Below are 72089 nucleotides of genomic sequence, written 5' to 3' on the forward strand. Positions count from 1 at the left end.
ATCGACCTAAACTCTCATGATGGTCCCCTCTCTCTCTCTCTCTCTCTCTCTCTCTCTCTCTTAGTTTCAGTCTTTCATACTCTCAGTCTCAGCCTTTCTCTCAACAGATGGAGAATTCATCCCCATCGGGGTCGGGAATGGAGGGGGATTCCTTTCTCCATCGGAAATTGGGGACGGGGATGGGATTGATTTAGGGGTCGGGGTCGGGGATGTGGAATGTAATCCCCGCCCTAAACCCGCCCCGTAAAAGGGCAACTTTTTGTCTTGAATATCATTTAATAAAATAACAAAAATAAAAAATAAAGAAAGGGCAAGACACTGTTCATCGTCTTCCTTTTCTTCTTCTCCTTCGCCCTCTCCTTCTGTCTTTTCTCTTTCTTGCTCTTCTTAATGAAACTGAAGCTCTGGTGTAACTGTGACGTCTGTCGTAGTTCTGGTCGATTGAATTCGACAATCTCTGCGACTGGTATACCCATCTCCTCAAGAAGTCTCCCAGCAAGACGATCCATGTCCATTTGCTCAGAAACACGATTACAGCCAATTCGGATAACGTCGAGTATATGCTGAAGACGAGGTTTGAAAATTACCCAAAAGGGAAGCCTTTCTCCGTGATCCTGGGTGACCTCTTGAGTCGTGACATCTTCAACAATTTTATTATATACTCTTTCTCTTCATTCCTTCCGGTAACATCGGATGCAGGTACGTAGAGTGAGTGTCCTCTCTTCTTGTCCTGTTATTATTAAAATTCTGCTGCAAATTATAGAAACTGAAATTTCTTCTGTTGTTTGCAATCTCAGCAAAACTCTTCTCAATTTTCTTAATCCTATGAACCATCTTAATGTTATATGGAATTAAACGGCGTACCTTTGTTTTTTTTTTTTTTTTTTTTTTTATCCACCACGCCCTCCGCATCATATACTGCACCTTTAAGATTGGCCAGCCAATCTATGACCTCAGGGGGTCTGTTGGACTTGTTGCTTCTGCATTCAGAATTGCAGCTTTGATGGTAGATAGTAGATTCTCGAAGTTGTTTTTATTCCACTTTTCAATCTCTGTCCTCAGGCCGAGTATAAGAGATATACTCAATGTACGGTTGGATAGAGTAGAATATTTGTTTGCATGAGAACCATGCTCCCATCAAATTGGGACAATGGTATCGGCACTCTCTCCAAAAAAATTACTATAATTATTCACAGTCATACATGTTTTATTATCAGTAATTTACATCTGCGCCCCACATGCACATCTCTGATGTGTAGATGTAAATTCGTGAATATGATGGAACTGCGCCCCACATTCTCAATTCAAACCAAATCAAAATAAACCTTAAAAGAAAAGTGAATTAAAATTTATTCTCTTCTAATTTGTACAAGTGTACAAGAAAGTATAAACAAAAGCTTTCCCTTTCCGTTTCTCTTATCTTATAATCAAGTGGAGAAATCTTGTGGTCAACACACCAGCCCATTTTTATGCTTTGTTTGGTTTTTTATTCAGTCAAATTCGACCCTAAAATATCTTTTACTTTTATGATCTAAAAACAGATGATAGACCAGAGAACTTCACATCAACCTCCCACAAGGGGCGCCCCACAACGTCCCACAGAATATCTCGTCCGTGTATTGAGAACTTCCCATGATGTTCACAATACACAGCTGGATTGTGCTGTGGGGCGCCCCGGGGGGGAGGGGCTGATCTGAACTCGTTATCTAGCTAGAAGATGCTGTAGACCTATTGAATCAAAATTAACAAGAAATTGTATGTAATCGAGAACGAGCTAACATTATCACTTCTCATCTAAATAGATGGGCCCAAAAAGGAGATTTGACAGTTGACTTAAAAATTGATTTTATCGTAGAAGAATTCAGCGAATTAGAACCAAAAGGCAAAAAGAAAAATAAACCAAAATACAGAATAATAAGATGAAAATTAAAGTAACAACAAAAAAATATGGCAAAAGAGATTACCTTAGGGAGTTAGGGGGTGGGTATCTCTAATTGATCCTTGGACAGAGATCTGATCTGAATTAGCCAATTTGAGAAGAATGCAAGAAGAAAATAAGTAGATGAGAACATAAGGAGCCAAATGTTAGACAGTTATGCCCTTACCTCCAATCAGATTGATGTATCTTTGGATATTTTTTGTAAATGAATAAAGTACATAATTGATTTATGTCATTGTTGTATGTTTTTGTTTAATATCCTTAAACTAGACACTTATGAGACCCGTGTTAATTTAAAATCTTCACAGCCATTGGACAAATATGTGGAGATTTATTCTGTTAAGGCTGACATTGATGTGCTGCTAAGTTGGTTGGGGTGGTTTGTCTCAACTGCTAGGATGAGACCTAAGGTACATGCAGTGTGGGTTTTTTTGAAACATTGAACCGGACCAAATTCTAATATTGCCCTGGACCTTAAAGATAAATGGTAGAATGTTACACCTAACCCCTAGACTCGATTATGGTACTGCACTAGGTGTCGGATTTGGTTATCTTTGATATGCCAATTAGTAGATCCTTAGAGGGGGTCAACTAGGTATATTGGGACAGTTCAAGAATTCATCTGAGTAGGTGATTATAGTGACAAGATCAACCCCTATGTTTAACAAAGTGAATGACTGGGTAATAGACTCTCTCTGATGGAAACCTAAACTACTGGTAATTGATTTTAAACATTGAAATTTGTTTTTGCAATATAATATATATATATATTATGATTTTAAAATATTTATAAAAATATTTTAATTCCTGGGATCTATGTGAGTAGAGAGTAAAGCACTGTACCTTGCAGCCAAGGGAGAGGTCATTTCTTGTCAGACAGTGTTTGATCATTATGAACTGAAAGATTAAGTGTAAGACCATTGAGGGTAACACCTTATGGGCTAATTTTGCATCTGCCCACAGTTTTTGGGTTTTTATTGGCTAGATCCAAGAACCATTGAGTGTAAATGATGGACTTAGGGGTTCATTGTCTCCTACAGTGAATTCGACCAGGCTTTATAACAAAGTCTGGGCCGAACCCATGTGCCTGATGTGTAGATCGAGGTAAGGGTTTCACGCCATATAAAGAGAGCCAACTGGGCAGCAGGTTATGGAGTAAGTGAACACATAAGCTTAATGGGCCTAAAGCCCAATTTGAATTGGGCTTAATTTAGTTAATTAAAAGGGGCAAGATTTGATTTATAATCTGATTAGGATTAGCTGAAGGATAAGATAAGTCTTATCCATTTAAGAGTCCAGATCCAAATATCATATTTGGATCAAGAAACTCTCCCCTAATTAGATTAGGAGGCTAATCCAAATAAGACTATAAATAGGGGGGAATTCCTCAGTTTTATACATAATAATCTGTAAAATTATCTCTTGTTCTTGCCATCCCTATCTTGTTTGATCTCCACTTGTGGAATTAATCAAGAAAGGTTCTTAATATTATTTATTGGTTGAAGAAACAATTTGAAGTCGTGCTCATTAGCCCATGTTTGGTTATTGCTGAAGAATCCTAGTTCTTGCTAAAGAATCATCCTACTAATCCTACTTCATCACACACTGTGTCATCTTCAGTGGAAGCGGGTTTTGGTCTTCTCCTTGGGCGTGAACACTTTCTTTGAGAGTTACTACTACTTTGTATCAAGTATATCCCTCTCCTCACTTTTGGTTTCAGATTTGGTCTAGTTTTGTTTCAAGAATGATTATTGAAAATTTAGCTTTCTAAAATAGGGAATGTGATTCCTGGATAGGAGAAGAGAAATTTTTTTGAAATTTCGCCCAACCTTCCTGCAGGGTTCAGCTATCCATATGATGAATCTCCCATCCCTTCACCAAAATCAAGTGTTGATGTATTACAAATGCAAAAAATTATACTAAAAAATAGTATGCGAAACAGTCCTAGCGTGAGCATACTGAAAAGAGGAATCCTAGGTAAAGATCGAAACCTAGGATTATTAGAGTATGTAATAGGTGGGTCCTTGATTTGGAATCAGATGAAGGGGTAACGTGGCCAATTATTCAAACCCATTTTTCAGAAGGGAAAATGGAAATTAGATTTGTCCCAATTCCAAAACTGATGAGAAATTGTGTACTTATCAAAAGAAAAAAAAATAAAAGATAGAATGAGGGTATAACATTGAATAACAATAGCAATTAAAAAAAAATCCCTATTGAAAAGAAAAAAAAATGGGGTACCCTATTTAGGCTACATTTGAAAATGATGCAAATATGTGTGAATACAAATATGTAGAGTGTGAAAGGGTTTATATAAATTACAAAGTTGGGTTAGTTTTGCATTGACAAATTTACCTTCTTACGAAACGAACTTTTAATTGTAATGGATGCAAATACAAATTCCAATAAGACATTTTTTTTATCAAAAGCCCACTTGAATACAAATTTACTTCTTTTTTTTTGTTATACTTTTACATCATATTATCAATGTAAATGTGCATTGGTCTGTCATTTGTCAATACAAAAATGTAATGTTATCAAATGTAGCCTTGAATCGGGATTTACATTCCATTTGCATCATTTCCAAACGCAGCTTTAGTAAGGGAGTTTTGTATAAACATTTTTACCCGTTACAATACAAGAGTGAGTTTATTTTATTTTAAGTCTGAATAGGCAACATCCATCCAATAATGCTCAAGAAAGCACCAGGCAAGAAGGAACAAATGAACAGCCAAGAAAAAGAAAACTAAATGCTTAATCCAATTAGCTAATAATAACAACAGGCAAGAGGGACAGGCTGAGCAAAAGGCTCTTCAGCACAGCTTGCTAAATGCATCACCTTGCATCGGATTTCAACCTCACCTCTCTCCTCATCATCATGCACCATCATCTAATTCATTGATCTCCACCATGGTTCATTTAATCCAATTACAGAAAATGCAGGACGAGAATTCATCATCAAAAACACCACTCAAAGATTCTAAGTTGCAGGAGGCGGCGGATGCTGGCCATCAACAGCTTTGATGCAGATCTAATGCGCCTCAAGGCTGCAATATCTAACAACATCAGGCATCTGGTAGTTTTTTTCTGACAATGCAGATCTAATAGACACCTTGTAAATTAGACTGCCCACCTTTTTGCTTACATGACTTGCATGGGTCAACTACGTATTTGAAACGACACGACTCTAGACGATGTTCTCGTGTAATTATTTCTACCATCAGTTAATGAAGATCTCTCTTTTTCATATATTAAAAAAAAAACCCGCAATCTTGTTTCGACGCTTATAATGAATTTTTATAACTGAAAGGGATATTGTAATATTTAGTTGAAAAATAAAAAAACATGGGAAAGGGAAATCAATCCCTGCCCCCGATTAATAAAACAGTAAAAAATAAACAGAAAACCCTTCGACTAAACCAGTCTTCGACAAAGTCGCAGAGAGAAGAGACAAGAGAGGCGACTGAATCAGTAAATCCTAGCTTCGTCTTAGTCGCCTATTCACCGACCGCTGACCGCCGACAGCCGTTGCTAACAGTCACCACTACCCACTCGCCCGTCGGACATTAGACAGAGGAGAGAAAGAGATACTCGAGTCTCGAGTCTCGACAGAGGCCATAGAACTGAGAGAAGAGATACTCAGAACAAAGATCTTCCTTCAACCTTCGTCATCGTCGCCAACCGCCGTTGCTGTCACCGTCACCATCACCCTTCGGACTTTCTCTCATCATCGACCTAAACTCTCACGACGGTCAAGAAAAGAGTGGAACCTGTGGTGTTAGTCAAGAGATCTCAGATCTCAGATCTCCGCTTACATTAATCACATAGACATCAATCTCCTTCTCCGGCTTCATTTGTTGGGCTGTTCTGTTCTGAGTCTCCCCAGCTGCTACAGATTTGTCCGAGTTCTTTGCCCAAGTCATTTTCTCTTTCATATACCTGCGCAACGACCATAGAAGATGTAATGGGTTTATATTTCAGAAAAAAAATCAATATAAAGAGAAATTAGTAAGCAGATGCAAGGTTAGCGACGAAACTCCGGTTGAAATTAAGGCCACTTAAACAACTGGTTATGGATGGACCACCTGAATGGCTGACTGCAGCTATCGTAAATGGAAAAGCAAATTATGGCTGCCCACAAGACCGAAACAACACCGATGGAAATCAATGAAAGGAAGTGCAGGACGACCAACATGACGGCGGCGAGTGCACTGTTGATGCACATGTACAGCATTACTTTGGCCACCGCTGTGTGCTTGTCTCCCAGTAATAGCCCCATTATCGAAAACAACAGCGAGAAAACCACCATACTGGCAAGGGATCCCGAAGGATCGTACGGCTGGACTTGTCCTGAGAGGATCTCCAAAGCAAATATGGACGGAATACCAGTCCCCATGATCGTCGTTGCAATGACGGAGAGAGCCTTCCCAATCCCCACAGCTTCGTGGGCAGGGACGGATGGCGTTTGGGCCTCTACATCTCGAGCCGCTGTCTGTGGTAGTTTCGCTCCTGCCATTCTCTAATCTCTAGGCCGCTGTCTGATTCAACCCATGCACCAACAATCAGAATAGACATCATTAGGGAAGATAGATAGATATGGATCCTTTGAACGTTAAAATTCTCAAGGAAAAATAGCTAGATATTTTGTATCATTATAACTCTCTTCAAACCTACAGAAATTCAACTGAAAACCCCAACTCTTAGGGTGCTCAATGAGTCAGTGAGAGAGAGAGAGAGACCAAAAACACAGAAAACTCTTAAGTAGATAAAATATCTGAGCCCTACCGGCACCGCGAAGGATGAGAACGGCAGCGCAAGGCCAGCCGAGCAAAGGAGAGGCCTGAGCTGAAACCAACTCACAAGTATATATGCACATATATAGACAATTACGCAGCCATGTTAACATGCGCGCTTAAGCGTAAGTGGCCAATCCGCAACTGTGCGAGTCAAAACTTCTAGAAGTTTTTATTCCACTTTTCAATCTCTGTCCTCCGGCCGAGTATAAGAGATATACTCAATGTACGGTTGGATAGAGTAGAATATTTGTTTGCATGAGAGCCATGCTCCCATCAAACTCCTCTAGGTGGGACATGGGTGCCAAAACTAAAGTTGGTTGCCAAAAATAGCACACTAAAGTTGGTCAATGAGATTCACTTCCAACTGACCTACTTACCTCCCCTCCTATTTTCTTAAAAACGAAAACGGCCTTAAACTCTGACCGTCCGGAGACATGGGTGCCAAAAATAGCACACTAAAGTTGGTTGCCAAAAATAGCACACTAAAGTTGGTCAATGAGATTCACTTCCAACTGACCTACTTACCTCCCCTCCTATTTTCTTAAAAACGAAAACGGCCTTAAACTCTGACCGTCCGGAGACATGGGTGCCAAAAATAGCACACTAAAGTTGGTTGCCAAAAATAGCACACTAAAGTTGGTCAATGAGATTCACTTCCAACTGACCTACTTACCTCCCCTCCTATTTTCTTAAAAACGAAAACGGCCTTAAACTCTGACCGTCCGGAGACATGGGTGCCAAAAATAGCACACTAAAGTTGGTTGCCAAAAATAGCACACTAAAGTTGGTCAATGAGATTCACTTCCAACTGACCTACTTACCTCCCCTCCTATTTTCTTAAAAACGAAAACGGCCTTAAACTCTGACCGTCCGGAGACATGGGTGCCAAAAATAGCACACTAAAGTTGGTTGCCAAAAATAGCACACTAAAGTTGGTCAATGAGATTCACTTCCAACTGACCTACTTACCTCCCCTCCTATTTTCTTAAAAACGAAAACGGCCTTAAACTTTGACCGTCCGGAGACATGGGTGCCAAAAATAGCACACTAAAGTTGGTTGCCAAAAATAGCACACTAAAGTTGGTCAATGAGATTCACTTCCAACTGACCTACTTACCTCCCCTCCTATTTTCTTAAAAACGAAAACGGCCTTAAACTCTGACCGTCCGAAGACATGGGTGCCAAAAATAGCACACTAAAGTTGGTTGCCAAAAATAGCACACTAAAGTTGGTCAATGAGATTCACTTCCAACTGACCTACTTACCTCCCCTCCTATTTTCTTAAAAACGAAAACGGCCTTAAACTCTGACCGTCCGGAGACATGGGTGCCAAAAATAGCACACTAAAGTTGGTTGCCAAAAATAGCACACTAAAGTTGGTCAATGAGATTCACTTCCAACTGACCTACTTACCTCCCCTCCTATTTTCTTAAAAACGAAAACGGCCTTAAACTCTGACCGTCCGGAGACATGGGTGCCAAAAATAGCACACTAAAGTTGGTTGCCAAAAATAGCACACTAAAGTTGGTCAATGAGATTCACTTCCAACTGACCTACTTACCTCCCCTCCTATTTTCTTAAAAACGAAAACGGCCTTAAACTCTGACCGTCCGGAGACATGGGTGCCAAAAATAGCACACTAAAGTTGGTTGCCAAAAATAGCACACTAAAGTTGGTCAATGAGATTCACTTCCAACTGACCTACTTACCTCCCCTCCTATTTTCTTAAAAACGAAAACGGCCTTAAACTCTGACCGTCCGGAGACATGGGTGCCAAAAATAGCACACTAAAGTTGGTTGCCAAAAATAGCACACTAAAGTTGGTCAATGAGATTCACTTCCAACTGACCTACTTTCCTCCCCTCCTATTTTCTTAAAAACGAAAACGGCCTTAAACTCTGACCGTCCGGACTTTTTTTCCACTTTTTTAGAAGTTGTAGGCATGTATCTTCTAGAAAAAAAATTTTTCTACACAAACAAACAAAAAACAAATGAGAGAAACCATGGGAGTGTCATTCCTTCAGTTATGTTACATTAGTTACCAGCTCGACAGATGGGAGCTCCATTCAACGAGTCCACATCTCCTAACAAAAAATCATCCTAACACGTTCCAATGTGATCTATGTTCCTACATTCACGCATGGTGGGTCTTAGCATGGTATTCAAAACCGGACCGGATCGGACGGTCAGATCGGAAAAACCGGGAACTAGTTACCTGATCGGTTCCGTTTTTTTGAAAAATTGGATTTCCCCTTAAAACCGTTGATTTTGGTTTGCGAACCGCTGAACCGGGCGGTTAACCGTTCGAACGATTTTGACCTTTTTTTTTTTATTTTTTTATTTTCTTGTCAAACCAGACCCCTGACCGGTTCAGTCACTGGGTCGGTTTTAAAAACCATGGGTCTTAATCTTAGGGCATGGCAATTTTTTGTTGGAGGAGATTGCAATTCCACTTAACTCGAGTATATAAGTGAATTCACTTGCCTATGTTCTTTTGATTTCCAAGTTATATAATGACTATTTTGTCCACAAAAAGCCAATGTTAGAATGGACAAACTCCTTCCCGCCCCCTTCTAGGTGGGAAAGTTATTTACCAGGGGACATGGGTGCCAAAAATAGCACACAATAAAGTTGGTCAATGAGATTCACTTCCAACTGACCTACTTTCCTCCCCTCCTATTTCCTGAAAAACGAAAACGGCCTTAAACTGTGATCATGTAATGGGATGAATACTTCTCACGATGTTCTTGGCCTCGGTCTGGTTTCTACCTTCTACTTTTTAGTCAGTAACTCTAAAATAAATTTATTTAGGTAATTAGAGATAGTGTTAAAAAACTAGATAACTGTTTTATTCTTCAAATGTTCTTTTAGAACTATTAGGCCATGTTCGCATTTCGGTAAGTTATTTACCCGAGTAAATGCACTTACCCATGTAATTGTTTCCCAGGAAAGATTTACACGAGTAAGTGCATTTATCCATGTTCTTTTATTTCCCATGTAAATAAGGCAATAACCATTTTATCCATAAAAACTCATTATTATAAGGGGCATTTTTGTCCCTTTCAAGTGTTGGCAACTTTCCCCCAAAGTGGGAAAGTTATTTACCCACCTAGGAGATGGATATCACTTACCCGTACCCAGGAAAATAAACTTCCCTTAGTCCCCACATAAATCTGAAAAAAGAACATGGGATTTTTGGTCAATGGGAATCAAAATCCCATTGACCAACTTTCCCCCTCTCAAAATCCAGAAAAAGAACACCCCCTTACCATTAAGGCTTAGTTTGGAAGGAGTACAAATATAAATATGTAGAGTGCAAAACCTTGTATTTTATATTATTTTGTATATATTTGCAGTGTACATATTTATAATTGTAATCGTTCCAAACTAAGCCTAAGGAAATTTTGTGAATCTTAGCCTACCTTAAAGAAAACCTTGTATTTTACTCACAATGGTGTGGTGTGGCTACTGAATCCAATATCATAAAATAAGGGGTTTTCAGCTCTACTAAAGTTTCTGAAACCTATGGAAATTAAACTAAATTCTATGAATTAATCTGGCTACAAACTTATTGGCAGTAGGGATGCACTTTGGGTGGACCTAACCTAAGCTTGAAATGATCCAACCCACAATTTCACATAGGTTGGGCTTTACGTTTCTAGTCCAAGGACTAGGCTTGGACTCGAAAATTTTGGCTTGACCTCAGTTTTAATCTAGGCTTGGACCTTAGGCCCAATTCTTTATGCATGTTCTGAATTCTTTGTGGTGGTAATAATGCTTATATGTGGAATTTATGCTTAGGGCACATAAATAAGGATAAGTGCATAGAATGACACGTCATGGTCATCTCCCAAAAATGGGCATAAATTTTTAACACTGAATGAGAGAGAGAGAGAGAGAGAGAGAGAGAGAGAGAGAGAGAGAAAGAGAGAATTCCCCTTCCAAGTATAGAGACTATTATACTTTCTTAAACTTAGATGCTTAATAAATGAGAGTGAAACATTAGACCAATGAATTTCTAGCAAGCTATGAATGCATATACTTGGATAAATTAGACCAGAAATTGATTGTTTCCTGATATAGATTCGATAGGAAAAGAAAAGAAAGGAAGATCACAAACAAAAGAAAAGAGAGAAGAGAAGAGAAGAAAAGAAGGAAGAGAGAAAGAAAGAGTGTGGTTCAATTGATTGTCACCCCATCAGATTAGTATTTATATATTGCATCTTAACTATAGTGGAGTTACATAAATACCCTTGTTGAAGCAAAAATAAATATAAAGCAATATATCTAGCCTAACTACCATGCAATAAATATATAAAACATATTAGTGGGACCACCCACACACTAACAATTAACAACTACCTCTACGCTCTCCCTCAAGTGAAAAGATCAATTAGCTGCATATCTGAGGCAATATATGGGAGACACACTTCTTGAGATGAAACCCTCTCTCAGATAAAGTGTTGGTCCACTTCAATGTGCTTAGTTCTGTCATGTTGTATCAATTTATGAGCAATGTTAATTGCAGTTTGATTATCATAGTACAACATCAGAGGCTTCTCATATTCAACACCCAGTTCATCATGTAAAGATCACAATCATAACACTTCAGCCACTCCACTAGCCATAGATTTGTATTCAGCTTCAGCATTGGAGTGAGCAACAACATTTTGTTTCTTACTACTCTCAGAAACAAGATTTCCCCTACAAAAGCACAATACCCGGAGGTAAATCTATTGTCATCAATACAACCGCCCCAATCAAATCAAAAACATACTTTCTGCACTTATCTTGTGCTTTAGTTCAATGGGCATGTCGGTTGGTTTAACTCCTAACTTTCCAATTTCTTCCAACAAATCAAGAATATACTTTCTTTGGGAGATAAAGATGACATGCTTAGAACTAACTACCTCAATTCCCAAGAAGTAGTTTAGTTCCCCCAAATCTTTTTCTTCAAACTCTTGGTGAAGAAGTTGCTTGAGGGCATCAATCTCACCAGTGTCACTTCCCGTTACTACAATATCATCAACATAGACAACAAGCAAGGTTAAAGAGGAGTCTGTTTTCTTAAAGAAAATGGTGTGATCTGATTGAGCTTGAACATAGCCAATTTTTTCTAAACCCAGTCTAAATCTATCAAACCAGGCTCCTAGTGACTGTTTCAGTACATATAAAGCCTTCTTCAATTGGCAAACCTTCCTTTTGCCTCTGCACCATAAAAATCGGGGGGGGGGGGGGGGGGGGGCAACTCCATGTACACCTCCTCTTATAGATCTCCATTGAGGAATGCATTCTTAACATCCATCTGAGCCAGTGGCCATGAGAAATTTGCAGCAATGGATAATAAGACTCTAATAGTATTCATCTTGGCTTCTAGTGCAAACGTTACCAAATAATCTATGCCATAAGTTTGTGTGAATTCCTTTGCAACCAATTTGGCCTTATACCTTTCTACGGAGTCATCAACATTATATTTCATTGCAAACACCCATACACCCAACAGACTTCTTCTCCTCAAGTTGGTCAACCAACTCCCATGTATTGTTTTTGACAAGAGCATCCATTTCTACTTTTATTGCATCTTTCCACTCAAGTACCAATAAAGCTTCTTGCACTGTTCTAGGAATAGGAATAATAGCAATAGAGGCCAGGAAGGATTTATAGGGTTGTGAAAGTCCATCATAAGAGAAAATCTAGGAGAGACAATGAGCAGTAGATGAAGTAAAACGGTGCTTCCCTTTACAAATTGAAATTGGAAGGTCATGGTCATCTGAAGGTAGGGGTTGAGGCTCAATGGTGTTAGGTATATCATCTGCAACATTGGGCTCAATGGGCTCAATAGTGGAGGTGGTACCTAGATCTAGAGTTTTAGAAGGAACTGGGATCAGCCTGGACTACTGAGAACCAAAATCAACCTATAGAGTGTAATGCAACTCGGAGGGTGGAGTGACAATCAGCTTGCTATGTACTCATAGGTGAGGAACTGTACCGCAGGTCGCTCACGCTCCCTACTTGCACTGCTTTCGCCCACCTGAAGAGAGCCAGGTGCTACAAGAGATCCACGAAGGGTACTCTCTATTACTAAATACATTAACTGAAACAAATGTCTTTTTGATAATTTATCTGTTGTATACAATCCTGTTATCTCTACAGATCTTATACTTTATGTATTAGTCGAACTAGGTCTAGAATTTGAATCAGTTGTTACCACTATCACCAATCGACCCGAAATGGACCAATTAGGCATTGATGATGTCTTTGGCATTCTATTCAGTCATGAAACTTGGCTAGAACATCATCATACCCAACCTCTGGATACCACGCCCGCAGCCAATCATACTTCCTACAAAGGCAAAAGCCAGTCCTCCCAAGAGCAGAACTAAAATTTCTCAAATAGCCGAGGCAGAGGTCACAGTCGGGGCAGCAGTCATTTCAATGATAATGGAGGCATAGGTCATGGTCGTTCCACTATTATTTGTCAAGTTTGCAACAACCCTAGACACGGGGCCTAAAATGTTACAAACGATATGATCTCAACTTTAACAATGTACAAACTGAAGAATTTGCATCTGCTGCTTATCATGGAGGATTCTCTTCAAATTTTGATCCTACATGGTACCCAGACTCCGATGCCACACATCACATGACGCCCGATGCTGAAAATCTACAAAATCAATTCGAATATGGTGGTTTAGATCAAGTCAAAGTAGGCAACAAAACAAGTCTGCCAATTGCTCACATCGGTTCTTCTACTGTCTCTTATAACTCTCATGCATTTTAGTTGAGTGATTTAATGATATCTATTTTGAATTCCATCAAGATTATTTTGTTTCAAAGGATTATACAGGGAGAATAGTATTTCAAGAACCTAGTAGAGACGGGCTTTATTGCTTCGGGTAGTCTTAGCATCAAGAGCACTTTTCTATTGCTTTTGTCGATGAACACACTACAGTAAATGGTTGGCATCAAAGATTGGGACATCCTGCCCTTCACGTCGTAAGGTAAGTAATATCCAAGTTTGGATTACCATTCTCCACTGGCAATTTTCTTCTATTGATGACTATAGTAAGTTTAGGTAAAAGCCATAGGTTACAACTTCCTTCTTCAAACAACTAGCCTAGCAGTCCCTAGAGAAACAAAGAGAGAAGGAGGAGAGCAGTTTTCTAACTTCTATAACACACACATTCTTCTTGAAATCCTGTAATCCTTGAAGCCAAGCTTAAGCCTCATCCCCTGTCTTTTAAACATAACATAGAATTGTTCAGCCCAGCTTCTACCTTGCTCAAGTTTCATTTGAAGTCCTTTTAGCTACTGGAAAACTCTCATCAAGGTACATACAAAAGGTAAGTCTTTTTTTAGTTTTTCTGAGTTGCTTGAGGTTTTAAAATGTTGGAGAACATTGTTTTCAATTTATTCTCGATTAAGAATAGAGGCAGAGAGCCGAGGGTCTTAGGGAAATCAGTACCTAAGACCCGATAACATCACCTCAAAATCGATCTTAGGAGAAGGTGAAAGCATGTTCCTCCAAATTTAAGAAATTCTTGCAACCATTTCCTTTTCTCAAAAAGAAACTGAGCTTGAATAACTCCCATTTTGGGCTACTACAACAGCTTGGAGAGAGGGGTGTCTAATACCGTCCTCCCAATCCTTAGAACTCGAAATCTCTTCGTTGTGTGCCTTTCCCATGGAAAACAAAGTCACTATCAAAGACTTAAATCGAGTTTTTCAAATCTGAAAATGAGGGCCCATTTCCTTTAAAAATGGGTGGTGACTCTAACTCTTTGAGCCGGCCATGAGCTTCCCGGAGCTCACAAGAGTGTTGAAGTAAACAAGTGAGTAACAGACAAAGAGCAACAAAGATGAGAAAAGCAAGAGCGACTGATGATGAAGATCACGATAACAGCATGCGCATGTTAACCCTTAGACGGATGGTCTTAAATTCTTTATCCTCCCGTTGGCCATGGTGGTGGCCAGCGGCAAGCCCTTTGGATTCTAAGAGTAATTTTGACATTTTCAAAATTCTTAAATTGCATATGAGGTCACGTGATATACATAATTGACGGTCTATTAATGGTAGGTACTAGATTGTCGCAAAATAAAAGTTCGAGTACTAGATTTTCGCAAAATGAAAGTTCAGGTACTAGACTGTTGCATTTTAAAATTCGGGTACTAAATTGACACTCGGCCCAAAGTATAGATAGCTATTGAGAATTTTCCCATAATGTAAATATCCAAACCGGATCAAGTACTTATAACCACAATACAAATATTTGCTTAAGAAACACATGTTTGGAATATGAATTTAAACTGATTTGTTTACCAAAAAAAACTGATTGGGCCCAATTTATGTTGAAAGTGGTAGGTGCCTCTCAATGAATAAATGAATGGTGGCTTCTCAAACTCATTCCATCATCACAGATGATAACTTATGCCTTATGGGTCATGGACCGAGCTACGTGTATTTCAATGGGTCAATTAACCCGCTGATATGTATTATTTCAGTCTATTTTTCCATATAGATCCTGGTTAGGTTAAAAGAAAATATAAGAAGGTAGATCAATTTGGACGTTTGATTTGGATTATTAGACTAATCGAGTTATATTTGGGTGGTTGAAATGCAAAAATAATAATAGTAATACCTTTGGATATTTTAAAATGCCAAAGGAATAAAAGGAATAAAGGATATCTTGGTCATTACATAGCAACTAAATGACAACTAATAGAAGACAAGAGTAAAATCTCAAATTGTGTTTTTCCACTCTACGTAGTTTCATTTTCTATGTCAACACTAACAGAAATAGCATAAATCTGTTCAACTGATCGAGATGCAAGTGAGAAGAAACTTGCATCTTAAGGAATGGATAGAAGAAGAAGAGGAAGGTGAAAAAAAAAAAAGGAAGAGTGCCAACCAATTAAGGTGTTAAAAAGAAGGAGAATGCCAATCAATTAATTAAAGAAAGTCTATTTGCTATTTGGTGGGGCAGACTCTGCCCAGAATTTCATACAAGATGGATTACAGAGTCCAGTCAAAGAAAATGTATGGCTAGGGCCCAGATTTTGATGGTGAAGTGGAAACTAAGTATGGTGGGACTCTATCCAAAATGGATTCCAGAATCCAGTCAAAGAAGATGAATAGAGTAGACAGATTTTGATGGTGAAATGGAGATTATGTATTTAGGCTACGTTAAATAAGTGAGAATGCAAATAGAGTAGACAGATTTTTTTTTTTTGCTACGCAAACTTTAGTTTCTTACAGTAATTAATCGCATCTCCTGCTTTCTTCTACAGTACTGGTTCGATCTGCCAAAAACCCATAAGTTCCATTCTCACAGTTAGACAGAATAAATAAGGTGGAGACTGGAAATATATAGAAAGGCTTGTTGGCTACTTTTCTGATAAAACCATAAACAAATCCATGGAGCACATTCAGCTGAGTTCCATTCAAGATTGGAAACCATAATTCTGATTGATTCCATGCACCAACATTAATCAGAAAGCTAGATATTCTGTGTCATTAAATATCGGAAATAATTCTCTTCAAACAATCAAACCTACAGAAATTCAACCGAAAAAACAGAGACTTTTAAGTAGATACAATACCTGAGCCATACCAGCACCGCAAAGGATCGGAACCGCAAGAACAGCCAAAGAAAGAAGAGAACTGATCAGAGCGCCGAGACTAAAACCAGCTCACAACTCACAACACACGTCCCCGACCCATTTTATAAGGCATGTGAACTGAAGTAAGGCAGTTGCTCCGCTCTGTTAAGGAGCCCATCGTCGTGCTGCTTATCTTATCTCATCTCATGCGTCAGGACTCAGGAGTCCGGATCACCTGCCGGATTAAAAAAATGGAGCTATAGCGCCTATTACAGGAGCTGCTTTTATAACATTTCTAATTAAACCTTTGGATATTTTGCGTATATTGTGTTATATTTTATACCTCCGATATTTGTGATTAATGGTGTCAATAGCTTCTCCAAGATTGAAGATGTCTCAAAGGTACCAACAACAGTTCTCCTTTGAGACGAAAAATAGAGATAGAGATAGAGGCAGCGAAGCGACAGCAAAGACGAAAAATGGAGAAGGTATAGACGGAGATGGAGAGAAAAATGGAGACGGATGTGGAGACGGAGACAGAGGAGTGATCTGCTTTCTATTTTCCTAAAATTATTCATCATTTGGATTTTATTTTGAAAGTTTAAAGAATAGTGAAAGACAAATTTGACATTTTGTTTTTTCATTAACACTTATTGACAATGTCAATTGTGAAAAACAGTACGGGTGATGCAAAGTAAATGAATAAACTAAACAGTAGGGGTAGTTTAATTTGTCTTTTAAAACATTAATTTTCATTAACATTCATTGAATACTATATAAATTGCCCATACTAAATAAAAATAATAGTGAAGAGGAATAATGGTTTTGTTGATGATAAAAAATAAAGTACAAATCTAAAACTAAGCCAAAAAGTAGAGTTATTTTCCCCTTAATTGGTGAGTCAACAATTTAATATTTTTGAGTCAAATGTGTCAATCTTTGATGTCATAATTAAGTAATAATAAAAATTTAAAAAGACACAAAAATACAAAAAAAATATAAAAAAAAAAAACATTTAAGCACATCTCCAATATAGCATATTTATCATATTAAACAAAAATAAGTGTGACAAATAAGAATAAATAGACAAGAAAATATAAAAAATTGTAAAAAATTTTAGAAATATATTATTTACTATCATCATAAAAAAGTTATCACGTGCACACTTGCTAATTCCTCAAAAACTCTTATAAGGTGGTGTTGATCACTGCTCAGTTCTACTTGCGTTGCTGAAACCTACGTAAGCTAAATTATTATTAATTTGTGTTTTTCCCACACTACAAATTTTTACTTGATCGTATAATTGGGAACAATGACAGTGGGGGTATTGATGCCAATACAAAAGGAGTATGGTATTATAAGTGGAGGTGTTGGAAGTTATAAATTGTTATGAATGTACCATGAAATTAAAATATGTGGAGTGGATTTTAGTGAGATTTCCCCGGATATGCTTCAGGGTTTGTTTTGAAAACCCAAAAGCACAATCCCCAATTTTAGCTAGACTATGACACTTTGGGCTTAAAAGTGTTTTTGGCTTTGAATTGCTATGCTTTTAAAAGCAACTCTTACCAAACAATCAAAACACTTATTGCTCATTTTTGTTTCACATACTCAAAATCTCAGATCAAAAACTTATTCATTTTGGCTATTATAGCTGCTATCATTTTCCTTCATCATCTCCTTGCTTTGAAATTTTTACTGTTTAACAATAGAGGTGTCAAATTGCAAACACTTGTTATGACATCATGAATTAGATAGAAGTAACATGAACCTTGCAGGATTATCATGGAAGAATTGCTACGCCAAAAAGTACTCATAATGATTCAAAATGGTCACATGTTACCCCTTCATTTGGAAGTTGCCGGATCAAACTATGGATATGCAGGCTTTTTGGGGTATGGCCAGTGCCTAGTGGGCCTCTCACGTGCACCCTGATTTGGTCTGAAATTTTGGGATCTTGTTTGGGTTTGGACCTTCAAACTCATTTTTCACTTCAACCTGGGTTGACACTTCCTGCAGCCCGATTGTAGCCCAACACTTTTTTTCAGTATTAGTCCAACCCGACTGAGCATGTATGCATGTGGATCTTATGTATTTACAATATTGTTTACATTCTGAGAGTATTTCAGAATATGTATTTGATCAAATTCAAACCCCATGTCCACACTCATCCAGAAAAACGTAAAAATAATTGCATTTATTTGCAGTCTTGTTTTATTATACTTCTAAGCTGGGATTTCTAATAAAAGATAGAACTGCATGCATAGAACAAGAGAACTTTAAGCTGGGCTTTTTAAGAAAAAGGTAGAACAGCATGCATTGAACAAGTAAACTTTAAAATGCAACCAAGGCCACCTAGGCCCAGGACCAGCCCAAATTTTGTTGGGTTTAGCTTAGTTTGGGTTTCACTATTAACTTGGGCTTTCACCTTGGGCTAACCCTGGGCCTATTCCCAAAGAGGGCCTGAAATAACCAAAAACTAAAAAAACCAAACCCAAAAATTTCGGTTCGGTTTTAATCAAATAATGCTCACCCCTAAATACACCTCTTCCATTAATTATTTTATAATGAAGACATTAAAATTACAACTATGCCTATGAATGTGCATAGTGAACTCCATTGCCCATTGGCCTCTGTTTATATCGCTTGAACGTGGTATTTCTACTAATAGGAGAGGTTTAAGTTAAACCCCAGCTTAGCCTTTGTTGTTGACTCAATGAAGTGAACTATCAAACCAACTTAAATAACGTGAATGACCTTTTTGGGGTACTTAGATATCGAAAAATCTTCATTCCAATGGAGTTTTTCATAGACAAAAATGGAATTTTAATATCTTTAAAGCATTATATCTGCATTTTTCATCAAGACAATTAATGGATATGGAATGTGTTTGTTTATTAATGTATTTGAAACATGAAGTAAGGTTTTATGTAGAGGTAAAAATATGGGGAAATTTTAAGTAATTTTTCCTATAAAAAAAAAAAAAAAAAAAAAAAAACTATAACATTTTTATACTTATGGTTGTGATGTATTACATGGGACCATGGTTTTTAAAATCGACCTGGTGACCTAACCGGTCAAAGGTCTGGTTACCGTTCTGACAAAAATAAAAGAATTTAAAATTTTGAAAAACTGTTAAAACCGTTCAAACAGTTCAAATAATTAACCGGCCAGTTTAATAATTTACTGACCAAAATAAACGGTTTGAGAAAAAAAATGATTTTGGGAAAAAACGGAACTAGTCAAATAACCGGTTCCCAGTTTTTCAGATCCGACTGTCCGGTCCGATTTTGAAAACCATGGATGGGACGGCTTTAAAATGATGACTCCATTGAATCAGCATGTGTCCGGTTATTCATATTGGATGTGTTCAAATCAGACAACAGAGTACAACTTATGTCCATCGGTGGACGACAGAGGATTTTGTCTGACCCGTAGTCTGCCCACATGTGTCGCTTTATACTCTAAAACGTCGTTGTATTAAGCTATTTAGTTTATTTTCACTTCATTGGTTATTTGATTTATATGATCATACCACGACTTTGAATTGTCTCATGATAGTGTAGCATATTGAATGAAGCTCGAATCAGGAGTTGAAATTAAAACGATCTTAATTTCCCATATGAGTACTAGGTAGAATTAGCCCACAGACTGTCATGGTTGCCTGGTCAATGGATTCACGATGATCTTATGGGGTTGGTTTTAGGGTTCTTTTTTTTTGTTTATTCTCTCTTAAAAAAATGAAACATGTCCTTTAAAAAGTTGATTTTGAATAATGGTACTGATATAGCTGGATCTGGTCGCTTCTTGTTCGATGGCAGTTTGGATATCGGTCTGCTTATGTGGCCAGTCAAACTGCAAAAAGACAATATCAGATGTCCCGGGGTGCTTTACCCGGTGTGGGCACTCCAATACTTAAGTTAGTGAAAAGTATTATAGCGAGCTAGATTGTTTGTAAGTAAGAGAGCAAAATAGCACGTACCTTATGAGGGTATGAGGGGCCTTTATATAGGTTAGCTTTTGTGAGGTTCATGAATGTCCAAGATCACCGGTCCATGTAACCTAAAGTCCATGTAACCTAAAGTCCGTTTCACACCCAATGTCTAATTTGCTGGTAAAAAGGATCAAAAGGACATATTGAATGTCAGCTACTGGTACATTTCCAAAAGTATAGATACTAAATTATTGATTTTTTAAATATATTAAATAATTTATTTTCTTTTTAAATATATTGTTTACAAAATTACACTAATTTATCTTTTATTTTTCAATAATAGTTAATTAATAATTTTCTTTTCTAAAATTTTCCAATATTATACTAATTTATATTAATAACTGAAATAATTTGTTTTTATTGGTTCAAATTAATGTTTTCCTTTACCAATAGTAATTTATCTTTAATAATTTTAAATGAAAATCACACAATTTTTAAATAATTTTCCAAAACCTATCAAATGTAATAAAAATTCCCAAATTTCCAAAATACTCCAATATTTTTCAATAATTATTTACTACATTTTAAAGAAATTTTCCAAAACTACATTAATATATTTTTTTATTTTCTTCTCCAAAATTTTCCAAAATTGTGATATTTTGTTTGCCAATTTGCAAACTACACCAACTCTTTCCTGCAGCTATAATTGTTGAATTTGGTTTTCAATTTTATAATTTTTAAATAATTTTAAATGACATTTATAAAAAAATTATTGGTTGAAAATTTTGTATATTCATTGATTTCTAGTAATTTTTCTGGAAATAACACAATTTAATTGTTAGCGTAATAAAATTAATTTTAAGAAATTGTAACTAAAGTAAAATATTTATTATAATGATTACTCTATTTAATTACTACATCAAAATTCCAATAATAATTATTAGTGTAATAACTGTTTTGAAAAAATAATTAATTTAACTACATTAAAAAATATTATTGGAATTACAGTTATTTTAAAATTACTGTAATTACAGTATTTTGAAAATAAGAAATTTTACTATAAAAATTAATGTAACTTAATAATTATTATTACACTAATAAAATTACATTAATAAATTTCTGAAAATGTAAATTCCAATGATAATTAATTTTGTAATGATTATCAGCAATAAAATTCCAATAATAATTATTGTTATAAAGTTCCGTAAAATAATAATTTACACTAAAATTTCAAAGATAATTATTGGGCTTTGATTTTCGGTCCTCTTATTGGGCTCAAGTCCAAGAAATCGTGTTTTTTTATTTTTTGGGCTGGATTACTGAACCCAGTTCAAAATTTTATATGGTATACTTATATAAATACATATTTGTGTGTGTATATATTATACACACATTTTTATACATATTTAACTATTGACATACACATCTGTATACATAAATATATGTAAAATTTTAAAGTAGGTTCATTAACCAACCCAAGTCGTTGGGCTTGGGTTGGAAAAAATGGGCTTGACCTCAGAGTCGAGCATTAAGCCCAGCCAACTCGTTTGACTTGCACCCCTAGCCTGTAACATAAGCATTATTGAGTCTATAACCTAATAAGACCATATATGAATTTACAGAATAACAGATACAACTATTACATAAAACTTGACAATAAATCCACTTATTTATTCTTTAAGCCAACCAACTTATTTATTAAATCGACACATTTGGACGTCAAACATGACAATAATGCAAGTATATCAAATATGTATTCGATTGAGGGTATTTTGTAATATAGGAATATACATACACATGATAATATATATAGTCATTTTGGGTTTTAATTGGTTCAGAACAACAAAAATAGATCATGACCCAAATCTTATTGGACATATGACTCCAACCCAAACCCCGTATCATTGTATTGATTTGGTTTGATTTCTATCAGGTCTACTTGATCCATCGACAAACTTAGGTAATTCAATCATATAGAAATTTGATATTCATTTGAAAAACTCTATTGTTGGTTAATAGAGGGTATATCTATATTATATAAAAGTGAGATTGCAATGTCGGACTAAAATTATTTTCTATTTTTTTGTTTAACAAAAGGCATAAAAATTATTTTATTACAGTTTTAATGTCAATTTGAATGGTTATTAAAATGCTCATAATTGTGCATTTAGTCCAAAAACCCATCTCTAATAGTAAGGGCTAAAAATATAACCTCAATTGTTACTTCTCACACCCATTTAATCCCTTCTCGTCTTATACTTAAATTATTAACTCCCATTTTCTTTTATCAAATCCTATATCTAAGTTATTTTTTATTAATAAATGCTATTAATTAGATCTATACCAATATTCTTAACATAAAAACCCATATATTTTAAAACTTAATCAAAAACAAAATCATTCTTTGTCCAACTATAAAAAAAAAAAAAAAAAAAATAGATGCATTTATAATATTTTTATTAATCAAATTAAAACAATAAGTATAATAAACAAGAATTATTTTTATTAATAATAAAAATGAAATACATAATTTAAAACTGACTAAAAATAAAATTATTTTACTATTTAGAAAAAATTCAATAGTTCAACATTTGGATTAAGAATATTGTTTAAAATAAGAAGTGCCAAATGCAACTTTTGAGTTCTTACCACAAAACAAAAAGTTGCTTATATAATATACCAGAAATGATAAATCGTGAAGGAATTAAAGCAACTTGAAGTTGAACGTTTGAGACTTTGAGTTCTGTTTAAGATCTACGATGGGTGGGAACTGGTAGTCTCTAGAGGGCAGACCCCACACAACCAAGGCATGAGCTTAGATGGGCCGGGGCGAACCAATACATGAAAGGCATATTTAAAATAAAATAAAATAATTAATGAAAATTTATATATTATATAGGTCGTGTTGGGCTATGCCCAGGTCCATGACAGTGGCCCATATTGATAGGAAACAATTGGATTGAAAACATATATAAAAGGAGGTTTTGATGCAAATATTTCATATTATCAAGGTTTAAAATATGGCCAATGCAACCCAACCGACTGGGGTTTATTGGCATATATTTTTTTTCAAATTGATTCAAAATAATTGATTTAAGGCCCATCTATCCCGTAAAAACCAAGTTACACCCTGCAACACCCCTTAGGAGGCATATCAGGAGGCCACTGATACGATCTAAATTTTGAACGGGAAAATAGTGAGAATCATTCAATAACAAAGAAAGTTTTTCAAACCCGGATCAGGATCAGATATCTTGGCTTAATCCACTAACCCATTTAAGCTGTTCAATGGATTATGGAACACACGGCAAATATTACTTATTATTTTTGGGTTCGACTATGATGCCCGAAATGCATGATACTGCAAAAAATTACTACCATAGAAAGAAACAACGGGCAGTTCGGCACCATTGGTAATCAGGAAGGGCTGTGATTTGTCAAAAGCTTTCCGGTATGATGCCTTTCGGCATCATAAATTTACCCTCTTTTCTTATTTGGTATTTGGTGCAATTTTCATCGTTAATTAAAGGGTAATAGAACCTCCGTTGGGTTATGTGATAAATACTTACACCTTCCCTCCGGTTAAAAATAGGACTAAAACCTCTCCGTCAAAATTAGTGATTTGATTTGATAGAATCAATCAAACAACATTTTAGCCCTTTATAATTCTTTAAATCTTCAAATAAAACGATTGAAATCATAAAGAAAACTTTTCTAACAATAAGGCCATCAAAAACAGTTGCTCGATAAAAAACTACAAGTGGGAGATCAATAACTTGCCTGTGCAGTTCTTGAGTCACCTCTTCAAATATGTAAATCTTAGTATGATAGACCTCCAAACTTCTAAACTTGAATTCAAGGTGTTGGTTGTTGTGGAGAAAACGATCAGAACCTGTCGGGATTCATGATTAACATCACACTAATAATTTCAGTGGATTGACAGACCATGAATTTCATCGTCACCTCGTCTTCTCCAACATTCATCAACACACCTTTAACAGTGTTTTGAAATAAGGAAACTAAAGAGAGTAGGGAACAATCAGAAGGTAACCCAGATCAGAACCAGAAAAACAAATTAGGGCAAATACAAGACTACAACAATGGAAGAGAAACACGAGAACAAGATACATATCCGCTCAGAACTTCTTAGAGGGTTGTGCTGCCGTCACCGACGGCTCCGAAGAGACCGCCTTTGGTACACAAACGTAAATCTTCATCATAGCGAATACCGGAATTGATGATACAAAAAAATAAAATTCAACAAAAACAGAAAATTCAAAACTCGGCTAGGAGGAACAAAGACAGAGGACGCCGAAGCAGAGAGGCTCCGAAAGGCAGAGAATAGAAGCTATTGCAACGAGACGGAGAGAGAGGTAGTCGTATTTTTATAGTTGATAGAAGTCGACTGAAACCCTAATCGGCTAAATCCCTACTTTCACAAAACCCTAAGATATCAACTATCAATGAATTGCCGACTTGCCATCTTCTCACCTCACTTATCACGGGATCGTCTATTTGGCATATTCTGCAGGCTACACTGTAATCTGGTCTGTCCAATTGACCGGGAATATAAGGGAAGATGGAGGTAGGGGTGCAAGTCGGGCGGGTTGGGTCGGGTTTATAGTCAATCCGGGACCAATCCTAAAATTTGGGCTTAAGTACCAAACCCGATGTCAAACAAGATCTTTTTAACCTGAATTTAGCCCCACTATATTATGATGCACTCAGATTAGGTTTGGACTCAGGTTGGGCTCAGGTTCGTCAATGAACCCATTCTAAAATTATACACATATTTATTTGTATATGTAAATTTGTATGCAATATATATATGGGAAAATCTATGATGCAAGAAAGATATGGTATGGATGACGTTTTGACCAATCAAAAAGCATCCATGAATTTTGATAAATAAGACCTTATTCACTACCACATTTAAGATTCTAGTTTATTGGTTAATTATTATTCATATATCATAACTTTTTCCATCGTGAACTCTCTTTCCTATGCCTTTCATTCTCTCTCTCCCCAGTTGAGCTTCAGATCTCCAAATGGTAAATAATTAGATAATCATCTTTCAGGATTTTCTGACAAAATAGATTTCGATGGAAGTAAGTTCCATTCTAGAATGATACTTGCCCTACCCATTCCATCATAGAAAGGTATTTTTGTCTTCATTTTTTCAATGAGAAATTGACTCCGACGAGTCTTTTGTTTCCGGTAGAGACTACAAGGTTTTTGAGTAAACAGAGTAGCTTCTAATTGCTGGTTCCGGTTGAATGGAAGAGAGACGCTGCTAGGTTTAGTTATTTTGGTTAAGTACAAAAATAAGTTTTAAGTAGGTTTTCATTATTTTTTGGATTTAACAATCTAGTAAATTCATAGGTATAGACTGTTCTCTTTGAGGATTTTTATATTACCGAAAAGAAATCAACTTGTTGAGATTGCCATTTCTTCTTAAAATTTATCCAAGGCGTTATTGTTATTTCTTTATCAAACTTATATGGGTTTGGTTTTGATCTATCCCATAAAGAAATCAATTTGTTCTTTCTCAAATAGAGGCATTATTGTAATTTCTCCATCAAACCTATCTAGGTTGCACCTTTTTGTCAATTGCAAGGAGCAAAAGGAGGAATTTGAAACCTCATGAATCAAAGCAGGTTATGCAAATTGCAAGTAATTTCTAGTTTTGGGTGAGATAACTGGTCTTAACAACCAAACACTAAGAACAAATTTTATGGGATAACTAGTCTCAACAACCAAACATAGTGTGACAGGAATGAGAAAATAAATTCTCCCTTCCCATCCCATCCTTTCTCATCCCATCTCTTCTCGTCCCATCCTTTCTCGGCAACCAAACGGACCCTTTGAGTCAAATATGTCAATCCTTGATATCATAATTAAATAAAAAATAAAAAATAGAAAAATAAAAAAGCTTTATTGAATAATACAAAAAAATCGTAAATAACATTTTGGTACCTATATAATATTTTATATTAATCACATTAAAGAAAGATAGTGGTGAAGAATAATAGTTACTTTTTTATGTTAGGAATAAAATTTAAAATTTAAAACCAACCCAAAAATGAAATTATTTTTCAGGTGGTAGGTCAACAGTTCAACCTTTAGGGTCATATGTTTCAATTATTGATTTCAGAATTAAATAATAAAAGTTAAATACAAAATATATGAAAAGATATAAACTCTATAGAAAACATTTGGAGACATCTCTAATATTTTATATAATCATATTAAAAATTAGACACGATAGATAAGAATTATTTTTAACTTTTTATTGATGATACAAATAAATATAAATTCAAAATTAACCCAAAAGGGAAATTGTTTTTCTATTTGGTGGTAGATCAATTCAACATTTCAAGTCAAACATGTCAACTCGTTACATCATAATCAAATAATAAGATTTTGAAAAGACAAAAATACAAAAAGATACAACAAACATATAAATTATGTAAAAAACATTTGAGCATATTTATATATTAATGAATCATAATAAATGTGAGAAATAAGAATATTTTTTATAAAGAAAAATATAACAAAAATGTATAGATTTTGGAAAAATATTGTATACTATCATCATCACAAAATTTATCATCTGTAAAGCACGTACACATATACTAGTTTTAGATAAAAATGTCATTTAAACTAGAAACTCAAGCACATGATTTTTAGTTTTGTTTTAAAAATTAATTTATTTACAAATGATATATTTTTTATTGGTTTTTGAAATACTAAACCCCCCAACCCCAAAGTTGGTAGTTGCAAGAATGGAATCTATGTCTCTTTTGGGACAAACCAGTTAATGTACTAACTGAACACCCCCTAGATAGTGGCTGAAGTTTCTTATTTGATATAGTAAATAAAATTATATTTTTGGTTTTCCATTTAAAGATCATAATTACCATTCTGATATATATATATATATATATATATATATATATATATTTTTTTTTTCTTTTTTGAAAAACTATCATTCTGATTTGAACAAGTAAGTATAGAGGGTGTTTGGTTCTATTTACATTTATTGAGTAAACATTTTGTACTTGTATGACTCTAAAATCGAGAAAAGCAATTAATGAGGGCATTTATGACACATAGGAGCCATTAGGCACCACATCAACAAAGTGCCAATAAACATCTACCCATTTTAGGAAGCTCCAAAATGAAGCTTCGGGAGAGGTACACATAAATCGATGTTTGCTTTTGCAAACATCAATACATACGAATACAATTAATGAGGCATTTGCTGACGGGGCACCTATGTGGCACCATTTACTCAATAAACATAAACGGAACTAAACACATAGATAATATTTTAGGCTCCATTCATTTTTTGGGAAATTGGAGGGGAGAAGTTAGTTAACATTAAAATGTTATCCATTGACCAACTTTACAATGTTTTTTGGTTAGCTCTGGGTCCCGCAGTAAAGATAGTTTCCTTGGATATACCCATCTCTCGTGTGGGTAATTAACTTTCCCACTTAGGGAAAATGTTACAAAACATAATGGAACAAGTTTGCCCATTCTAACATTATTCTTTTATGAATAAAAAAATCATTATAGAATTTATAAGGGAATCAAAAGAACATGAATAAGTGAACTTACCTAAATAAGTATTTCCTAGAAAACATTTGCCTTGGTAATTGACTTTATGAAAAACGAACAAAGGCCTTAATATATCTAAATGAGACATGCATCAGTGTATAGGGGAACCTATCCGATCTACCCCTCCTAATAAGACCCCATATTGGAAAATGACCTTGTTTTTATTACTTTATCTCCTTTTTCTATGAGCTAGGCCCATTGAGGAAAAGCCCTAAGAAAGTTACGTGAGAGTTTCCGCTGCATTGGGCTTGGGCCACAGTATCAAATTTTAAAGGCTTCTCAACCCAACCCAGTCCCGCCCAAGTGCTACCTAAATATGTATGGTGCTTGGTGCATCAATGGCGGCTTAACATACACACCATGACCACATTTTCAACCCTGAGGACTCTATTCTTCTGAAACTCAATGCTGCAACAAATTTCTTTCCTGGTAATTGCATGCATTGGCCCTTTTAGTTGTCTTTCTTTTTTTTTCTTTTTTAATTTTTTCTAAAATTTTAAGTAGTAATTGGGTAAAGAACCACCAGAGCTGGTAGGATTGACAGTATATTATCTGTGGTAGGAGCATTTTCTTAATTTTTTTTCTTTTTTTCCTATTCATTATACAATCGAGGAGTTGCTCAAGTAAGCCCATTGAACCTTGACTTCAGAAGTCCATTTAAATTTCAACAGTTGGTTGTTTGAAGGGAGCAATTCTGACCTAATACGTCCAGTTACTGATGGCAATATCACATTCAGATGAAGTTACCCCTAAAATTGTTTTCTTCTGAGCGCTTACAAATGCACCGTGCACCATTCATCTCAGACATGATACGTTATGTACTTTCAATCACAGATAGCACAGCAAACAGATCAGGTTCAATCATATATGCGTAGACCCAATTTTGGTTTGTTAATATTCTGGATCAGTGCATTCTAAATCACAATTTAGAATAATTTGCAAAGTTGAACTTCATTAAGAAATCAAACTAAAGAATGACTTTGATATTTCATATCATGAATAACATTAAAAAAAAAAAAAAACTTTTGGAGATTGAACCAATAACTACTGTTTTACTGTAATCGAGTAATCATCATCATCATTATCCAAGCCTTATCCTAATTATATGACGCCCCTTACATAAATCCCATTTCACCATCCTATTCTATTGAATGCCACATCTATTGCAAAATTAAATTATGAACACTTAAATCATTTCTTAGTAAGACCCACAAAGGTTTAAATATTATTAGCGGGGACCCGTGCGATACATGGGATTTATTAAGCGAAAGCTAAATAACAGAAATGGTCATTTACTAAAACACCTCTTATAGTTTCATGGATTTACTAAAATCTACCCTATAGTTAAAATTTTACTAAAACACCACTTATAATTTGCAATGGATTTAATCAATCTTTCATTACATGACAGTGGAAAATGACAGTGTTGACCCTAATGTTCATTTAAAAAAAATTAATAAAAATAAAATAAAAAAATACCATTTTTGCCATTTATAAGACATGGGAAACCACTCTATTGGCTATATTTGGTTAATTTTATTTTCTGTACAAAAAAAAAGTGTTAGGGGTATTTTTGGAATACAAAAATCATGGGCCTAATGGCAAAACAAACACTCATTAATGAAAGGTTGATTAAGTAAATAAGTTGTAAAATATATGGGGTGTTTTAATAAAATGAAAACTATAAGGTAGGTTTAAATAAATATATAAAACTATAAGATGTGTTATAGTAGATGACCCTAATAGAATCACATAAGAGTATACAATTATTTTATATTTTCAACTACTTAAATAATTAATTATTATTCATATTTATTATACTACTTTTAATAATTTTTTTATAATACAAAAATAACAATAATTAATTTTAGTTAGGTTTATTCATCAAATTGATGAAACTGACCAACCCGATCAACTCAACTAGAGTTGGTCGGTTTTCTAGTATATATTTTAGGTCGGCTTTGGTTAAAAAATTTTCCAATTCGACCAAGTTGGATCAATTTCACTTTGGTCATTTGTAAACCATCCAAAATCGAACGACCTAACCATGGATATTAATATATTATATTTTAAATATAAATTTTAATATGAAAAGGTGAGAAATTTCTCATATTTCTTAATCTAAAATGTTTTATATCATAAATCTAATTTATAAATTTATTTTTTAATAATTGCACTATAATTTTTAAAAATAAATTTATTTTTTAAGTTTAAATCTTTTGAACTGACTGACCAAACCAAAAAATTGACCCAAACCGATTCAACTTAAGTGGGCCAAATAACCTACGGCCGAACCAAACCAACTCATGAACACTCATAATTTCAACTAAATTAATAGTCTCATCTCTAATAAATAACAATAGTTTAATCTCCAATAATTATTGAAATTTTATAGCGGAAATACACAATTATTGAAAATATATTGATAATGAAAAAATATAATAAGTACTAAAAATATATTAACTTAGTCAATAAATAGTATAATCTCAAATAATAGTTTAATTTCTAATAAATATTAAACAATAAGTTATAATAAAAATACAAAAAATACAATAAGTACAATAAATTAAATTTAAAAATTTTCAATAATAGTAGTTTAATATCCAATAGTTATTGAAAGTTTTCTATTAAATAATAAAACAAAATAAATTTATACATAATCATTGAAAATACATTTACCACAAAAAACAATAAATAATTACTAAAATACAATAAATATTAGTTTTAGTATATATAATTATATATAAATACAGATTAAGAGTTTAAAAATATTATTAATAAATATTAAATTTTAAAGCTATTTTCTCGAATTATGTTATAATTATATTTCTATTTTAGAGAATTTTTATAAATTTATTAAATACTTAAATAATATGTAAAATATTTAAATTTTAAAATATTAATTATTTATTGAATCTAATTATCCAAAAAATCATAATTTATACTATTATTACATAATTTTGTTATTAATTTTGTAATATATTAAATTATTATTAATTTCAATATTATGTTATAATTATTTTTCTACTTTAAAGAAATTTTTTTAATTTATTACATAATTTTGTTATTTTAACTATTTAAAATCTAGTTATGATAAATCTCTAGTTATTTAAATATTTAAATAATCTATGAAATATTTAAATTTTTTGTTATTTGAATTTTATTTATTTAAATCTATTACATATTATTAAATATTTGAAAAACATTTAAATTGATGGTCCGGAAAAACATAATTTAAATTGTTAGTACATAATTTCGTGATATATTTTGTAAAATTATAAAATTATTTATTAGATAATTTCGTCATTTTAACTATTTAAAATATAGTTATGATCAATATTTAGTTATTTAAATATTTAAATATTCTATAAAATATTTACAATTTTTTTATTTGAATTTTATTAATTTAAATCTATTACATATTATTAAATATTTGAAAAACATTTGAATTGATAATCCAGGAAAACATAATTTAAATTGTTAGTACATAATTTCATGATATATTTTGTAGAAATATAAAATTATTTTTTGTGTTTTTAATAAATATTTTAAAGTGATTATATAATTTTTTTAGTATATTTAAATAATTTTTTAATTTTTTAATCCAAACTTTCTTTAGATAGATATAGATAAAAAGTAGGGGACGGGATAAATAGGAATTAGAGATAATTCTAGATAAAATTGAGAAGTTAGTTTATGATAAGTTTTAGGAGAAGAGATTATTTAGGTTATTGGAAAAGTGCATCTCATTGGTTATTTAAAAAATGAGATGGAATAAAAAATAAAAAATTTAAAAAATTCCGATAAGGTGAGTTCATATATTCGAGAATAGCTTTAGAGAATTCATGGGGTCAAGCTATCATTCAGGCCCTATATGCAAGTTGTAGGCTACCTTTTATCTCCCCAAATTTTTAGGGCAATAATTTGAACACATCCAATTATACCTTTTTTTTATACAAGGGATTACAAATTAAACCATTCATTAAAGTATATGTCAAAAGACAAAAACACCCATATGTTTTAATTTTTGTTATAACCAACAAAAATGGTTTGTTTGTCTTTACACTAAATATTTTATTTATCATTCCCCTTGTTTTTTTATTTAAGTAATTCATTTATATGTCTATACATAATATTACTGGATTCTTCCTTAATAGATTACACAAAGACATCTTAACAAATTAGGTGTCCTTATTAATTTATTATATACAAAAAAAAATCAGGTAACGTAGAATTTATAATAATATACAATAAAAAATTCATATTAAAGGAGGTTAGGCAAGGAGGCTGCTTGGTGCTTGTATTCAAAGACCATCAAGAAAGTCCACATTTTTAAGAAAACAATCCACATATCACACATAGGAGGTTCAACGGTGGATAAACAGCCACGTCGCCCATGTTTAAAAGAACCTTAGACTTATCCACAGGACAACAGAAAAGCAGCTTTGAAAAACAGTTAAGTAGGTATCATTACCCAGAAAATAAATATTATTATACAGGGCTCCACCATTAATTTCGAAAGGACAAATGAATTGATTTGTATTACTCCAAAATTTGAACCCAATTTATATGAACAAGCCGACAGATGAAGAATGCTCAGCCGGCTGCCCGGGCAGCCCCAAACAAACACCTCATTGCCCGTAAGGCCGTAACAAAGACAAAAATTTTCAACGGGAGCCCAGGTGTCGGTGGCGTAGCTGCCCGGCCAGCCAAGCTGCTTGTTAATCTGTGAAGAGTGAAGACCCTCTCAGGTCTCAGCCGCCCACTTTGTATTTGCTTTATTGCCCAAGTGCTGGACCTGGTCGATAGTCCGTTTAGCAAGCAACCTTGATATCTCTTCCCTATCTTCTATGCGTCATCAACCTCAAGTCAACAAAATGTGCACACTTTTATTCGCATCTTCGAGCAAACTCCAGACCACGCCACGGCCAGAGGCACCACCTGCTTCTATAAAAGCCCTCTCAGTCTCAGCTCACAGACAAACAAACAAGCATACAAAGATACAAGAGCTTTTAAGATGGGCTTCCCAAGTAAACTCCCCATCTTCTTCCTTCTGTTTTCTGGTCTCGTCTTCGCCCTCACCCAGGCAGCCACATTTCTGGTCCAAAACCAATGTCCCTATACAGTCTGGGCTGCTGCTTCACCAGGCGGTGGCCGGCGACTCGAACCCGGCCAGTCGTGGACCCTTAACGTGGCAGCAGGAACAGCAGGGGCACGCATTTGGGGCCGAACCAATTGTAACTTTGACGGAAGCGGCCGGGGATGGTGTCAGACTGGTGATTGTGGTGGGCTTCTCCAATGCCAAGGCTATGGTTCCCCGCCCAACACCTTAGCTGAATTCGCACTGAATCAATTCATGAACTTGGATTTCTTCGACATCTCTCTGGTCGATGGATTTAACATCCCCATGGACTTTAGCCCGACTAGTGGTGGTTGCCGGGGGATCAAATGCACAGCTGATATAATAGGCCAATGCCCTGCCCAACTACGGGCCCCTGGAGGTTGTAACAATCCATGCACCGTATACAAGACCGATGAGTACTGCTGCAACTCTGGGAGCTGTGGGCCGACCCCATTGTCCAGGTTCTTCAAGGAAAGGTGCCCAGATGCTTATAGCTACCCCAAGGATGACCCCACCAGCACTTTCACCTGCCCTGGTGGTACTAACTACAGGGTTATCTTCTGCCCACGAGGCTCTTCTCATCTCTATGCCATGAATGTGACCTCCGATGCCATAATTGAATCCGCCGGTGAGTAAGGGTTCAAACACCAGAGGCAATTACCATAATAAAAGCCATGCATTTGCAGATCTTGTGCACATGTGCCTCTGTAATCGGTCATAATATCATATTTTCAAGAGCCAATGAATCAGATTATCAGAGTGTGTTTCTATAGCTCATCTGTGTTGATCAAATTACGATCTACATAATTTCCAAATGCAACTATGTTTCGTTAAGCCTGTTTGGTGTGTCTTTTTTTTTTAAATCTTCCGATAGTTCTAACAATTAAAAGATGCATTCACCTTGCGTTAAGTGTAAGGGCCTATTTTGCAAGTCTTTCCATGTATCTTTTGGCGTGAGAATAAAACACAAAAAACACAAAAGGCTTCATTTGGAACTTTACGAAATCAGCCCCAAATTGAATTTTCATGTCCTTTCAGCATTTCAGTTTTTAGTCGCTAAATCTTTTGCATGCTCAACGGAAATAGACCAAAAATTGGTATTTTCAGTTTGTAAACAACTGAAAGACCACACACCAAACGGGCCCTAAGTTAGCTAAACTATCTCAATTTTGGGACTCTAGACTAGAGTTGTCCAAAAATAAAAACTAAAATTTGTCCTGTTCTTGGAGTTGACGTTATAGACTTCTAGGCGTGGGCAAATATTCAACAACGGATCTTTAAGGCTGTATTTGGTTTGAAGGAAAAATATTGTATGCTTAACAAATCTCTATGAAATGACTAGCAACCGTGCTAATTAATTGACTGAAAAATAATAAGAGAAACCCAACACCCTCTCAGGTTAGAGGTTTACCCTCCAAAATCCAAATACAAATATATTGACGGGAGCACCAGGATTGCTTTACGTCTGGTCTAGTGTTCAGTATTTAGACGTTCTTTGGTTGCAGCGCAGATCTGAATCAGATTTAAATTTTGCACCAGATTCGGGTTCACATCTATTTGTTGGTGACAATAATATGCACTCTTACATGATAAAAAAATGTGTACTTATTGTTCCATTTGCACTCCTCCCAAAGAAATAACCTTTCTTCTTCCTTCATTCTCTTGCCTATAAGGTGGAACTACACATTTTACTTGCAGGTTTACTTTTGTGCAATTCGGGTTGGCCCAAGTTAGCATTTTACAAGGCATCCGGTTTGGGCCTCAAGCCGGAGCCATTTAAATTTTGACAAAAGCATTTAAATTTTGACAAAAGCACAAGCCAGGCCCGCCAGAGTTAACTGCTCACAAACAAACGAGACCAGGTCAAGTCTGAAGCAAAGTTAAACCATTATTTACAATACTTCAGCCTATTAATCCCATCCCATCCATTTAAACTCTATTGTAGATTTGCACTGCAACCAAACACAATCATAGGTTTCACACTGGTCAATTGGTCATAATTCATTAAAGGGATATCACATGTTGGGGATGAGTCCATCGTAAAGAGCTTCAATGCTTATTTCTCATACAGAATTTTGTTGGCCTTATAAAAAATTACAGGCCCTAAATTACTCAAATCTGCAAGTAGATCTGTTCATGGGCTGGGCCTAGCTTTACCTCTTTAAAAACAGAAAAAACAGAAAAATACTAGGCCCAAGCCCGAGCCCAAATCCAGACTTTGATAAATTGATAGGTATTTTATGACATATTATTAATAATATATTATATAATATTTTACACATTTAATATATATATAACACTTTTTTGCTATTAATTTTAATATTAATATACATATATATATATATATATATATTATATTTCTGTTATATATTTAATATTATCAAACCAAACTTATTTGGAAAAGCCCAAGCCTGGCCCAAAAAACAATCAGGCCCGGATTTTAGAGCCCAATTTAAGACAGGCCAGGCTGTCAGGCTACCCGGCCCATGAACAGATCTATCTGCGAGAGTAACCCTCTGATTTCCATAGTTCAATATATTTTATTCATGATATATAATATCAAAGTCTTTTTTTTTTTTTTGTTCATTTTAATACCAATACAATGTTTTAGCCATTTTCAGTTTAATTTATTAATGCTATTCAATATCCGATTGCAGGCCAAATACGATTCAAATCTGATATAAACCCCATGGATAAAATTCAAATCAAATTAACTACCTAATATCCGATTCAATCCGATCCATTTGTACCCTGTTTCTAGTTTTTATACCTACCCAGTATGAATTCGTTGCGGGTCCAGCACAGTGAGTTCCGTCCCACCAACCTAAACAGCCATCTAATACGGATCCAACTCAACTACCGAATTTTCGAGCTACGTCTTTTTCGAGGAGCACGCGAATCCAGTTTGACCCCAATCCATGATCCAACTAGTGTCGCGAATTACAAGCAGCAGGCCAGCTGCTTTGCCACAAGCCCATAGTTTACAATGTAGAATATAGTCGATGGATTTATCCAGCGTCGGCACAAATTATTATTATTAGCCATTTGTGTTAGGAGAGTTAAGCAGACCGATCGTCATTTGCCCTTATTGATTGGTACTTGATAGCAAGCGCAATTAGAAAGCCCCAATTAAGATTATTCGAGCCAATAGAGGATCGCCCAGGGTCAGGGCCATCGAAATCGAATGCTTGTCCTTGACCATATTAACGGCATCTTAGTGGATATGGACTTTCTTTTGTGGATTTGTTTCAACTTTCAAGCATTTTTCTTGAATCAGCATAAATATATATTTATTTACATTAAATTCTACTGGTCTGGAATTGGGGCTTACAATCATCCCCTCTCCAGGACATAGCAAGCTAAGGGGAGAACGGAGATTAGCTCAGGTGGCTCTGGCTACAACTACAACTACAAGCATCGAAAAGATTTAAAAAAAGAAAATAGAAATAGCCATCCCATTAAGGCTGTCCCCCGTTTTCATCCCTGTACAAGTTTTCTGGTAAAAGGAGTTGGCAGATCTCATAATCCATCCCAACAGGCTGTACATTGTAGATGCCACGGATTTGGCTCCTTTTAATTTGTTGATGATGCATATCTGAAGTGTTGGGTGCTCCGCCCTCAATCTCAATTCTCTCAGATCTCAAACGGAGGCCCAACCTGGTGCCCCAGAGAAGGGCTGGGATCCTAGCTCTAGTGTGATCCCCTTCTCCGGTCTGAATGTATGGAAAACTGGAGTAGGACTTGGATATAATGAATGTGAAGTAGTTTCAGATATAAACAAAAGAGCAGTTTTAACTTTTAAGCACATACGTCAATCAGGACCACGTTAAATTTACACATCAATTAATCATCGTAGAATGGGGCATAAATCTATCCACACATTTTTCCAATATATATAATATTGGGGCAATGGGGAATTCAGGAGAGAGGAATAAGGAAGTCTAACGTGCCTAGTAGAGTCAGAGATCTCCCCACTAAACTCGCAAATTGTACAGTGTTAGAAAAACAGCAAAGCAATCACAGGATAGAAATTTTAGACTACAGCAATATGACAATCCCGTTTCCAGTTATAACTGTGGTAATTGGAGCTGAGAAGGAGAACAAGCCACGAATAAGATTTTTTGATTCAATCAATGCCCAAGCTGGAATAGGGTTCAAATCCACCCTGACAACAGTAAAAAAGAAAAAAAACAAAAATCCAACATGAAGCTACTCTCAGTGACACTGATTTGCAATATCTATTGATTAAAATTCATGTAAAGATGTTCTAGACCACTAAGAGTAAGATGAACCAGATTAAAATCTGGTTCTATGTAGGAATTGGACTGAGAAATAGGAAGAAGGGAAAGCATGATTCGTACAAATCTGATTTTATAAATGGACAGAAAGCACACAAACAGGTCAAGAGACTTCTCAATTTGACAAAATCAACATTCTACTGGAAAGAGTGGAGAGAAACCTTGATAAAGAAAGGATATGAAGAAGGGCATTAAGGAAAGAAGTGGCTTCAGTGGTTAATAATAGCCATTTGTGGATTTGGAAAAAGCTAATGCCATTAATTATGTTAATAATTCAATTTTACTGAAAAATGCTACTCACAGAGCAGTCATCATGAACACGCCAAATTGTCTCGCCCAAAAGGTTTGCTACTGACAGAACAGTGAGCTGAGGAAAGTAGTTCTGTTCCATCACTGGAATGGTATTTGTGATGATCACCTCTTGAAACAACCCACTTGACAACCTCTCAATAGCAGGAGGACTGCAAGGAAAATATAAAGACTAGATCATAAGCATCGTGAGTGACAACAAATTGATGCATGGATTCCATATTATGTAAGAGAAATAACCTAAATCCAAAGTCTGGAATTTAATGGTAATAAAAGGAAGCATCATTTTTCTGATGTTTCTTTTGGCTAGTTGATGAGTAATTTATCTTTTAGATTATAACTACAATTTAGAATAAAGATAGATATTAGCACTGCAACAGAACCAAGTGACTACTCCATAGTTGTACAGGGAGATTCAACCTAATTGGATGACCTTCACCATCCAATACTATCCTGTTGAAAAGAGAAATGGAGATCAAATACATGACCAAACTTGTTTTTTGATAGGAAAACTACTTTTTTTTTCAGAAATACCAAACTATTAATTACTCCTAACAGTTTCCTGAATATGATCAGTTGTTACTGTTGAACTTAGAATTTAACAGTAACTGATTTCTGGATAGAATTCAAGTTGTCAGACATTGCAATGGAACTTTTCAAAAGAAGTGCATTGAGACTTCCCCTACTCATGATCATTGTAAGCCACATTTGCAGTTTCAAGATTTTATGCAGAGCAAAAGGTAGAATTGACAGAAGGTCAAGTCTCTTCCATGTTCTCCAGGACTTCACCAATAATACTGGATTTAACCATTCCCATAAAAAACACAATTTTGGCACAAACCAAAAGTTATATACAGCAAAAGCAAAGGCTTGGGAGAAATTTGGTACCTAAAAACAGCATGTGTGGTGCATGCATAGACTTCTCTTGCCCCTTCTTGGTGTAACAACTCAGCACCTTTTGCAATAGTCCCTAATGTTGTCCAGGCAAACAAGTAATAAAATTAAATAAAACAAGCTTATAAGAAAAACAACTATACCAACAACAATCAAGCGGTTAATACTAGCGTTAGAACAAATTCAGCACAAGTTCACCAGTTGATGTCCTGGGGCCTAAAATGCACAATAAAATCAAACTTGCCTGATTTGCATCAGGTATGAGCAGATAGATCTATTATTGATAAGCTAAGACTGCCAACTCAAGTTTACAAAGCAAATTAAATGGATGCAATGATGATTTATGTACAGCAAGTATGGTGATGTATCATGCACTGCTAGAAAATCCTTGTTTAGAGTCAACTCACCAGCAGTGTCAATCATGTCATCCACCATAACAGCTACTTTTCCTTTAACATCACCAATAAGATTCATCACCTACAAAATAATATTCAACAATAAATTATATAGCCTACAATAAATTATAGTTTTTGTTAAGACTTTAGAGAAAATGGCAGCTTATTTGCTTTGAAACCTTTGCAACTTAACATATGTTTGATTTTAACAATAAATTATAGTTTGCGCATTAAAAAAAGATCTCTAACAGTTAAACTTTACTATTTTATCATTGTGCTCTACTGATAAACTTCTATAGCCTACAAGAAAGTTATGAAGCAGATTTTTCATATCTACCATTAAAATATTTTGAGTGGATTTTACCTCGGCAACGTTGTGCCCATGACGCCTTTTATCCACAATAGCTAATGGGGCATCAGATAATTTCTTAGCAAAAGCACGTGCCCTAGCAACACCTCCAACATCCGGTGAAACCACTACCAAATCATCTGAACATATGGTCTTGCTGGCTAAGTAATCAAGAATTACAGGCTAAAGGCACAGAGAATGAAATAGCAAACTATCAGTCAAAAATTCAACTTGAAATGAACACTTTGAATAAGTAGATGACATAATGAAGCTCTGAAGAATGAAATCAGCTGAAATGTAGGGAAGACGTATTAATTACCTGACCATACACATGATCCACTGGAATATCAAAGTAACCCATGGACTGGCCCGAATGAAGATCACATGCAAGAACACGGTTTGCACCTGCTTCTGTTATCAGGTTTGCCACAAGTTTGGCTGCAATGGACTCACGACCTTGGGTCTGGAAATATAAATTCAGATGGAGTGATAAACCATAGTGCTATCATGAGCAAGCTTCTATCAACTTATTAAATTGTAAAAATAAAAGAATAATTCCAGTTACAAAAGTTATCTTCAGGCTAAGATAGCTACTGGCATCAACAAAGAGGTTGGTAATTCAATGCTTATGAGAAATATATTTTTTTAATTGGAAAAAGAAAGATAATGAGATCTCCAAGATCAAACATCAACATGATCATAAAAATCCAATTAATTGCACTTTCAAAAGAAGGATTTCATAGAATGAATATTTTTTTGCCTATGTATAGCATATACATATTTGATATTTAAACTATGAATTATGGATCAAATTTATCTTTTTTCTACCCAAGAAGCAGGAATTACCTTTCGATCAGCCCTAGCATATCCAAAATATGGGATCACAGCAGTAATATTTTTGGCAGACGCCCTCCGACAAGCATCAATCATTATCAAAAGCTCCATGAGATTCTCATTTGCTGGAGGACATGTGGGTTGCACCAGATATACATCACACCCTCTAACACTCTCTTGCAACTGAACATAGATTTCACCATCGGCAAACCGTTTTATCTTGATCTTTCCCAGCTCCAGGCCCATGTAGCATGCAATTTCCTGCAAGGATGAAATAATGCATTAGAGGAAATAAATCCACAACACTCTCAGCATCTTATGACAATAATGCTTCAAAAAGAAAGAAAGGAAGGAAGGAACAAAGGAGATCACCCTGAAATGTAACAAGTTTTCTTCAGATAGATTCCAATACAATTAGGATAGCAAGGATTTGCAAACCAAATGCACACTAATAGAGGAGGCATGCACGACAAAATCTAGGTAACCCAAAGTTCCATTGAAATGACTTGGCCTATTGGGTAACCTCTACACAAATAAACAGTAAAGAAATAAATATTTATTTTTCTACATCATAAAACAGGAGAGTTTCTCAAGTTCTATAGAGTGGTTAAACTTAAAGGTGTTAAATGAAACATGAGAAAACCTAATTTCAGATTCTTCAATTAACTACAACTTTGAATCAAAACCAATAAATGACTGACAAAATAAAAATCAGCACTTTTCCAATTAAAGAGAAAATTCCTATATGTTGACCAGCGCCTAAGGTCAAATTAGAGCCAACTCATCTATTCATGCATGTTATACTCATGAGGTTAGTGATGAAGAAGATTCCTTGTGACAGTGAAACTGCTTAAAAGTTGAATAGACAACTGGCATACATAAAGTTCAGCATATAGAATCAAAACTAACCAGTTCAACACTAAAAAAGTGAAGAAGGACAAGCAAAGATCCTCACCCACATGAGTGAATTATACCAACTTCTTTTGATCGTGAACAATTTTTTCCAAATTCACATATTAAGTCAATTGAATATATAGCATGAAGCTTAGAAAGAAGCAAAGAAACAGTAATGAAGCTAATATTTCTATCAAAACAAGCTTGCTCTCCAAGGCAAACAGTCATAGATCTAATAGAACTCAGCCAACTTATAATCAAACTCAAATCAAAGTGGTGTTAACCATATATTTCTCTATGGGAACTCCCAGCTACATGTTTTCTAGAACAACTATTTAGGTTCTACACTCTTGAGGCCGACTATCAAAAACTTTCATCAACAGCCACCTAAAATCTGAGATCTAAGAACATATTCCCAAAGCATTTTTCAGAGCTTGTATATATTGCTAAAGGTGAAAATCGCTTAAATCACAGCAACTTAATTTGCCTTCAAGGGGATATTAGCAGCGGTCAACTCAAGGGAGTTAAGATATTTTAACTAGAACATGATCTAATCCCTTTTTTTATCTCAAGGTGCTCAACTGAAATAGCATGCACAATCCAACGTGGGAGCCAGTTAAGTTCTTCTCAAGAATCTAATCATCTTTTATTTGCATGATTTTGATGATCAAGTTAATCTTTTAAATTAGAAAGTGTTATCACTAAAAATTGAAATAAACAAAATATATCCTCTATACAAACAAAACCGACTTGCGTATGCTACGATAGGAAGTTGTTAAAAGAGAAATGCACACATGTACAGTATTTGCAAATTAGAATACATCTATATTTTCGAAATAGCATCTATATTCTAAAAACAACAAAAAAGTAGGAAGACTTACCTGAGAAAGAGAAGGATTAGCTGTGCCCGAGAAAATGCGCAGCCTGGTATCGTTTTTGTTCGTCAAGCTTTCTGCGTACCTTGAAGTCAAGAAACTGGACATGGTTTGGTCATTGAGCACCGGAATACATGGCTTTCCATTGTTAAACTTTAATGGCTCCACCAGATTACATCTCTTGACAAATAAAACCAATATAAATTAGAAGAATAGTTTTTTTTTTTTTTTTTCTAAAGAAACTTCGTAAATTGAAAAATAGCTTTTAACCAGAGATAATTTCCTAGCGCACAATAAGCCATTCCATCAATATAATTTGGACATTCTGAAAGTAACAGCAAAAGAAAAATGACATTACATGCATGCCTAAAGTTTTGGAGTTGACATGGCGATTCTAAAATCGACCTCAGAATTATTTTTCATATCATGAAAACAGAAATTAAAGTCTTATAGTGAGTTTCAGAACAGAATTACAGCTTCAGACCAAAAAAAAACAGACACGAAAACTAGCCAAATGAGAAACCGGAGGAAAAAAGTCGAAATTTGCGTCAACTGAATGTTGGAAAAATAGAACCTACAACTGAACTCTTTCACAATTAACAGGAAGAAGAATAAAGTAGTACTATTAGTAAAACTAACCACGCCACTTCGAGCAGGAATCGGAAAACAAGGCTCAACGGAATGGGAAGTTCCACGGCGTAGAGAGGAACGAGATACCAGAGCCGAAGAAGAGAAAGGCAAGGAAGCCATTTCCGCTTCTGAGAAGATATGGAAGTTGAGACTTAGGGTTGGGGTTTGATAAGTCTACAAGCGGCGCTTCGAGCTTCAGTTGTGGTTCCCAGTCAGAGGGAAGAAACGAAGAGCGAAATACAGAGGAGGGGCTTCCGCTTATTTATAGTACTTGCATATAAATAAATAAATATAAAGAAAAATTAACAAAAAAAATTATACCAAAGAATTTTAGAAAAATAACTGGAGAATAGGAAAAGACGGAAATCCACAATCTTGTTGACAGAAAGTGCCATTCGTCACTTTTGTGTGACTCTCATTACTTTTGCCACGTGGCAATATATTCTCCAAGGATAATAGATTATAGTACATTTAGACCTTTTTGTAATTTATGCAGGTAGCGGGGACGTATTCTAAGGAAGACTGAACCGAGCAGACATAGAGAGCAAGGCAGATTGAGTAAAGCAATGTCTAAAATTCAAATATTTTTAAATTGAAAATATAATTAAAAAGGGGAAAAAAGCTTTTCTTCTCTAGTTTTATTATTTTCAATAGACTTAACCTCTATATTAATGCCCCGTTTGGTGCATTTTTTGTGCAATCTGTTTATTTTTTAGAAATCCAGTAGTTTGCGTTTTGGTTTTTTCCCATTTGATTGAGAAAATATTTAATTGTCAAAAGTTACAGTCCCAAAAAGATACAAAAAATCCACTTTGGACAATTTTTAAGAAACTCTAAATGAAGTCTTTTTTTGCCTTTTTTTCAATTTGTTTTATACGAAAAAATACGCTTTAATCAAACAGTCTTCAAACTGTTAGGATCTTAATACAAAAGCTCACATCATCTTTTGGTTGTTAAATCTATCAAAAAATCTTTTAAAAAAGACTTGCCAAATGGTACCTAAATAAAAGGCATTTGGTATCTTGGGTCATTGGAAGAATGGTGGATGAATCATGCATGGCTAATTTTAGTTCATGTCACATCATTCTATGGTGTTATTGAAGACGGTAGTATAAATTAATTCATACTAGTGTAGATTGGTCCACATTATATTTCAATTTTTCATCTAACACTTAAATACCATGTAGCAATCCACACCATAATATATTCAAACATTTTTACAAAGTCTTGCAAGAATTTTTTTTTTTTTTTGAGAAAAGAAAACCCTCCTAATTAGTTACCACTTTTATGATGCTAGTTAATTGGTTTTAAATTTTGCTATGCCTTTCTGGCATTCAAGTCGAACCCGGTTCAACTATTATACCATAGTGGAGCCTAGTGAATCAATCCACATTACACAATTTCTTGTCCATAATACTGAACATCCTTAAGATGCTATTATATTTGACAATCAATGAAAAGACCACCCATATAAAATCTTAATTGTGAGAAGAATAGATAGACGAGCTAGCAATTTGGTTTTCTCTCACTCTTGGTTTTGTAGATCTATCTCACCATGTCTGCTCTCCTTCGGTTTTCAATCTTGTAAGGAAAATCATAGCATATCATATTCATCGTCGATAAAATCTATGAAGGCTTTCATTTCATTCACCAAAGATGGAAACTTACCACCAAAAAATGGGTGATTTTGAGGACTAACGAGATTGACATCTTGACGAGAGGATTGTGAGGAGCAATGTCGATTGTGATAGACAGATCTTGTTTGAACTGCGGACTTGTTCAGAAACGTTGGGCTTCAGTTTTATTTTTTATTTTTTCTTTTGGGAGTGTCAATTATTTGATTTTTTTTTCCTTAATAACGGAGGGAGATACTATTTGTTTAATGACGTAATAGAAGGGTTAAGTCTGTTAAATAGAGGCCAGGTTTCAGTATTTGATTAAGCTTTTAATAAAGTTCTTTATATTTTTTGCTCCGAATTAAAATTATACGCTCACATTTTCTTTATTACATTTATTCCGTACACGTATTTACCAAGTATGCTATGGAGACGACTTGGGCAAGGTAGATTCTAATCGCCTGAATCGTGCTTGTCCAGTGATTGTACCCATCAAAGAGATGTTGAATGGAAAAAGGAAAAAAAAGATGAGTGATTAAGACTGGGTGATCATGACCGTCCAAGTTGTTGTTTGGCTAGGACCTATCGGGTAGAGGCTCCACTATGCATAAATCACTGTGAAAGCAATCATAGAAGTTGCCACCTGTCACTTGATAGAGCTTTTCTGAATGCCAATGGTCAATTGAGGGCTTTCCCACTTGTGGCATGCATTCGTGTATACATTACAAGAACAGTAAAAGGCTAAAAGCCACCTATCACTTGATAGCAAAAGCAATTAAGTTGGCCAACCATTACCTCAAGAGGATAACCACAACTTGTGCGTTTTGTTTTAGGCTGTATTATTTTGAAACAGAGATATCATGCTAATCTTTGAGCCAATAAGTGGAGCCCAAGCGCCAAGAATCCAAGATTGGGTTGATATATAGACTTGGCTTCAATCTTGAGCTGCACACAATAGCTGATTAGGAAGCTGTAAAACCAATGATAATACTCCCACGTCCATCATAATATATATAGGACCTACAATCATTCAACTAGGTTCTAGGGCGTTATTATGAGTTCCACAGCCCATTACACAGCCATGGCGTTCAATTAATTCGAAATAGAAAGACTTGGGTTTCAATTCAATCCACGGCAAGGAAAGGAAAGTAAAGCAAAAACAAGGAGAGTAATTCCATGAGGAATTCTTGTTTTGAGTGTTGATTGCGACTTCATTCCACCCTCCATGATCCACACGTCAAGGGCGGTGGCGTAGATTCTCTCGTCACTCCATCCTCGTTCTCATGCGGTGGAAATGCCATTGACCACCACCACCATATTTTAAGTTTGACCAGTGCTGGCCTCACAGGCTCACATCAAAACCAAAGCTTTTGGTTCTCAATGGTCTGTCGAGTGTAGACCGGAGACTTTTATCCCCATATCACTCGTTGGGGAGTCCAGGCATCTTATTCTTGGAAAAGAATGGAGATCCTTGGTCGTCACAGTTTTTAGTTAACCTCTTGGCTCTTGCTAGGGTTGCCGGCCTCAACATGAACTTATCCATCCCAAACCGCTTTTATGCTCGGCCGGGTTTGGTTTTCATTTGTCAGATTGGTGGAGGGATCGAACTTAACCACTAATCAATCCAATTTAAAATCACCTTGGCTCGCCCGAAACCGGAATCATAGGCTACGACTATGTTTGCATGAAAGAACTACAACATCCCAGAAGAAGAGTTGAGATTAGGTTGAAGTTGAACCACCCAGAGCCGGAATATTCATTTCAATCAACTGACCCAAGGGCCTAAATTTTCAGAAAACTTTGGTTTTGTTCTTCCCAGTCCCAGGTAAAGCTCCCAACGTTGACAAAAACTGGAAACAATATCCAGTGACAAACTCTGTCCCATTCTTATCCTCAAAGGTCTCTGATAAAAGAAATCCTCGTTTAAAATCAAAATAATATGTATCAGTATATGATCGAATTCCTCATTCAAAACGTTGTTTCTGTTTAACTTAAGGACAACCCATCCGTGTTTGAACTTCTGATCTAGACTCTTACCTTGCGTCTTTTTGTGAAATGTGAATCTTGGATAAGTTATCGTGTTTCTTTAGAATTAGCTATCCGTTCTGCCTGCTGAACATGTATCACTTTCTTCTTCACTGTAGACATTGAAGTCTAAAGATAACCCACCATTTGAAGTTGTTGCCCTAATCTTCCTTCACCAGGCAAGTGGGCATGTGCCGAAAGGAATCCCTTACTGAGCTCTACTTTGCCTTTTTGTCCTCCCATACACCAATTACGACACGGGTGATGGTGAGCTTTGTGTTGCTTCTCAACTCGTACGTGCTAGGTGCTACTCTCAATCAATTTGTTTTCAGAGAAATCTCACATAAGGATAAAACTATGGGTTTATATTTTGTCCCATTTTAAGCAGGCTCACTTCTCTAATCTTACTCATTTTTACAAACTTGATAGTCTAAAATATGATAATCTGTAACCAAATATTTGATGCCCATTCCAACATATGGTGATGACTGATGAGAAGGGTGGATAATGCAAATGCTAAAGCCCATCTCGGATGAATTATAGAAGGAAATATACCAGTCAAACATCATAACTGAGTACTTGCTAAATATCATTTTTGCTTTCTGAATTCTCTTCCAAAAGTACACCCCATAATAAGGTCGTAAGTTGTAACATATCAGCAAGGTGCCTCTAAATGTTTATCTGCTAGCTCTCATTCCTGAAATGCAAGCACAAAACGCATCTGTGAATAGTTACCAAAGCCACAACTTGTTCTTATATGCAATCGTTGGTAATGGATTTGAAAATGTTTTGTTTATAAATGTTTAAAATTTTACAGCATACACATTCAGAGAGAGAGAGAGAGAGTTAAGCTGGGACCGATGAGCTAAGCTTGCTTACCTCCTGGGACCGATGAGCTTGAAAAACAGAGTTAAGTTGGGAGCTTTCCATGTTAGAAAGCAACTGAACTACAGTGTTCAGATATGGGACACTGAAACAAAACCAATAAAACATGAAATCAGGGGAGAAATTTGAGCAGAAAGAGCAAAGGACCAAAACGCACTGGAATCAGCCAGTGGATGGGCATCTGAATTTTATAGTCAAAATGTGTTTCTTAGATAATGGAACAACAGTATTACATGTCACATATTGGGTCTGGAAAATCTTTGTGCTAATAAATCAAACCATTTTAATATTTTATCCACTGATTCTGACAATACTCTGCCCCGTATTCTTTTGTCTTTCATCCCCTTTTCTAATGCACCAGTGAGAAATGATCTGTTGCAAATTGATGGGGCTATAAGAGCTAGGGGCAGGCCAAGAAAAGGACATGAGTCAAGATGTAAATCAATCCTTTAATATCAAGTTGAAATTCAGTGATTAGCAGAATAAAACAGGTCTCAATAACTGTATAAGAGAAGAAGATAGCAAAGAGAAGAGGTAAGAGGAGTCGAATTAATTCTCCATTCTCCTCTAACCCTATTTCATTAAGATCTAAAAAATTAATGATGACAAGTATGCCCTCAAGTGGGCGGCCAGCTTGGCAGTTACATAAAAGAAATAAACAAGAATAAATAACAGGCCCATTAAGTGTGGCCCATCAACATAAAATAAAAGATATTACAAGAGAGGCTTTTAGGGCCCATTCGGCCCAGTCTCTTTACACTCCCCCTCAAGCTGAGCATAGATGTCAATCATGCCCGGCTTGCTTATATAGTGTATCAATTTCCCCCTTGGAACTCCCTTGGTCAAGATATCAGCCAGTTGCTCTTTTGATGTGATGAATGGTAAACAAACTTCTCCTGAAGAGACTCTTTCTCTTATTGAAATGCCTATCAACCTCAATGTGCTTAGTTCTGTCATGTTGAATAGGATTATGTGCAATGTTGATAGCAGCTTGGTTGTCACAATAGAGCATCATTGGTTTCTCATAGTCCACCCCCAATTCCTCTAGAAGGGATCGTAGCCATAGTAATTCTAACACACCATGAGCCATTGCCCTGTATTCTGCTTCAGCTAAGGATCTAACAACTACTGATTGTTTCTTACTCCTCCAAGACACAATATTCCCAGCAACCAGAGCACAATAACCAGAGGTGGACCTTCTGTCATCAATACATCCTACCCAATCTGCATAGGAAATATCTGGCCGAGTCATGCAAAGGTGTAACAACTTCCTAAGCCAAAAGTTTCAAGATAGGTGGAGATGATTCTCTCAAAATACTCCTTAGCATTGTCGGAGCGGAATATTTTGATACGAGTATTAAACTGGGTGAGGATGAGTTCATGAAAATTTTTCACAATAGCTGGTACTTCATCCCTGGATTTCATGAGATAAATCCAAGTGTAACGTGAATAATCATCAATAAAAAGGATAAAGTACCTGTAACCCCCCATAGTTGGCATGTGATATGGCCTCCACACATCAGAGTGAACAATATGGAAAGGAGAAAGTGATCTTTTATTGCTAATTGAATAGGAATGTCTACAATGCTTTGCCAGCTCACATGATTCACAATGAAGACTCGATAAAGACACTCCTTTAAACATATCTAGGAACAGATGACTCAAAGCGGAAAAAGACATGTGACCAAACCAAAAATGACATAATAAAATTTTGTTAACAGACTCTGACATGACTAACTCTAAGGCAACTCCATGAGGTAGTCCCAAGGATTGATCTGGTGTGTCCAGCAAGTATATTCCGTTCGCCTCATAGCCACTCCCAATCATCCTCTGAGACTGCGGGTCCTGAAGAACACAATGAGTGGGAAAGAAAGTTATGCTGCAATTCATGGACTTTGTTAAGCTACTAACAGATAAGAGGTTTGTGTTAAGCTTAGGGACATGAAGAATAGAAGATAAGAACAGGGTGTCAAAGGTCTTTATATCACCTTTACTAGAGATGGGGGCAAAGGACCCATCGGCAAGGGATATTTTCTCTTTCCCAGAGAGAAGGTGATATGAGCAAAAAAGGTTAGATAGACTGGTCATATGGTCTGATGCACTGGAATCGATAATCCAAAGGATTTTATGATTACCTGAAGCTGAAGCATGATTTGCAGAAGCACGAGTACCTAAGTGAGCAAATGCCGATGAGGATGATGTACTGTTGGAAGGGTGAACTGAAGAAACTGTAGCTTCCAGGTGATTTAGGAGTCTCCCATACTCCTCAAAATCTAGCTTCATTGCAGCCAACTGCTCAATGGTTGATTTATCTTCACTCTCCATACTTCCCCATTCAGGTATTGTAGCAACATTAGCAGTCTTGGGTTTTCCCACCTGACTGCCCTTCTTAGGGTTATTATTGTTCTTAAACCTATTAGGGAGAAGTTCAGGATGAAGCTTTCAGCAGGTGTCCTTTGTATGCCGTGGTTTCTTGCAATATTCACACACCTGTTCTCTCTTCTCAGTAGGGCCCTTTGGTTTCATTCCCGCATGTGCAAAATGTTTTGTAGGTGGACTCTACAACCGAACATGCCGCCTACTCTCCTCACTACTTATCATAGCATATGCCTGTGAAAGAGTAACCTCATCCCTGGCCAAAATATTATGTCTGATAATATCAAACTCAGGGTTGAGTCCAGTGAGAAACTCAAACACCCTATTTCTCTCCACCAGCTTTCTATACATTTCAGCATCCTTTTTACTCTCCCATACCACTGTCTCCATAACATCAATTTCCTGTCATAGGATTTTAGTATAGAGTAGTAGATTGCCACACTCTTCCCCCCCTGTCTCAGGTTTTTCACATCATTTTTCAATTTGTACGCTCTAGCTACATTCAGTTTCTGTGAGTAGGTCTCAGTTACACTGTCCCATATCTCCTTGGCTGAAGACATCCAGAGATAGTGCTGGCTTATATGGGGTTGCATAGAGCTAATCAACCATCCTATAACAATGTAGTTCTCTTGCATCCATTTTTCAAATTCAGGGTCTATCTCTTCGGGATTCACCTTACTGCTTGTGAGATACCCGAGTTTTCCCCTACTACAAACATAGATTTTTATAGACTGTGCCCAAGCAAAATAGTTCGTCCCATCTAGCTTAATTGTGGTCACACTAGTCAAAACAAAATCTACTGAGGCAGGTCCAGAAACTGGCACCTGCTTGAATTCACTTCCGTATGTCTCCATTAATCAAATGGAAATCAAAGAACAAAAAATTTTGAATATGTAAACTTACTTGAAGCCAAACCAGAACTTGGGTGCTTGAAAAACTAGGGTTTTGCTCCGTCCAGCAGATAAGAGGAAGAGAGAAGATGTTGCGGCACCTACCAGACTAACCCAAACTCTTCCAAACCTGAACCGCCCTCCTTTAGCAGTCACGAGACACCTTCCAAGCACAGAGCGCCACACCCGAGCTTCACCTTTCCTAGTAACCTCGAAAATCTCTAGTCGGCTAGGGTTTCGGGCAACAACAGAACAACAACACTTCTTGGCAAAATCTAGCAAGAACTAAACTCTCCAAACCCTTCTACCAACTAGGCAAGTGATTCTCTATACTATAGAGAACCTATCTCTCCATACACTCTCTTGATTTTAGAGTGTACAAGAACGAAGAAAAAGAAGAGGAACTAAACCTACTCTGATACCAAGATGTAAATCAGTCCTCTAATATCAAGTTTAAATTCAGTGATTAGTAGAATAAAACAGGTCTGAATAACTGTATAAGAGAAGATGGCGAAGAGAAGAGGTAAGAGAAGGAGTCGAATTAATTCTCCATTCTCCTCTAACCCTACTTTATTAAGATCTAAAAAATTAATGATGACAAGTATGCCCTTAAGTGGGCGGCCAGCTTGGCAGTTACATAAAGGAAATAAACAAGAATAAATAACAGGCCCATTAAGTGTGGCTCATCAACATAAAATAAAAGATATTACAAGAGAGGCTGTTAGGGCCCATTCGGCCCAGTCTCTTTACAAGTCAAAGTAGTCAGAAATGATTTAAGGGCTCATAATTTAATAATAGATATGGCAACGAACAGAATGGAATGGTGGAACAGGATTCATGTAGCCAAACCATTATGGTTGAGACAAGATTTAGTAGATAATGATGACGATTCCTTTTTTTCTATTGTTGTGCATGCAGTTCTTCTTGATAATGATCTGATAGATGATAATTACAGTCTATTATATCAGAGCTGCCTCTTAGCTAATAGATGGGATAATGATCTGATAATGATGGTGGTGATGATCATGATGATGATGTTCAAAAGTATTTGTTATTCTTCAGGCACCTACATCAAATTGGAAAACCTTCCCTTCACCTCTGAAGCTATTTTAATGTTATTTGGGGACTCGAGAAAGGCTGCCCTCTTTCCCCTTTTTCACCTTGGTGGTTGACATCCTTAGTCTGGTTTTTGGAGAAAGCAAGAAGGTTAAATCTGTTAGAAGGTTTTGAAATTGGAAGGGAAGGTTTCCAGATTTCCCACTTATTATTTGCAGATAACATCTTGTTATTTTTGGAAGATGAGAATCATCAACTGAGAAGGTGTCAGGAATTCTAGCCAATTTCTCTAAAATGGAGAATTTTCCCATTTCTTATCTTGGGATGCCACTTGGGGGAAACCCAGAAAGCCAAAGCTTTTGGGACCTGGTTGTGAAGTGTCAAAATAGGTTAGCCACTTGGAAGAAAGGTTACCTCTCAAAAGGGGGAAGACTGACTTTAATAAAATCCTCTCTGGCAAACTTACCGACCTACTACTTGTCAGTCTTTCAAGCTCCAGGTAAAGATTAGAATTGAAAAGATCCAGTATGACTTTCTTTGGGATGGAGGAGGAGATAAGAAAAATCACTTAGTCAATTGGGGCCAAATGTGCAAACCTAAGACTGGGGGGGGTCTTGGCTTAGGCCATATTAAGGAGAAGAATTTATCTCTTCTTGGGGAGTGGTTGTGGTGTTACCCTCTTGAACTGGATGCTCTTTGGACCTCTCATCAACAATAAATATGGGAAGAATGCCAATGGTCGGAATAACAGGGTACACCCTTGAATCGAGTGAAATCCACCAACCCCTGGAAAGGTATTTCCTCTAATTTTAGCACATTTATTCCTTTTGTTCACTATAAAGTTGGGAACAGGAACAAAACCAAATTCTGGACAGACCTTTGGTGGGGAGAAAACACTTAGGCCAACACTTATCCTAGACTCTTCCATTTTTCCCAAAACTAAGAAGCCAACATCATCATCTGCCTTCCTTACCTCTTGAAACCAATGTTCTAAAACGCGGAGGCGTGATGCGAGAGTTCCACTACCTAGAGGCATGAGGTGTAGTTCAGAACACAAGAGGCGTAAGCCTCCCAAACACAAGGAGGCTTAAGCCTCCTTAAGAGGAGGGGGGTTAGGAGGAAGGAGGAAGGGGAGGAGGATGAAGAGGATTTATATTAAGAAGAATAAAGATGCATAACATTAGTTGAAAGGGGGGGTCTTGTCAAAAAAAAAAAAGGGGGGGGGGGGGGGGGGAGGGGTCTGGGGAGCGAAGCTCCCAGCTGAAGGGACGGGGGCAAACCACTTTCTTTCCCCTTATCTTTTCTTCCCTTCCCTTTCCTTTTTCTCTTCTTTTCTTCTCTTTCTTTTTCTTTCCCTTCCCTTTTTTTCTTTTTTCTTTTTTTTTCTGTCTTTTTATATAAGATGTGCATGAGGCGTACACCTCTATCACGCCTCATGACAAAAGCGCATGAGGCGTACGCCTTTTGCACCTGAGGCATACGCCTCAGGGCGTTTTGGGAGCGCCTCACCTGGAGGCATGCCTCCAAGCGTACGCCTCCCACGCCTTTTAAAACACTGCTTGAAACCAACTAGAACCTAAACATAAGAAGATCCCTCAGGGAAGTAGAAGCTGAAGAAGCAACAAATCTTCTCCACTCTCTAAGAGAGCTCTATATCTCTCAAACCATCCCTGACCAATGAATCTGGAACCCCACCCAGCCGGCAAGTTCTCAACCAATTACTTTTTTCAGAGCCCTGGTTTCAGATGTCTCTCCTTCAACCTTCCCCTTTAAGGAGGTTTGGTGCTCTCACATTCCTCCCCGAGTTTCCTTCTTCGTGTGAGAGGCTTGTCTAAAGAAAATAAACACTTGTAACCTTCTCCAGAAAAAGAACAAAGGGAGGCTGTCTGAGAGGTCTACACCTCTCAAACCACCCCGGCCCTGACTAACGAATCTGGAAACCCCACCTATCCAGCAAGTTTTCAGCCAATTCCTTTTTCAGAGCCTTGGTGTCAGATGCCTCTCCTTCAAATTTCCCCTTTAAGAAGGTAGAGGTCTGGATAAAAGGGGGAAAACCTATTAGTGTATGGTGGCACAATCAGTGATGTGGGGTGAGCAGGAAGAAAGAAACAATCAAATTTTTTGAAAACAAATCTAGATCTCTTGGTGATTTGGTCTCTCACATAAATTTTACATGCAAGCTTTGGGTGCTGACTTCTTCAGAATTTACAGGAGTCTCTTTGAATGAACTTCAGCTGAATGTGGTGGCAATCTTGTTTTCCTCCCATCACTCATGAATTCCCAACTTCAGAATTGAAAGGGAAGAGGAAGAGATGACTCCAAATTTCGATGAAAGTGCTCTGGGAAATCCTGGGATAGCTGGTATTGGTGGTGTTTAGAGAAAGGAATGGTAACATTTGTTGGGCTTTCAATGGTCCTATTGGGATTGCTGACTCCACTAAGGGTGAGGTCCTACCTGTGCTTACAGGGCTCCAAATAGCAAGAAAGGTCAAACTGCTGCTCTAGTCATCAAAGATTCAAAGGGAATTTTGTAACACTATAAAGTGGCTTGGGGAAAGGGACTGGACCTTGGAGACTGGTTCACTATCTGACCGAGGCTAGAGATCTTCTAGATTCTTTGACTGTTAAACTGTTCTGGATTCCTAAGGAGCTGAACTTTATAGCAGACAACCTAGCCAAGTCTGATCCTCTTAGGGATGCATTATTTAGTGAGAGAACTCTACCTTTGTAATATCTGAGTTGTTTCTTGTACATCATCTCATGTACTTTTTGTTAATTTAATACAATCAGTTAACTTTTCTCTCAAAAATAAATAGCCAATATAGAAGTGGCTAACTATTTATGTTTTGCAAGAGATTTATGGCTTGTGATTTATCCATTTTGTATTTGGGAATAAATTAGTGCAAAATTCTTGAATGATCTTCAGATTTTGAGCAAGTAGGTATCTAATTTGGACATCTAAAATTATATAGAAAAATTGTATAGTTAAGACCTGTGTAAGTTAAAGGTTCATGTAAATGATGAAAAAAGGGTCTATGTGTAGAAAGTATCCCATAATAACAAGTAGAAATTACAAAGATTTTCAAAAGACTAAAAATGCAAAAAACAAAATGAATATGGCACTGAATAAAGCAGAGTGTGGAAAAAGATTCATGTAGCTGACACTATATAGTTGACAAGGCTCTACTGGGTTAAGAATATGAGTTGATTTAATAAGCAGAAATTATAATTGATGTGCTCTACCAAATATACCAAATATGATGCAATTTATTTCCTATTAGAAAGTTTCTTCTCTCTCCTCTCCTGGTGAAGCTGTAAATCCCCCTTTAGTGGTGCAACATGTGGCAAAGTGGCATATAACTGGTGCAAAGATTTGGATTATAATGGTTGAGGTCTCACTAAATTGTGGTTGCCAACCCATCAAACATGACTACCAGAACTAGGAAGGGACAATGCTGTTAAAATTTTACAAATTACAATATGATTCATGATTTGTATCATGAACCCCAAGGGCTTTGATTTGAATCTTATGTCTGAATCATTTTCTGAAAAAATCTTACAATTTTTGTTTGAATCCTACAAATTGATCCATAAATTCTATGGTTTATACAATTTGTGCAATTCACTACAGTGCAAATAAATTCAATTAAAAATTAGGCTAAAGAGCTATTCGCCATTGTGTGTAGCTTATTTGACTTTCAAGTCAAAGTTGATTATATCATCTTAGGCTTTACCTTACAAGTAATAAATGTCATTGGTTCATACATATGGTAGACCTACAATCATTTTGCTTTGTTATGCTTATAGTTAGACCTGTTCATGGGACAGGCCAGGCCGGGCTCGAGCCAGGCTTTCACCTTGCATTAACAGAATTTTTGTAGGCCCGAGCCCGAAGCCCAAGAGAGACAGGGAGAGAGGAACCGACTTACAAAATAGAGAGAGAGACCGAGAGAGAGAGAGAGGAACAGAGAGAAATTTGTTCAACTTCTATGAGAGAGAGGAAGATAACAAGAGAGGGGGGAAGATAACGAGAGAGAGAGAGAGAAGAGAGGACCTGGTCGCTCCACTCGTCAACACTCAAATGACAAACAATCTTACTCTCTTTCAAGAAACCCATTTTTGTGAGACCTGCAGAAACTCTCTTGTTCTATTTCCTGCTTAGATTTTCTAGGCAGTTTCATACTTTTTCTCTTACCCAGTTCCTACATTTTGAATTCTTCGGGCTTTAGCTATTACACAGGTTTAGAAGGATGAATATTACACTAGGACCGGTGTTGTTTCTCTTAATTTTGCTTTCTCTGTTGTTTCTCTTAATTTTACTTTCTTTGTTCCTTTCATCCTCTGCTTTGCCATCATGGACAAGTTACACTTTCTCCGGTAAGAGAGTCTTTCGTTCCTGCAATGATCTTCCTGTTTTGAGTTCCTTTATTCACTGGAACTACAACCATCTTCACCGTCGGTCATTGGTGGTGCCGGTTAGAGTTGAGAGTGAGAAAGAATGAAATATGAGAAGGGTTCAGTTTAGGAATTTAGGGTTTAAAAGCTATATATATATATATATATAAAAGTCGGGTCGGGCTTTTGTGACAAATCCCGAGCCCAGCCCGTAAAACAGTTGGGCTTGGGCTTTTAGGCCCGTAGGCTAATATCTATGCGCAAGCCCGTCCGGGGGTCGGGCCAGGCCGAGCCGGCCCATGAACAGGTCTACTTATAGTGAGTAATTCAAAAAAATTGAAGGACAAACACTGAACACTCAAAACACCCACCAAAATCAAAACAAACTAAAACGAAGTACAGCAAAAACACCTTATTGCCCTCGATCCAAAAGACTCACGCGCACCTCCACCTTTCTAGAACCGAACACTGATAAACACTAGCCTCTCCTCAATCCTCCTCGAAATCTTCCTCCTGACCTCCATCTTCTTCATTCCACATTTATCCCCCTCCCCAAACCACTTTCTTCAACCTCTCTTCTCTCCTCCTCTCAAACTCCTCAAAGGCTTTCCTAGCAAACCCCTCCCCACCCCAAAAAAAAAACAATCCAAGCTTCTTGCCAATCTCTACATCTCTATCAACAACTTCCTCAATGGGCAAACTTCTTGCTTTATCTACCTTTTTGTCAGATTTCAAGATCACCACATCCTTGACAGAATTGGACCCTACAACATTATTTTCCTCACCCTGTTGAACATCCCCCACCTGAGGTTTGAATCTAACAAGAGTTTGAGCCTCAACCCCACCTCCATCATCAACGGTCATCCCAACTTTCTTCGCACCTCTTCTCTTGTACACCTTATTAAAATTCTTTATGTTGAAGTCATTTTTTTATTCAAATAATCTGTAATAAGTGGGCTAGCTAGTCTACTAGCCAAATCATTAAAATTATAAAAAAGTATCCTATATGAGAGTTCCCCCTCTTAAGTGGGGAGTTCTCTCTCTTTAAGTGGGGAGTTCCCTCTCTTTAGGTGGGAAGGACAGGTGTCCTTCACCTAGGAGGAGGGGGTAGTTACATAACCACCCCACTCCCTATTTAAGCTCCTTAAGGGGAAGCTAAAAGAACACATGGAGAGATTCTTCGGAGAAAATTTTTACAAGAGATTCTCAAGAAAAGCATAGATAAGGAGAGAAGAAAAGAGAAGTGCTCAAGGGAAGGCAGGGAAGGAAAAGTCTCACTAATACAGGTAGAAAAAAGAAATTCCTCTCTGTGAATACTTCCTATATATGTCTTCTACTTTGTATCCTTCTTCCTCTCTCTTTTATTTTCATTTTTGAGAAAGGAAATAGAGGGAAATAAACCATCTACAACCATGTGTCTCTACTTGGTTGATTATGGTCCCTTTTTCAAGACAAAGTTAGGGATTAAACCATCTACAGTCTAATTCTCGAAGACTGACTATGGTTCCCTTCAAATGAAAATGAAGAGTAGAGGGAAATAAACCATCTACAACCAGGTGTCTCTACTTGATCGATTATGGTCCTTCTTTCAAGACAAAGTTGAGGATTAAACCGTCTACAGTCTAATTCTCAAAAGTTGACTATGGTTCCCTTCAAATGAAAAAGAAGAGCAGAGGGATGAAAATCGTCTACAATCAAATATTCAGTTTGATTGACTACGGTTCCCTTTTTGTATGCAAAATTCCAAGGATTAGGACTCTCTACAATCAGAATTTCATCTGATTGATTACAGTTTATTGTGAAGAAAGGAGTGAGAAAGAAATTTTCTTTGTATTAAAAATAAAAGAGAAATGTATTGCCATATAGTTTCTCAATTGTATTTTCTTTTTCTTTTTCTTTCTTCTCATTCTTGTACACTTGATGCAAAAAAAAAAAAAAAGCAAATGAAAAGTTCTTTTTAAGTACCCAATTGTTCTTTTCTTTTGTTCTATGCGTTCATTTCTCCAAGTCAGAATCAAAAGGTGTTCTCTACTTTCTTGTGGAGATGTAATTAAGGGGAACAATCCATATGATTCCCTGAATGGGCCTTACCCAAAATAATAAAATCTCAATCACTTGATTGAGTGAATTATGTTGCATGAGAATTTATTAAAATTTTCACACCAACAGTCCTACCCCTACCAACCCAAGTTTCAGTCGAGAGAAGACTGTGGTAATGTGAATAATTTGGGAATTTCTTGGATCCTGAGGTTTCTTGGTGACCACTATCGCTGCAGCATCCAAAGCCTTCACATCAATCTTCCTCCTTCGTCCTAGATCCACCCTTAATCTACCAATCACCACTTCTTCGAAATTACAACAATCCTCATTTGACCTCTCTAATTGGTTGCAGTCCCTGCAAACCGCAGCATCAATCGTCCTCCCTTCTTCACTTTCTTCCAACACTCTTCCCACTCCTCCCTCTCGTAACCCCCTTACCCACCTCCCTCAACCCAACCATCACTTATAGCCTTCCCCTACAGTCTTGAGAGACTTCTCATTAGAGTCAAAGTTAACTTCCTAGGCTGAAACAGTTTCAGCTCCTTTATTTTTCTCTACTTTTGAGGCTAACTGAGGTCACCCACCAACAATCGCAAAGATCAGGGGCACAAGCTGCAGCAAGATCACTTCGTAAGTTCTCACCTTCAGCAATCACCAAACCAGAACTCGAAACAGTCTTCTTTCCTTTTGAATCATACTTGAAGATCTCATAAATCCAGCATTCTTCCTTCCCTTCTTGTTTCTTGCTTGAAATCCTCCTCCTCAAAATCCTAGACTAATTCTCTTGTCGTTTGAAGCGGCAAAGAGATTTTCTATTAGCCTTTAGCCATGACAATCTAAACCACTTCCTCTGTTTATTGATTTCTATGTTCAAGCATGGGCCCCATTCGAAACTTCAGCCCGCATCCTTTCTTAAACAATCCTCTCATAACTAGCATCAAAGACTTCTCCAATCCTTTATCCTACCCCACATCTCCCATCATTTAACCCTCTCCCCCACCACCACCACCCTCTCCCTCATCAAGAGAAGATCACAACTTATTATTTGCCTCGATTGAATTCCTTTGTGCCCCACTATTCTCACTACTTCTCAAAAGTGTGCAGGAATCACATTTGTTGAGATCCACCAAATCAACCCCATGAGAACAAATATTCTCAACAATTACAAAACTTCCCTTGTCTTCAACCTCATACCCTCCCTCTTCCAACTAACTGTTCGTCTTCCCATCACTTCCAATAGACGGCTAAGAAATTTTTCTTAGTTCCTTCCAACAGAAATCTAGATTTTCAACCCATCTCAATGAGTACAAACCTTCAACAAGAAGTCCTAAACCATAATGTTCTCTAGCAAATCAAAGAGAAAGAGAAGATGGGACCAGCTGAATTTCATCGACAACCAGAAGACGAGCAGCAACAAGGATCCTCCAAGAAATCGTTCTAGAGTCAACAAATCTAAATCTCCTGCATACATCCCCCACAACAATTCATTTTCTTCTCTCTATCTTCTATCTAATTATACAACAATTCAATTTTTTTGACAATTAATTATACAACAATTCATTACAACCATCAAAATCTTATGTGTTCATCATCAAAGAATTTTGTTCAACATCCCTAGAGGGTTGAATTGATCCAAAAGTATTTATTCTTGATTTTACATCAAAACTTGAAATTTCCCATTTCAGCAAGTTTCATCCTTATGTGGAAAACTTGCTCAATATGCCTTGAAGTCTTGAAATTAAATTTCCCCATATGATCTATCATCTTTTTTTTTTATATATATCTTCTGAAGGGCCACACAACGGGGGGTAGCCCATCCCCCAACCCATAACCTCCCCAAACCCAGGTGCAAGCGGGATTCGATCCCAAGTCTCCGCTACGACCAGCAGGAGACCTTACCAACCAGCTGTTGGCACCTTGCCATATGATCTATCATCTTAAACATCTTCACAAAGTTTCATTAAAAAATCCATTCCTATACTATTTTAATATTTTTGATAAGTTACTATTTTTTTATTTTCATTTTTTCATAGTCCTAGAGAAAATCTCCAATTCTCAACGACTTTACCCAGAACCATTACAACCCTTATAAATCTTCAACTTTAATCATAAAATCATCCCTAAACTCATCTAAGCCTATTTATACCCTCCTAGTGTCATCCTTGGGTCATAGCCATCCTAAACCATTTTGGTGCAGTAGTAGATACTACATCATTTGGACTTACTATTAAGTTTCTTAGTTTGAGATTAGTCATTAGTTGATCAGGGAAAAGGCTCTGACCAATGTTTTTAAAGGTGTTTGAGGCATACGCCTAGAGGCGCACTCAAAACACACCGAGGCATATGTTGGAGGCCTAGGTGCCTGAGTCATATGCCTCAGCTGCACGATCCATATGCCTCAAATATCTTTTGCACACGGTGTACACCCCTGGTACACATGCAAAAAGGAAGAAAAAAGCAAGAAAGAAAGGAAAGAAAAGAGGCTTATGCCTCTAGTGTTCTAAGGAAGTTTCCCCCTTCCTCATCCTCCTCCTCTTGAAAAAGCTTATGCCTCCTTGTGGTTGAGAGACTTATGCCTCTAGTGTTCTGAACTATGCCTTATACATCCAGGTACTAGAATGCCTCCCGTCACACCTCCACATTTTAAAACATTGGGTCTGATCTACTACCTGTCCTAATGTCAAGCTTTATTTTCCAAAGCTGATCTTAGGATGCCCATATATTAGAGAAACACAAAAATATAGCACCTCCATAAGAGAGATAGAAACCTCTAAAGGAGCAATAAAAGTTGTTCCTGTTTTGGACAAGTTATAAAGGGCTTATTACAGTAGAACGAGAATACCTGGTTCTCTCAAGAGGAGCTACAAGAGAGAGTTGAAAAACTAGAAGTAATGTGCACAATCATGAGCTAATTAAAGAAACTAATGAGGAACCATATCCTGAAGAATAGCTTCAAGTTCAACCAGAGTAGAACCTAAAGCCATAAGTTGGGCTTTACCAATCCAAATGCAAATCCTATTAATCATCTAACTTGTGCCACATCTACATTAGAGGTATGAGTAACCTTATTGGTATACTCAGGAAAAGAGGATCCTGGAAGTCAAGCCAACAACATGTAGCTCCTTTTAAGAGGTCAACCACTCCATCAGCCTTTTGATCCCACAACCACCTAACTTTTGTTATGAGAACCTAATGAAATTGAAGTGACTACAAAAGTTTCATTCATTTATCTTATGCCTAACACAGCTCTTGCCAACGAGATCATACAAAGATTTTTACAATTAATTGTTGTTGGCATGCACTCATAAATGAGAGTAATGTAATATTCTGACAAAACATGAAATCCAAGAATTCCCTAACATGACAATTCAAGACTTTAACTATCCCAAACCATAGGGAAGGAGATTGCTCTCCCCTGAATCTTGAAAACCTATGCATGAAAAGAAGTTGCATTACTTATTTAATCTCTTTGTCAAGTCCTTGAAATTCCTCTGCCCACGCTTTAGCCTGAAAACCATTTATTTCTTACTTTTTTCTGAAAAAAAAAATGGAATTAAGTATTCAACTAATGCAGTACTCGCACAAACTTTGAAATACACTATAAGAGTCTTGGTCAGTTCAGCGTCTTGCATACTTGGCAAATGGGCTAAACTAGTTAATTTCCCCTTTCTGGTCAGATTTAGATTATCTTCATCCTTCAGCATCACGTTAGATTTATTCACTAGATGCCTAGAGTATACCACAAATCAGGTGCATTTACTGAGACACAGAACCAGATGGAAAATCTAGAAAATGCAAGCCATATTGTCTGAAATATACCAAACCACAAACAAGCAGTAATAAAAAACGACCCATGCTGAAAACCTACCAGGATGTTAATCATGACCTTGCAATTGTAATAATTAACAGAAAGAGGGGATCAAGAAAAACCAACCACTGGAAAGCACTATCCATGTGCGCATCCAAAGACGAAATGACCTTAGGCATCTGCTCCAGCATCTGCTTCAAATAAGCAAAGAACAAACATAAAGAACTGGAAGGAGAGGTCTCCCAAAGCAAAATTATCACATACATGCCCTGTATTCTTGATGGTTGAGGTTTTTTCCAAAAGGTTCTTTGGGAGCTTCATTAAGTGGGCCTGCAATTAATACAAGTCAAAGAAGAAAGAACGATTCATGACGGAGAGGAAACTCTTTAAAAGAAAATGGATTCAATTTGAGGTAAAGTAGTAATCATCAGATGCATCAACGAAAGAATTGTAGATGTAGGAGGAGAGAGACCTGAGAAAGAGAGGATTGCTGCATGAGGTGGAGGAGGTTGGAGGTTGAAAGAACCGCCTGAGATATCTGATCAGCCACCGTGGCCTTAGCCGTCCCTTCTTTGTTGCCCTGATTCCTACCACCACCTGTCGCTAGTGACGACGACAACGGTGTTGCCATTGCTATGGACTTCCGAGAGAAAACGACCAGGGGCTAATTCCTTTTACTTAAAAGCCATAGCATTGCCCCATTGAGGAGGGATGCATTAAGTCTAACCAGGTGAGTCAGGCTTCTTCCCGTAGACGAGTTATCATTTTCTGCAACCTGGAGATGAGCGAGGGATGGTTTTCGCTGATCCAAGCTTCTAAAGCTTCATTTCTTTTTGGGAAAATTCCGATTAGTATTCTGTAATTGGTGCCTATTGCCTAATAAAGAGTGTGCAAATGCATTTACCGGGAACCGAAAAAAACCGACCGTGAACCGACCCTACCTGTTACAACTTATAAGGTGGGGTATTAGGCCGGTTTCATGGTTTAGGGTTTATCCTACTCGAACGGAACGTGTTGAACCAATCTTAAAATCGAATTTGTCTTCAAAGGCCATGACCATGCTCATAAAAAAATTATTTGATCATTTGCTTTCATTTTAATATTTGAATGTAAATAATAAATAATATAAAAGGTAATATTTATAAATTTTAAATTTAAATTATAAGTTTTGAACTATATAATGATAATTTACATAGTAAGTTATTCAATTTAATTATTAAAGAAATATAGGTTATATGTATTGTTTTTTAAAATATATTATATTTATTGAAAACCGAGTTTCTAAAATATACTTTTTTTAAGTGGGAGAGTAAAGAAAGAACAGGCTCCATGGATAGGCCCTGAAACCGACCTCGGAACCACCAAGGCTAGAACCAACCTTCACAAGGTAGGTTCTAGTTCCAAAAACCAGAAACTGGCTGATGGAATGTAAATTTTGGGCCTAATAAGTGAAGTAAATAGGGCCCAATATGAGATTAAATGAAAATGACCTATTGAGCCCACTAAGAGGAGAGAATGACAAGGATTGATGTCTCAATCCAATGGATGTAAAATTAAGTAGGGCATGTTGGGCCTAATGGGATAGAAGGTTTTAGTGGGACCTAATGTATGGGCCCTCTAATATATTGGCCCAATGTGTTGGAGCCCAACATGAATTGAAGAAAATAAATAATAAACAAAAATGAGGGGGGAGGGGGGTTGGATCTTCACCGACCACATTACCCATGAGGTGTCATGACACCCAACTGCCAAATGACCTCTTCACAAATGATTTTTCAATCAGTTCAACATGGCCCTTTAATTAAGGGACATCGATTCATTTGTCATTTCAACCTAGAGAAGAGCATTTTAATTGAATTGTCGAATCCCAATGAAATCCAATTTAGTGTAATTTAAGAGAGAATGTTACATCTAATCAATTGGATTTTCTTTTATGTGTAGTCCCAACCATGTGCCAAGTTGTGACGATCTGACACAGGCTTAGCCTTGCCTACGATTAGCCCCGTGACAAAGTAGCACTTGGTTCCAATGACAATTAGGGATTGAAATTAACTTCAATTAAAGGACCTAATTACCTTAATCAGTTCAACAAAGTGATCACCGATATGTTAATATAGTGGCCCCCATTTCAATCAACATTAAATGGTGATTAATTGAATTGAAACCATTCAAATCAATTCAAATCTTTCAAACAAGCTCGTCGTCTACTGGTGAGCCTCTATAAATAAAGGAGAAAACAAGAGGAAGCCCTCCTTCAGCTCTCTCCCTCGAAGCTCCCCTTGGGCTACCTAATTCATTTTCTTCCATTGCTTTTGACAAAGAAAAAAAAAATAGAAGGGATGGCTACATCTAGATCAAGGAAAATCCAAATTTTCATCTCCTCAACAATTAAAGATTCAAAGCTACTACAAGTTTGCTATATCAATTGGGGGATTTCGGTCTTCAATTTACTGCAGTCAAAAGCCTCTATCAAATTACTAGAGTCAAAAAGCTTTCGACAAATCCTTTCAGCCAATAAGGCATTCATCAATTTATTACAACCAATGGACCTTTTACAATTAAAGGTTAGCATTGCAGCTCATGTTCAAATCATCAATTGATCGCAAACAAAAGCTTTGCTCATATACAATTGGTTACTGCAAGTTCCTTCTACAATTACAAGTCACCAAACTTTTTTTATCTTGTTTGTGACAAGCTATATGTACAAGTTCAGGTTGTGTTTATGACAAGATAATGAGAGCATTTTCTTTGTCAAGAAAAAAAGAAGAGTTTGTATCCCACTTAAATTTCTGCAAAAAAAAATTAAATCAAATTCCTTTGATTTGTCTTCATTATTTTTTTGTGCTCCAAATTTACGCACGAAATTTGTGTCAACACTGGCCTTTATAGGGTAGGTTCCAGGTTCTACCATGGAACCAAACCAAACTAACCCATACTCACCCCTAGGACCTAGTGCTAGTTTGGTCCTAGAACTTTAAAACACAACAATTTAGTACCCGAACTTTCAAAATGTATCAATCCAGTACTTGTCGTTATCCAGACATTTAAATGGTATTTTAAAAGACACAAAAACCCTTTGAATGTCATTTAATTTTCTTTATTAACCAACAAAACGTTGACAAAAAAATGAAAAGTCCCAAATCCTTTTATCTTCTATTTAAGAAAGTTGGGGTCATGTCTCAGTGGGCATTCAAGCGATCCCAACTTTCTTTGAATAGAAGAGACCATGATTTAGGACTGTTATTTTTTGTCAATGTTTGGATGGTTGATAAGGAAAATTAGATGACACTCGAAGGGCATTTGTGTTTGTTCAAATGCCGCTTGAAAGCTGGTTAACAATACAATTAGAGAGTTAAAGAATGTGGAATTCTAAATTTTCAAATAACCAAATGGCACCGAAAAGAAATTGAAAATTTGCATACTTGATTTTCTCGCCAACAAAATGCATTCCAACCCCTATCACCACAATATGACATTGTACAACTCATACATGGCGTGTCCCACTTTTATAGTGGGTCCTAGGGGTGAGCATTGTTTGGTTAAAATCGAAAAAGCTGAACCAAATTTTTTTGTTTTGATTTGTTTGGTTCAGTTAATTTTGTTTTAAAAAAATTTGGTTTTGGTTTTCAGGATTAGAAATTCAGTTAACCGAAAAAATTGAATTAACTGAAATTTATTATATACATAATATAATATATACTATAATATGTATATAATATAATATATATAATATACATTAGCATATACATACTTATATATATAATATAGTATTTATTAATATAATAGTAACAAATTTTGGTTTTAATCGAAATAACAAAAAATCAAACTGAAAATTTTGGTTTTAACTTTTTTTTTTGGTTTTTCAATAGGGAAAATCTATGATACGAAAAAGATATGATATGGAAAGAGTTTTGACCAATCAAAACCCACCCATGAATTTTGATAAATAACACCTAATTCACTATCATGTTTATGATTTCTTTTATTGGTCAATTATTTTTTGGATATTATATATTTTCCATATCATAGTCGAACCCTTTTTAGTAATTTGATTTGGTTTTGGATCAGTTTTATATTTTATAAGTTCAGTTTTTTAAAATTTAATTTATTCAATTTGACATGTACCGTTGTTCTGTTTTGGACCCAATGGCTTTGACCATGAATGATGAGCCGAACCCATTTACAACTAGTATCCGCTCATATAAGAGAGAAGAATACCAACACGCAACATGCATATTGGGCCTTATGATTATTCTTCGTCTGTCAACATTAGGCTATGTTTGGTTTGAAGGAAAAAGTAAGAAAAGGAAGGGAAAGGTAAGGAAACCTTTGCAAAACTTGTATTGGTTTCCTTACCTTTCCCTTTCTATCCGTACTTTTTCCTTCAAACCAAACACAACTTTAGAGAACTTGAATCTTGGAAACGATGGATTGAACATTTGGACTGGATACCAATTTAAATCCACTATGCAATTGGATCAGAGGATAACGGGCCAACCATGATACAAACCAAATAGACAAAGAAGAATTGGTTATTGAGTTTTGAGGTAAATTATAGATAGCCAAATGAGTATAAAAAAAGCGAACAACTCAATCATTGTTGCAACTAGGACCCTTGAGCTCAGATGTAGACTCTAGTGTTGGAATTTGCAGAGGAAACAATAGTTGGGGGCTCGGGTAGATGTTTTGGGCTATGGATCCTAACATTTAAGGGCTTGTTTGGTGCATCTTTTTGTGCGGTCTTTTGGCTATTCACAAGCCTTGCAGACCGATTTTTCAGTCTATTCCTATTTGGTTCGTGAAAAATCTAGCCTCTAAAAGCCAGAGCGCCAAAAAGATGCGAGAAGCCGATTTTGGGCAGATTTTGAGAAGCTCTAAATGAAGCCTTTCACATCTTTTACATTTTACTCTTGCACGAAAAGACATGAAAGGACGCACAAAAAGTCATGTATCTACCAAACTAACTTTGGGCTGTTTAGATCTTCATGCAAAAGCTCAATGCGTCTTTTAGCTATTAGAACTATCAAAATATCTTCCTAAAAAAGCTTGCCAAACAAGCCCTAAGTCAATATATGTTGAGCCGTCCGAGGTGATAATAATGTTAAAGTAGAAATCATAATGTAAGAGGTAGTTTCATGAGGCAAATGCTTACCTTTATATAGAGCTCATGCCTCAACCAGAACATGGGGTGAAGGCCGATCAATGTGACAAGTTTTAGTGGGCACGTCCAAGCAATTAGGATGGCATGTTTGCAATTCTTGGGGAATGCTCAAGCCTTTTGCATGCTTAGGGCTAGGAGTTGCCCAATGAGATGGCTCCACCAAGGTCAGTAGCACTGGATCATGACCTCAAGGCTCATGGTCGGGGCTCTCTACTGGCTCTTGCTAGTCCATGGGAGGTGCCACTTACGTGCTAAAGGGGGATGGCCATGATGAGAGGCAACTTGGTGCCGATGTGAAGGGACTCCTGTATGCCGATGATGTAGGCACCTAATATGTCAATGATGATAGGCAACTGCTGGGCTGGAACTCACCCGTGCATAGAGCCTCTCTTGAGTGTAGGGACATGCATAAGCCATATCCATGTGCAGAGCCTCCCTTGAGTGTCGATGGCGTAGTGCCGGTCCATGCACTGTCCCCATGAGCATGTGTGCACCCATGAGGAACCCTGGTAGCCATGCTAGCCATTAACCAGGGCCACCCCGCAAGGGATGTTGGTCTAGGAGTGCCAAGGTTAGGCACCCAAGGAAGTCGACCACCTCTCCTCAAAGAGTACGTTAAGCTTTTGGTAGTATGCCTGAACATAACATCACTTCTCCCAAAAATCTTATAGGCAAAAATGATGATGGTGTCCCTTAACGTAAGCCCACCAAGTGTAGGCAAGGCTAAGCATGTGTCAGACCATGATAGGTTCCCCCACTCATTCCTTTGTCATCCTCGACAATGGTTCATTCTATGAATGGGCGTCTGTGTCCCACGCCATCCACTTGTGTGCTAGTTCCTGGGCTTGCCTGGCCAATCTGGGTCTCTCCTATGTTGGTGTCCATTTATGGGGACGAAACCATTTCACCATGCCGGCTTGCCTGGACTTCATCCCTCGTGTTGAGGTTACTCAAACTGCGCAATGTTTATGCCATTGAAAAGTGTGTGAGAAAGGCCCTCGAAGAAATTGAATGTGTGTGCTTTGCGGAGGTCTGCACCATGTATCATCTTTACCTCAAGGCTCGACCGTCTTCATGGTAGCTTTTCGATGGTGCTACTGAACACGATGTGATAGGTCTACTCCTACTATTGGCAATGTGTCCTACGTACCCTTTCCCATGCTAGCCTGCAGACTTTACCTCGCTGTGTGTGGGTTACTCAAACCTAGTCTATGGCTTATGCTCTCTTGACCCTTGAAACTATACCTCACTACGCCGACTCGAGCTACCTCTTCGCTCTGAGGGGGCCCCAATGTGTTGTTGCCTCAAGGAGATTTGACCGCAATGAGCGTGAGTGTGGCAACTTTTACCCATGATGTTGCCGAACATGCACTTGCCTTGTGATGTGTTGTTGCTACCGCAAGTGTTCCGCCTTGTGATGAGCTGAGCATGCCCTTTGACGCATTGTCGGTGTAGGGCCACCATGCTCCAATGGCCAGTGTACCCACATTCCTATCATTCCAATATTGTGGCTTCAACCGAGGACCCATTTAATGCAAAATTGCCACTTCAATGATATTCCTGACCAACTGTCGACACAAACCAATTCGGACTATTGTCCCTGCCTCAATAGTGCCTCTAACAAGCTACAAAACAATGGCTCATCCGTCATGAAACCAAGATGTAGGCGCACCGCCCACAACTCACTAAAATAAACAGCAACTGGTGTCCATGAGGAAGCATAGCACTTCCCCACTCAAACCACCACAATATGCCTTCCATTAAATGGCTCATGCATCTGCCCCCGCATGAGCACAACACCCAATGTGTCTGCCCCCACAAGGACACTACTTTGGGATCATTGGAATGGGGACATGATGAATGGCCTCTTTCCAAGCCTGATGTGTATGTTGCTTGCTTGAACCTGAGTGGAAGTGCCTAGGGACTACACCCTATGATGTGTTGCTTGTCGGGATTACCGCTTCAACTGGCTCTGTGATGATCTGCTCTGATACCAACTATAACGGGGGTAGAACTGTAGCGAAATAAACCCGTGCGGCGTCCAGGCCAATGCAGGCCAGGACAAGCCTTTTGTATGCTTAGGACTAGGAGTTGCCCAATGAGATGGCTCCATCAAGGTCAGTAGCACTGGATCATGACCTCAAGGCTCATGGTCAGGGTTCTCTACTGGCTCTTGCCGGTCCATGGGAGGCGTCATTTACGTGCTAAAGGGGGATGGCCATGATGAGAGACGACTTGGCGCCGAAGTGAAGGGACTCTTGTATGCCGATGATGTAGGCACCTGATGTATTGATGATGATAGGCAACTGCTGGGCCGGAACACACTCGTACGCTATGGGCAACAAGATAGTTCATTAAGCTCAGACACGGGGTTGGCGAAGTGTAGGGACATGCATAAGCTAGATCCACGTGCAGAGCCTCCCTTGAGTGTCGGTGGCGCAGTGCCGGTCCATGCATTGTCCCCATGAGCATGTGTGCACCCATGAGGAACCCTGGTAGCCATGCTAGCCATTAGCCAGGGCCGCCCCGCAAGGGATGTTGGTCAAGGAGTGCCAAGGTTAGGCACCCAAGGAGGTCAACCACCCCTCCTCGAAGATTACGTTAAGCTTTTGGTAGTATGCCTAAAGATAACATCACTTCTCCCAAAAATCTTATAGGTGAAAATGATGATGGTGTCCCTTAACGTAAGCTCACTAAGCGTAGGCAAGGCTAAGCTTGTGTCAGACCGTGACAAGGTGGAAATTTATGGTTGTTCATGGTACAAGTCAATCTTACCTCTGACGCTGGAGTTCAGCCAAGTTGGGAACATGTCCTTCACGTTAGAGGTGGCCCAAGGTCAAAAGTATGTCCTTCATGTCGAAGATAGCCCAGGTCAAAGGTTGGCACCAATAATTCATGGTGCTATCAAGCGTTGTGCCACCACATGTTGCGATGTGGTTCAATAAAGTGTCCCTTACATTGCCATATATCAAGGCACAAGGCATCATTAGAGGGTAAATCGACCTCCATTATAAAGAGTACAAATACAAATATGCCCCATCCAAATGCATACCAAATAACACAAAATACAAGGTTTTGCATCCTACATCTTTACATTTGTACTCCTTTCAAATTGAGCTTAGGGGGTGGTGGTAATGATGCTTAGCCCTTAACTTTGTTTTGCAACAAAGACCCCTTAAACTTTGGGACTTAAGCACTTCGCCCATACTTTATAAATGGGGTTAATAATAAAAGTAAAATTGCTTGTACGTCTTGTTTGGTTATATTGGCATTTATGGATGGGCATTTTTCAGATAAAGTGTTTATTTAAAAAATGTCACTTTTTTTTATTGTTGGTTTAGGCTATTTGGTGGGGCATTTCCAATAGCATTTTTTTTCCTTTTTGGTTGTTTGACGGGCTGTTTCAAGAAACAACACCATAAACAGCCCAATGTGACATTCTTGCTTTATGTTGGAACATGATCAAGTTAATTTAATGATCTAGAATGCCCATACACATTTATAATGGCTGAAGTTGAGATCCAACGGTTGATCTTGCATATAAATCAAATCTAAAGGCTCATATCATTTGATGATGACATCTACCCTATAAAGTCTGGAACCACTCAGTCCATTTACAAAGGGAAATCCCTCTAACTTGAATACAACCTATATTAAAATAGAAAATAATAAAATATATGTTTTATTTGATAATATAATAGTTAGTAGAACAAAATATAAAAGTAGTGCATCATGATCCGTGACACATCGGGTCACTTCTTAATGCTTCCATGTAAGACCCTACGTCAATGCCATGTAAGTTGTGTATTCCAAGAAATGATGGGTCGTTGGGAGAAGCAAGAATTTAAAGCTTCTTCCAATGTTCGTAAACCCAAGCATTTACATTTTTTTGCACGTTGATGTGGTGGTGTTTTTTACAAATAAAAATGGAAGCATAACCAAAAATGCTTTAAATTTTCCATTTAAGATTAGGCTGAGAAAACAAGACACCAAAATAACAAAATGGGTATAAAGAGATATTGTGGTTTGGCATGCCCATTTTCGTTATTTTCGTTTCAATAGGGGTAGTGTTGAAATCCAGAAGTTGAGGGGGATCCCTACTGCAAAACAAAGTTCGGCAATGGGGATAAGTGTCACCACCCTTAAGTACAGGTTGGCGGTCTGTAATTTACCCTTGATTTTTCCTTTAAAAAATCCTTATTTTCACTCCCTTTTTTCCTTAGAGAGACAATGGAAATGCACTAGGGGGTTACTTGAATTCTATTTAATAATAAAAAGTAAAAAAAATTAAAAATAATAAAACAAACCATTTGCATTTCATGTGATTTGTGGGGATGTGCTACCCCCCGGTCTTGTGTAGCCACTTACGTTTATTATCAAAAAAGCCATTTGTGTTTCATATAAAAATTATAAAAATTAACTAAGAGAATAAAACTAATAACTTTGCCCACCTAGTTAAAATTATACAAATTTTCGGGCTCAAGCAATTATCTTCTTTTGTTCTAGGTTTAGCTTAGATCTATACCAAGCCTACGCATAATGCAGATATTGGGCAAAGCCCAAGCTAAGCAACCCCTAAGCTCTACTTGGAAGTTATATACATATATGGAAAATACTATTATGTGATATTTAGATAACAAAATTTATATTAATATATAGATAGAATTTATATATTTTTATAAAATACTAATTAAAGTTACATAAAAATTTTAATTTGTAAAAGATTTATAATTAACATGAGCAAGCATGTCCTTGTTTCAAGCCTAGGGGTGGCCACGAGCTGAGCTTTTCACAGGCTATTCGAGCTTGGCTCGTGAAAAGCTCGGCTTGGCCCAGTTTAAACTTAGCTTCAAGTTGAGCTCGAACCCAGTGAAGCTCGGCTCGTGAGCCTAGTATAATAAATAAATAATTTTTTATTATATGCACAAATACATACATACATACATACATACATACATACATACATACATATATACATATATACATACATACATACATACATATATACATACATACATACATAAATAAATAATTTTTTATTATATGCACAAATACATACATACATACATACATACATACATACATACATACATACATGCATACATACATACATACATACATACATAAATATATACATACATACATATAAATATATATAATAAATAATTTTTATTATATATAATATTTTTATTTTTTATGTATAATGGTAAATAATTTTTATAATTCATATTTTTTGTATGTAAAATAAAAAATATTTTTATATGTATAATTTTTTATTTTTTAGAAAAAACTTGGCTTGCAGTCGAACTCGAACTCAAGTCTCTAGCTTGAATCGAGCTCGAACC

The 72089-nt window shown here is 36.7% G+C and overlaps 4 protein-coding genes, 1 long non-coding RNA gene and 2 other non-coding genes across 9 annotated transcripts; 1 reads left to right on the plus strand and 6 right to left on the minus strand.

The window, feature by feature from the left end:
* Positions 1-5243: 5243 nt before the first annotated feature.
* LOC148880733 (uncharacterized) lies at positions 5244-6766 on the minus strand. The gene is made up of 3 exons (XM_088983341.1): positions 6725-6766; positions 6025-6477; positions 5244-5878 (listed from the first exon to the last, which is right to left on the minus strand). Exons 2-3 carry the CDS (start codon positions 6453-6455, stop codon positions 5722-5724), a joined length of 588 nt encoding a protein of 195 aa, XP_088839467.1. The 5' UTR covers positions 6456-6477; positions 6725-6766; the 3' UTR covers positions 5244-5721.
* Positions 6767-15904: 9138 nt separating this feature from the next.
* On the minus strand, positions 15905-24692 carry LOC148880734 (uncharacterized). 2 transcript variants are annotated; one of them, XR_016104644.1, is made up of 4 exons: positions 24050-24692; positions 20318-20397; positions 16336-16570; positions 15905-16035 (listed from the first exon to the last, which is right to left on the minus strand). It is a non-coding gene; the product is annotated as an uncharacterized LOC148880734 (long non-coding RNA). The 2 variants fall into 2 exon arrangements; XR_016104643.1 differs by lacking the exons at positions 15905-16035; positions 16336-16570 and adding an exon at positions 19914-20190 and having other exon boundaries at positions 24050-24624.
* LOC148880735 (small nucleolar RNA snoR14) lies at positions 24151-24237 on the minus strand. The gene has a single exon (XR_016105997.1). It is a non-coding gene; the product is annotated as a small nucleolar RNA snoR14 (small nucleolar RNA).
* Positions 24402-24494, minus strand: LOC148880736 (small nucleolar RNA U61). The gene has a single exon (XR_016105964.1). It is a non-coding gene; the product is annotated as a small nucleolar RNA U61 (small nucleolar RNA).
* Positions 24693-32768: 8076 nt separating the features above from the next.
* Positions 32769-33786, plus strand: LOC148880737 (protein P21-like). The gene has a single exon (XM_088962744.1). The coding sequence runs from the start codon at positions 32910-32912 to the stop codon at positions 33648-33650; it is 741 nt and encodes a 246-aa protein (XP_088818870.1). The 5' UTR covers positions 32769-32909; the 3' UTR covers positions 33651-33786.
* Positions 33787-36441: 2655 nt separating this feature from the next.
* LOC148880738 (ribose-phosphate pyrophosphokinase 1) lies at positions 36442-42747 on the minus strand. Of its 2 annotated transcripts, none has more exons than XM_088962746.1 (9): positions 42502-42737; positions 41869-42042; positions 40106-40354; positions 39579-39722; positions 39275-39442; positions 38923-38992; positions 38510-38591; positions 37614-37773; positions 36442-36754 (listed from the first exon to the last, which is right to left on the minus strand). In XM_088962746.1, the coding sequence occupies exons 1-9, from the start codon at positions 42610-42612 to the stop codon at positions 36473-36475; spliced, it is 1440 nt and encodes a 479-aa protein (XP_088818872.1). In that variant the 5' UTR covers positions 42613-42737; the 3' UTR covers positions 36442-36472. The 2 variants fall into 2 exon arrangements, with proteins under 2 accessions (XP_088818872.1, XP_088818871.1); XM_088962745.1 differs by lacking the exon at positions 36442-36754 and adding an exon at positions 36789-37179 and having other exon boundaries at positions 42502-42747.
* Positions 42748-46638: 3891 nt separating this feature from the next.
* Positions 46639-62509, minus strand: TOM2B (tobamovirus multiplication 2B). Its single transcript, XM_088962747.1, has 5 exons — positions 62056-62509; positions 61848-61913; positions 61710-61774; positions 47013-47103; positions 46639-46830 (listed from the first exon to the last, which is right to left on the minus strand). Exons 1-5 carry the CDS (start codon positions 62212-62214, stop codon positions 46825-46827), a joined length of 387 nt encoding a protein of 128 aa, XP_088818873.1. The 5' UTR covers positions 62215-62509; the 3' UTR covers positions 46639-46824.
* Positions 62510-72089: the final 9580 nt, after the last annotated feature.

This window comes from Nelumbo lutea, chromosome 1 (assembly GCF_056320005.1).
Source record: "Nelumbo lutea isolate HS-2025 chromosome 1, American lotus-T2T, whole genome shotgun sequence".
NCBI classification, from domain to species: Eukaryota; Viridiplantae; Streptophyta; class Magnoliopsida; order Proteales; family Nelumbonaceae; genus Nelumbo; species Nelumbo lutea.

Bases quoted from the DNA above. Each gene is read 5' to 3' on its own strand.
- TOM2B (XM_088962747.1), bottom strand. From the start codon at position 62,214: ATGGCAACACCGTTGTCGTCGTCACTAGCGACAGGTGGTGGTAGGAAT. The intron at 61,775-61,847 runs GTATGTGATAAT...TATTTGAAGCAG, and splicing joins CCATCAAGAATACAGGGCAT to ATGCTGGAGCAGATGCCTAA. The intron at 47,104-61,709 runs GTTGGTTTTTCT...GTTTTGTTTCAG, and splicing joins ATGGATAGTGCTTTCCAGTG to TGTCCCATATCTGAACACTG.
- LOC148880737 (XM_088962744.1), top strand. From the start codon at position 32,910: ATGGGCTTCCCAAGTAAACTCCCCATCTTCTTCCTTCTGTTTTCTGGT.
- LOC148880733 (XM_088983341.1), bottom strand. From the start codon at position 6,455: ATGGCAGGAGCGAAACTACCACAGACAGCGGCTCGAGATGTAGAGGCC. The intron at 5,879-6,024 runs GTGGTCCATCCA...GTCGTTGCGCAG, and splicing joins AGCTGCAGTCAGCCATTCAG to GTATATGAAAGAGAAAATGA.
- LOC148880738 (XM_088962746.1), bottom strand. From the start codon at position 42,612: ATGGCTTCCTTGCCTTTCTCTTCTTCGGCTCTGGTATCTCGTTCCTCT. The intron at 42,043-42,501 runs GTTAGTTTTACT...TTATTTGTCAAG, and splicing joins TTCCTGCTCGAAGTGGCGTG to AGATGTAATCTGGTGGAGCC. The intron at 40,355-41,868 runs GTAAGTCTTCCT...TCATCCTTGCAG, and splicing joins CTAATCCTTCTCTTTCTCAG to GAAATTGCATGCTACATGGG.